The 60,948-nt window shown below is 42.7% G+C and overlaps 2 long non-coding RNA genes across 2 annotated transcripts; both read left to right on the forward strand.

Moving 5' to 3' along the window:
* Positions 1-18,942: 18,942 nt before the first annotated feature.
* On the forward strand, positions 18,943-26,559 carry LOC118169427. The gene is made up of 3 exons (XR_004752093.1): positions 18,943-19,372; positions 20,506-21,071; positions 24,606-26,559. It is a non-coding gene; the product is annotated as an uncharacterized LOC118169427 (long non-coding RNA).
* Positions 26,560-31,375: 4,816 nt separating this feature from the next.
* On the forward strand, positions 31,376-42,382 carry LOC118169428. Its single transcript, XR_004752094.1, has 2 exons — positions 31,376-31,436; positions 41,642-42,382. It is a non-coding gene; the product is annotated as an uncharacterized LOC118169428 (long non-coding RNA).
* Positions 42,383-60,948: the final 18,566 nt, after the last annotated feature.

The raw sequence follows: 60,948 nt of genomic DNA on the forward strand, positions 1-60,948 counted from the left end.
AGCACGTAGGGTATGCAGATCTGGATGGAAGGCTCTTGCTGCTTGTGTTGGGCTGAACTCACTGGTGGGAAGATGCTCTGCACCCAAGGGAGCCCTCCAACCTGTTCAGGGTGCCAAAGCCTCCTGGAGGTGAGGACAGCCACTGTGGCACTTGGCCGGCCTCTCTGGATTTTGCCCAGAGGCGATGTGCAAGGACTTGGACGGCGACTTGTATGCCCTCCCACTCCTCCTGGTGCGCCCAAGCAGGCATCCTCGCTGTTGGCTATCACCAGGCAACGAAATGTGCACTCCGTGCCACCTGCTTTGCACGTGACGAGCGCCTTACACGCTGGTGGAGACGGCTGCCTTTCAGCGTCAGAGCCTCCTAATTGAGCAACAAATGCTTGTTGCACAAACTATGCCGACAATTTTTGATGGGTAGAAAATACAATATTTAGTCAGGCTGCTGTAAGTTAAAACACAGCAGACAGTAAAAGGATGAAATTATACCCCAACAGACTTTTAAATGAGAAAATAGTCTGTGTTAGGGAACATTATTCATTTAAATAGCAGAAAGCTTATAATTTCAACGAGGCCACAATTTCCATAAAAAGCCTGCATTTGGGATTTTTTTTCCCCTTTTCCCTCTTGCAGATTGCAGTTAAAATGAATGAACCTTTCTGCTTACAGGGAAATTCATTTTTATTTTACTTTGCCTTTTTCATGTCAATTACAGAACACTTTGTTAAAATGATTACATAATTTTCACAGAAGCTTGGTATTGCAGGCTGGAGGAGATAAACCCACTTAAATGTGACTAATGTACTCTCAAATTCCTGCCCAGAGCAGTTTCTCATCTAGACATCACTCACACCATCTTCCAAAACCCCTGCACAGAATCAGCGCAAATGTCAGAGACAAAAAAGCAGCTTTTCTGCTGAGGGAGGTACCACGTGAACTCTGTTTTTAGGCAGCGAGTCAGAGGTCGCTTGCTGCTAAAAACTCTGTATCCTCAGTCCTCATCTCGTCGCTCGGTCCCTGTCTCGTGATAAGGTTACACTGAATGGTGCTGGCATCCTTCAAGGTTACTGTTCCAGAAAATATTTGCAAATAATTTGACGTGCTGTCAGCTAGCAGGCAGCAGTGAACTCATATAATTCAACATACTAATGTGGGTTTTCACGCCTAAAGCTATAAATAAGCTTGATATTCGAAAGTTTCTGTAATGTTTATTTAATAGCAATATTTTATAAATAAATCTTGATTATTCCATTGCACTCCAGTGAAGATCTTCTCCCAATATAACAGTTGTTTCTAACCCCAGGCCTCTTTTTCTGACCCCTCCTTGCCACCCACATCTGCGTTAAAGAAATAAAACACTTCCCTCACAAAACCTTTTTCAGGCACAAGGGAATTGTGGCCACGGCAGCTCTCGCCTACCTCCTCCCCTGCAACCTCCTTCTGCCTTCCCCTTCACTCCCTGGATTGCTTTTCCCTCTGCTGGAGACTTTACCTGACTGATGGTTGCACAAGGATACCTTCACGAACTCTCGGAAGCCCACCTAGAGGAAGCTCCGTTAGGCTGTGCAGATCCCAAAAAGTGTTGCATCAGCTCCAGCTGGATCCTGCTGGCCAGGTCTCAGGTGTGCCCCTCACTCCCCAGCTGCTTCTTAGGATGCCCTCCTTCTTCCTTTGCCATAGGAGCAACGCAAAGCAGATGATGCGAGAGCTCAGCTGTTCCTCACAGGCTCCAGTCCTGTGTGGTTTTGCTCATTGCTTCACTGTCTTCCACCCTTGTGGCTACAGAAGCAAGGCAAAACCCCATGAAGCCCAACTGAGGGGCATTCAAGGTACGGCACTAGGCATCAGTTAAGCCCTTCAGGAACTTGGAAAAGCCGACCCTTTTCTGTAAAACAGCTGCTGGCAATTTTTTCCTCTTTCCATCAGAAAACATAATCAGAAGCTTTCCAATTCAAATGAAGCCTTTAATTGAAGAAGTGCTCACATGGAGCTGCATATGGGTTAGATCACTGCACTACTGTGACATTTTGTGTGCTTTTTTTTTTAAGAAAAAATGACTGACTTTCAGCATACTGCCCACAACTCAGTAAAATAATCCTCTACTTGGGAAAAATAGCAATGCTTGGTAACAAATCATTGTAATGTAGCAGGAGCCAATACATACATGTATTATATGTGCTCCACATATGTAAGTACAATTGGAAGGTTTGTAAGTAAGTTCTTGAACATCTGGTTCCCTACACAAATGGTACATTGCCACGGTGAGTGATGCAGGAAGAATTTCTCTGCTCCATGTTGCTAAATGGAAACTCAAGGCCAAGAATGCAGTGTCTAATACACAAGGATCTACGCACATCTTCACATCTGGGCTTGGATTTTGGAACGGAAGCAGAAGTGTCTGTAGCTAATGGCTGTTCTATGGCTCTGCACCGGATCACGGACCTACCCACAAGATTCTGCTTGCCAGACGAGCTTAGAGAGAAGTTCACTGTAATTCAAGTGCCAAGGAAATCAATAGCAAAAGAAAAAAAAAATAATAAATCTGCATGACATCAATATTTAATAGCAGCACTACCACTGGTATTCAGAGCCTTCTGTAACATGAAGAACTGGACCCAAAATGAGCAAACCCCATTTGTTTCCAACAGGGAAAAGGGAAGTGAGGAGTCTCATCAATGAAACAACTTCTTTGTGCTGCATTCTGTGCAAATATTTGGATTACTAAAACGAATTTATGAAGCAATTACTTTTAATGCTATATGAGGAAATTAAGTACTCATTGATTCGTGATTTATAATCTAAAGCTAAAAGATCATGAAAAAGCAAATATAACTTAATTAAATGTCCTTTGGCTTTGCTACTATTGCAGACCTAACTCATAAAGTAAGTAAAACAAACCATTTTTAGAACATAAATGACTATTGGTTCTTCTAGTTCAGAAGACAAATAATTTACTGGCTAAATATATTCAGCAAAGTGTAGCCATGTGAAAGATTTTTCCAGTGGCCTCTGGGTCTTGAAGGAAGGATAAAAACTGACTGGTGCAGATTCAAGGAATTCATTGTGCTGGGAATGACAGGAGCATTTGCTGTGAAAAGGGGAAAACAAAAGGCTATTTCCGTTCTTTTTATACAGGGAAAATATTTTAATATATTCATGGAGTAGAATATATTGTGAAAAGAACGTGCCTTTATGGTCTCTCCATTGGCAACACACTTGTGATTATTCATTCCTGACACTGAGCCCATTAACCTGGGGAAATTTAATCTAATGCTATAGTAATGTTGCTATTTTTCCAGTCTGAAGTGTAAATAATTTGAAAAAAATCTCACCCAGGTTTTTAGAATGAAACATCCCAAGTGATGTATTCAATCTGTTAAGTAGTCAGTTTGACTCCTCCTTTATACTGCGGAAGCGAGAAGGTTGAATTTTAAAGAACAGTGAAGAACAAAGCACTACTAGATAAATCATGGGAGACCATTCATTGTAACTACACATATCCGTATTGGAAACTCTTCCTAGATATACTAGGTTGGCCATCTTGTCCTTTCGATCCATGAACGGGTGTTACATGTGCATACCGAAGGAGTGAGTACACTTCTGACAACTTTGGTGCCCCTCAATCTTCATGTGGTTTGAGCTGAGGATGAGGTCTTTGGATGTCTCTGTCTTCCTTGAAGAGTCCTCTGGCCCCAGGTACAGCACAACAGATTTTGGGGATGTGATTGCTCCCACAAAGTGGTACACCCAATCACTGCAGAGTAGCAGAATTGAGCTAACGGCAAATTGTCCTGGATAACAATGTCTCATGTATCTCCATGTGGAATTACACTGGCTCTTTTGTGGAGAAAAGCAGCTGAGGTAGCTTCCACCTGGGACGCCCCAAACCTGAAGGACGTGCCTCTTCCAGACCCCGGGGTAGGGAAGCTGCCAAATATTGTGATGTATGTAAAATACGCGGACGCAAGGCTGATGGGTAACATCACAAATGTCCAAAGGATAAACCATACATGACAAAGTGATAGGTGTTCAGGCCTGTCACACTGTGAGGACAGCCAACAACTATCTGCCTGTTGATATCTGCCTGTTGCCTGTATCAAATAAACATTCAAAGCCTGGCATATATAAAAGCATTATAATGCTCAGATTCCTAAGATTTGGGTTTCTCCTCCAAATCCCATCAAATAAGTTCATTCATGAATAAAAAGGTGACTGCTGTACATGGGCCAAATGCAGCCAAGTGTATCAGAGACCTAGAGAGCAGTGATGATGACTTTTTGGAAAACATAGCCTCTGCTATGAAAAGAGACATCAGAAATAAATACACAACATTTCCAAGAGACCTTGGAGCTGAGGAAGCATCCATCTTTTTAAAACCTCATTACTGTAGACTACAAGGGCTCGGGCATACAAACAACAAATTACATCAGGTGAGTAAGTTACCATACATCAGCTGGTCTGTGTGCGCATTCTGAGTGTACAGAAAATACACCATAATTTGAGTTAACTTAGCCCTCGTTGCTTTTACTCTAACCTACAGCAACATGCTGCCTTGCAAAGGACATAGATCAAGAGTGCCTGCACAGACAGTTACCCCAGGCTAGCTGATGTGCAGTAATGTGCTAGGGAAAAGTCACTTTCCTGTTATTCTGAGCCGTCCTCAGGCTGGGAACTACAGTCTTGTTCTACTCAAGTGCAGATACTTTATTGAGGTTTCTTAGCTAAGGAGACTACATCATCTCAGGTTCTCTTTGTCGTTGAGGGAGAAGGATTAGGGCCTCCAGAGAATTCACAATTTAGGCATTTCCAGAGGGAATATAAAGGGTATTACATTACGTTTTAGAAAATATTGCAAATAGTCTCTTCTCCTAATTTTTAGGGAACTTGAAAAGCTAAATTTTTGGAACAATGCCATAGTTAAACATCTATGGTTTTAAACGAGTAGATTGATTTACCACTTAAAAAGCAAAATTACAATATACCCTGGAAAGCATTTTGCATTTTAGCTTAATATACCAAACACATAAGATAGGAAAATTGACTATCTGCAATGGTAACTGTAAAGCCAATGTGAAACGGCTCCAGTAGCAGTGCCTGCATTGACGTGACATGTAACACAGGTCTGAAGAGCTTTTTTTCTCCTCTTCAATGTCTTTAGCAGCAAATGAACTCACACCTCATCTGAAGGGCACAGACCTCGGAAGTACATGAATACTGTTACAAGAGCTTCAGAAAGACAAAGGATGCCGGTGCTTAATTTTAGGAAAATGTTTATGGTTTCTTACAAACTGTATGCACAAAAGCATAAAATTTTGCTTGCAGGTCTTGCAGGCTTGCAGGCCAGACACCATCTGTCTCCATGGGCCAACTTTCCTGCCCCAGCCCTCTTTTACCATAGATCCTTTACATGTAAGTTTAACTATGGGGTGTGTGATGTGGTTTGCATTAGGGCTCGTAGCTCATATGCTTCCTCTGTGAGAATTCTTACTGCAGGTATTAGTGTTTTGTGGCAATTATTCAACAATTAGATCAAAAGGAAGTGGAAGGTAATAAGAGAGTCTTCTCATGGACTTTAGTGTCTATAAGTGCTCCCGGGAGCGATCTTAAAAAGGAGTCTTTTTCTTCTCCTGCCTGGAAGGAAGTATTGGTTGCCTCGTAAGTCTACACAGTATATTCAGTACCTTGACCTACCTTCCTTGACCTCAGTGAGTTTGTATTTTCTTTAAAATTCTCCTTCCAAGAGATTGGCACCCTGTCTAGCACAGTGGGAAGGGATTCAAAACTGCATTTGTGTTAAATTTGGAAAATATATAACTTCCCCATAACTTGAACAAAACTTTAGGTTGATCTGAACAATATCTTACTGTTTGTTCCCACTTTGACAAAAATCTAATATTGAATTGTTCTGTAATGACTTAAAGCAATAAATTGTTTCCTGTATCTTGGTCACCAAACCTGGAAAAGCCAATATTCAAAGTCTCTATTCACTGCTTGTTTTCGACATGACAGCCATCCTACATCAGTCATTCTTCTACCTTGGTGTACAATACCTCTCACCTATCAAACCCTGGCACCCTCTCCTTTCCTATTGTCTCTACCTCACACTTTCTTATTGCAACATTTCCATTACAGCAACTACTTAACTTTGTGCGAGTGGTATGGGGACGATGCAGTACAAAATTCATTTGCATTATGTTGTATGAAAAGTGGTTGCCATGAAAATTATCATGTCATAAATGGGAAGAGCATGACTCAAGGTGAACAATATGCAGCAGAAGTGGATGTGTTCTTGAAATCTCTCTCTTTATTACAGTGGAAAGGTCACACACAACAGCCTGTAATGTGCAGAACATGAAGGTGAAGTGCACTGTATCTTAAAATGACCCTAAACAACAAGAAGATAATGCTATATGTATAATAAAACAATAAGGGTATCTTAAAGGACTCCAGAGATAAATGTTACCTATTTTCCTTTATCTGACAGTTACACACACAAAAAGTAATAACAAAGATGTATGATAAAACAGATGGACAACCTATTGTTATGTGTATTGAAAGATAACCACAAGTGGGCTTGAGCAAAGGCATTTATGAAGAAGAGAAACAAATCACAGCAAATTAGCAGAGGGGTGGGAAGAGAAGTCACAACAGAGGGATACCCCAGTTTGCTACCAATTTCCTTGGATATGAAAGCAGCTGTCCAGACCTCACTTGCTCTATGCATGAGGTCTGCTTGAGGTAAGGGCTTGCTAGCTATGTCACTACTGGATACTGTAAAGGAACAAAAATTCCAGGGATTTACTTCATCTGTATGAAGTTCACTGGCAAATCTGCACCAGGCCTTGAACTTTTAACTCATTCCAGGACCTGTTAGATGTCTAAATACTTCCTATTTTTAAAACTCTAGTAGTTTCTCCATAGAAACTTTCCATAGAAAGTTTCTCCATTCTGTTCTCCAGAAATGAATTGATCCAAAGATATTCAAATGCCATGAAGCATTTCAGCATTAACTGACAATCATATAATGCCTGCCTTATAGGAGAAAGATGTGTGTGGAGCCACACGTGCCTGCAGTCCAGGGCCTGCGGCCCCACAGCTCTCTCTGCAGAGTCAGAATCATAGAATCATTATGGTTGTAAAAGCCCTCCAAGATCATTTGGTCCAACCACCCACCTACCACCAATGTCACCACTGAACCATGTCTCCAAGCACCACATCCAACCTCTCCTTGAACACCCCCAGGGACGGTGATGCTCCAAAGGTTACATTCACATTGGCAGCTTATGTGGACAGATGTGCTGACTCCTAGAGATAGAGATGCCATTCTGATATCTCAGACAGCACAGTTTTGGAAAGAAGTCACACTTTATGCCTTTTGTTGCAAAGGCTGCAGTTTGGCCAGAGTTGCTGCGAGTCCCTCTGGAACCCAATGGGGACATTTTACTCCACACCCCCCGCTCACTCTCTGCACACAAGCTGCTGCCTTGTGCAGGGTGGACATCTCACCAGCACTGATGGCACAGGAGCAACAGCCTGTGTGTTTTTCCTAAATGAGGCCCACAAAGCTTGGTGCAATCAATTAGCAACCATGATTACCTATTTGTAGTTGAACCGAAACCACCCATAGTTAGGCAGAAATGTGAAATGCAGAGGATTCATCACTGCCTGCAGCAGTGAGAGGGATCAGACAGACAGCTCAGTAGAAGAAATGCTTACTTCTATGCTGAATTGATAAAAACAACGTATTTTTTTTTTTTTTATTTTATTTTTTTAAGATTGAGATAGGTGCCTGACTTCAGAAGTTTCCCTGATGCCAGGACTCCAGGACTTACCCCCTGCAGGGAAGCAACCGAGCTCCAGGGAAATCAGCAGACAAATCTTTTACAAGCTACTGCCTGTTTTGCTACAAAATCTTTTGCTGAAGGACTGGTGCTAAAACTGAGTGAGCTTTAATTCCACAGCAAGATCCGTTTGAAAGTAAATTTGTGAGAGAGCGTGCAGCCATCCCAAGGAAACTATTAGGACCTGCGACCTTGAGATCAATCTAGAGGGTTCTTTGTGGGACCGCTTTGCCTGCGGGCAGTACAATAAAAGTGTTCAGCAGCACTACTGCAGAGGGGAATCTGACATACCAATCTGTGCTGGGGAGATTGATTTCAAGGGAGATAGCAGCGAAGGACAGTCGTGCTAATAAAGCATGGCTGGAAGGGTAGGAAGACGTCATGTGCAGCAAAGGACCGTCCGATTCCCTCTGAAACTTGCAGGCAGTCTTTCATCTATGCCCAAACCACAAAACTGGGCAAAGTTGTGCATAGAGCTATATGTAAACCCAGCGTCATGACTAGGAGTGAGGGAGGGAAGCCAGCAGAAGCGGTGCTGCTGGAATATCTGGGAGCTGCACTCCACCGTCAGTGGGTTTTCTGGGAGCAGAAGTGAGAGCATCATCTGAACCAGGCTACGTGAGAATGGTTCCTCCATGGATAGCTTGTCTGTGGCCCTCCCACCTCTTTTCCCTGTGATATAACAGGTTTCAGGTGAGGCTGGGGTTCTGCTTAGCACCCCCAGCCTGCTCAGCCGGCTTTCCCAGCACACACACCTGGGCTGCAACAGGAGTGAGCACATGGGCACGTTTCTGCTGAAGGAGCCAAAGTAGGTGCTATGAAGTTCACGCTGCTTTTATGCGTTTTATGCCCACTTTATTGCAGCAGTGGAAGTACAGATAACACCTGACTCAGCAAAAAAGCCCTTATGCTGTAATCTATCAAAAAATTTCAGATAAATTTGAACGATAAGAGTCAGTTTGTATTGAATCAGCACTTTGCATCATTTGCCTGTGGCATTTTGGATCCAATATCAAGAGTTTCCATGCCAGATTTATGGTACCGATGAACCACAACCTCAGCTTCTGTCAAACAGGACAAAAGCAGGAGGGGAAGCCTTTATTTCAAGCATTTATGGAATATTTAGAGATGAGAAAAGAACATTTGGATGAGAGGGAAGAAAAAAAAAAAAGCAAAGAATCTGAATATTACCAAAGATGTAATTTCTGAATAATTCAGTGCTCTAGTGATCAGCAGCAGTTCTCTGAAGCCAAAAAAAAACCAACAAGATTTCATTACACCCCAATAAAATATAGTCTTTAGTCTTTAGGCTGCAATGTGCATCAGATCAATACTTTTATTTCTATCAGGACATTGTACATTTATTTTGTTACCCCTCTAGTATCTCCAGAGAGTCTCTTGTTTTACACAGATAGAGCCAGCCCAGTTACTCTGTTATTATAATGAATTTTTCTGAAAGAGACATAAAGCACTCAGAAGATTGCAAACTCCACTTTTAGCCAGCACGGCTTCTTGCAGTTTTAATAAATGTTTAAAAAAAGCAAACCATCCTGGCAGCAAAGAATTGTGTTTATCCCCTGACTGTAAGGATCTGCCTGCTCTTCAGATAATCAATTTCTTTGAATTACTAATAACACTTTAAAGAGCAAGCAAGGCTCCCAGTCCCTGCAATTCAACAGTTGGAAATAGGCTATAATTTGCATTAAAAATAAAGCCAGTCAATCCCTACACCTTGGACACTGCAAGCTGCAAAATAAGATACACTAACTACCTAGGCTTATGCCACGCTGCTCCTGTGGCATCCAACACTCCAATTAAAAGTGTGTCAGTACTTTTACAAAACTCGATTTCTGAGGGCTTTCTAACAGCTGCTTAACTGTATGGAGCATAAATGTTCGCAGTCTAGCAGCAAAGATATTATGTGGAAATTGCCCTTGCTGTGTAGAAAATAAGCCCAGAGAACCCAAACTACAAAATACAGTAAAATGTGGAAGACCTCTGTTATTTATATATCCCCACTCACATCTGTATGCCCCACAGTAAGTTTTTGGTGATGAGGACCTTTCTAGGGAGGGTTACCAAAAGCCCCATTCATCAATTTTAGGGAGGGAGTGCAGGGAAATTCCTGCTTGTTCTTTTCCTGCAGTAGCACACAGAGGAAAACTCCATGCCAGGAGCCAGGTAACCACTCTGGGACATGACACAGCTCCTGAGGCTTTGATTTATGGCACATTGGTCCACTCAGGAGGTGGCTGAAGAATGTTTTTGTCTTTGTGCTTCTCTATGTAATCAGAAATATTTGATCTGGTGTATTCAATCAGTAAAAATAGATTACAATACTTGAAAAGAAAAAATAAATTGCATTTTAAAACAAAACAAGACTTGAACAACCAATTTATGTTTAAACCATAGCCTACTGTACAAGTCTTTATATTTAATATGATGGGCAGTTCGCTCATTATTCAAATATCTTCCCTTTTTCATCTTACTGTTCTCTTTGTGTCTGATGAAATTTTATCAAAAGAACACTGCCTGCTGGTTCCAACAGAAGATATATGATTTAAACACTTTTTCTTTGCTCTGTCACAGCAGTGATTCAACCACCAAAACAGTGGCGGGATCACATATGGTACAGATGCTCTGCAAAGTAAAAATGCTATCAGGATCATTAATCTGAGCAGCTCCAACACTGAGTTATGTTTCGTCGGTAATCAACAGCTAGATGTGAAAACCCCTCTGCCAGTCGTGCCACGTGCTGTTGGCTGCACATCAGCTGGTGCAGAGCTTGGCCAAGCCAAGCTGAAGGCAAAGCACAGCCCCAAAATCCAGCTGAGACGTGCAAGAGAGGCACGGTGTGCCCCACGACCACGGTGTGGACAGCAGTATCCCTTCCAGTAGTTAGTGGTGGAAGGCAATTCTTACCAGGAGCAGGAGAGAATCACACTATTTTAACCAGCTTTTCCCACTCAGGAGAATGAAATGTAATCTCCAAGCAAACTGGAGAACGTGTGGCAGTACCATCCAGGCCCTACAACACCAAAACCTCTCCTCTGAAAGCAGTTTCAGACACTTTGAGGAACCATACCCTAGTCCTTTTCCAAAAAATTGTTATTCATACTACACATTAACTGTGGTCTGTGGCTGTCCCTCAGAATACTGGAAGCAACAAATTATTCATAACAACGGGTTTAATATGGTTATCATTGCACTATGGCAGGCAAGCTCATGGGAGGCACTACGAGCTGTTATTTGCATCTAGGTGACCCGTCTGATGCTCTTTACAGTCTTACTGTTTTAAGCGATTATGTCTGACAGCTGCCATTTCTATTTTTTCCCTGAACTTACCAAATTCTACTAAAATAATAGCCAGTGTGAGCTGTCCAAGCTGGGTAGGGAATGGGAGGACCCATTTTTTGCCTGCACCCATCGGTGTCCTGCCCTTCCCTCCACCCATCACCTTCCTGCACCGGGTTTCGGAGGATGAGCACACAGGCAGCTTTGGGCATGTCATTAATGTTATTCTGCCAATCAACTGCAATTAGGAGTGATTAGTGCTGCCTAGCACAAATGACTCTGGAACAGGAGAGTGCTGATGTAAATCAAACACCCCGGTTCAGGGCCTTGATTATCAACAGAGATCTTTTCACTGACATTAAGGGACCTAGGACATGCCCAGTAATGTTTCCATCTTTGTGCATACGAGAATATATATATATATATATATATTATTATTTAGAACAAGGAACACTTAAATGTTTATTTAAGGCACAAAGGAGATGTCATTGCCACTCGATTTTATAACGCAGTATCTATTACTCTTCCCTTCATGGCCCACTCCCTGGTATGAACTGGTTTTCCAGTGAGAAACAAGAATTCAGGGTTGTGTGGCACAAATGGTGATCCTGACTCATTTATTCTCATCGGGGCACAAGACTATTCTGTGTGTTTTTGGACAGATGTGCAGGACTGGATTAAAACCTTTCTGGTAGAAAAAGTGATTTTTACCATCACTTTGACTTAAGCTGTGGCATTTTTTTATTTAAAAATATTCCTAGTCCCATTACATATAAAACCAGATCCTTTTTGTAGGTACAGCAGAGAAGTGCAGTCCTTGTTATACTGGTGGAGGACACTGCTCCAGATTTTCATTATTTCATTTTAAATTGCAAGACCTGATGCAAAAAAAAAAAAAAAAAAAAAAAAAAAAAAAGACTTTTAGCACCTTTACCTTTTTGCAAGCTGTTGACACTGTTATTTAATAAATCTGACACTTTTGTGCTACTGAAACCTATTGTTTTCAGTTTAAGTGTAAAATCTCCTAAATTTTATGTATGCTAATTTATTTATACGGGATGTGTATGCATTAGATTTGCAATGAGACTATTAGTAACACACGAACTAGGCTATCTCTATTTTGAATGCTTAAATATTCAACTCTAAATGACGCTCAAAGATTTAAAGCTCAAAACATATTCAGTCCTTTTCATCATAAAACTCTTTTGCACTGATGATTTTACAGAGCTTTGCTTGTGTGCAGGCACTTAGTGGAAGACCAATTGCATAACCTTTTTCCCCTTACAAGCATTCCTGAGGCTAAATAAGACTTTACCAGCAACAACAACACCCATCAGTTATCTATGCTGTAGTGTAAACAATGAAATTCTTATTATGTACTCAGAATTCACAGAGCCATTTCCATGGTAACTCTGTTTTCATGTCATATCTTTAATGAATAGGTAATGAAAGAAATGCTGCATTTACAACTTCATTACTAGTAAAAAAAATACAGCAGTAAATTTGAATTATAGTAGCTGTCATTTTTAGAACATGCTGAAGATCATGCAGGAATTTCAAGGCTGTCATTCTGAAGTGACAAAGTAAATACAAGCAGAAAAATATACCAGGCACTCTTGTTTTTAATTCCACTCTTCAGTTTGTTCTGCTATTCATAATTTTCTGATAAGGAGTAAAAGCTTAAGTAATAAAACAAGGTCATCGTGGGATGATGGGGCAGGCACAGTTTGAGACAAGTTGTGTACTTGTGAACATATGTACCAACACTCGTCAATTCTAATGACTTGATTCATCATATTTTAATTACATAAATCACCAAAGTGCTGACTTCTATAGGTATTACTTTCAAGGGAGATATAAAATGCATCACGGACCGGAGATGATGTTTACCTGCAGTAAAGGACTGGAAAGAGACTTTGAGTGGTACGGTACATGGAGAAGAGATCATCAGAGGCAGCCAGGTGAGGCAGCCGGAAGAAGATTGAGGTGTAAAACCCGCAGATATTGTAAGCACTCCATCGAATTACAGCCCAAAGTAAATCAATGAGCCAGTCCAACAGGAGCTGCCAGCCTGACAGGCTCACGATGGGAATGCAAGGCACGGAGCGAAGTGACTTCCTTATTTAAAATTTCTATGGGTTATAGACTCGATCTCTCCATTACTTCCCCTCGCCAATTGCAGGGCTGCAGCCTGCTGGAGGAAGGTGCCGCACTCTTCCTCCTCATGGACACACGGCTCCCTGGTATATGGCTTACTAAAGATCCCGTTTCTTATCTCGTGTGTGAACACGTGGGAATCTCTTTCCGTTAAAAGAAATGTCTTCTCTCAAACTCAACAGAGCATTTTTGGAGGCTCAGAGCCCCCAGAGCAAAGAGGAACCTCCAGGAAACACCCAATTTTACTCCTTAAATGCCTCTTGGACATGTGTGCTATTCCAGCGGGGCAGGCTCAGGACCAGGTGAGCTTCTGGGACCTGTGGAGGAATCGGTGCCCAGCCACTGCAAATTTTCATTTGTTCTAATTCAGGTAATTTTGAACAAAATCCTTCCAATTGGTATGGAACAACCTAGTGTATTAAATGGGTTTGCTGTCTGGGAGCTGTTGGGAAAGAGGGGTGAGTATTTAGGATGCGTGTTTGCCTGCAGAGGAAGATTTGTTTGTTCCTGAAAGAGTTGATTTGGGAGAAACTAGCAATGGTGCAAAGTCATTATAGATGGAGGCCGGAGATGTTGCAGAGATTGAACTTGTTACAGGAATATTTTATAGCCCACCTGACCAAAACTGAACAACTGGACTGTGAAATGATTGAGCAAATAAAAAAAAGCAGTAAAAATGCTGGAGTGATAGTAATGGAAGATTTTTAACTACCAGAGCATAGGCTGGAGTCCATTAAGTGAGTGAAATAAAGCCTGAGGTATGCGAGAATGTGCGGCTCACAGTGGATTTTTTTTAAGAACTCATTAAATGCCCCAGCAGTAGTTACCTGGGTATTAAATAACACAGAAAATAAATATATCTGCCCCCACCACACTAAACTGGGCATTATTAAAAGCTGCACATAAACTGTACACACAAACTGTGTGGAAACAACCCCCTGTGGTGGTCCCACAGACCCCTGGAGCACTGCAGCATCCTTCTGGGCACCATCTCTCTGTCCTTCCTCTGAGATTCGTGGTGCCCAAGCACCAGCATCTCCCCTGGCAGCATCTCCCCTGGCAGCACCTTACCCTGAGCCTGCACTGAACAAGTGCCTGGGACAGAGAAGGAGGCAAAGGACATCAGCAATAGCTAGAGGGGCACCTAAAATGTGAAGGAAACTTTTAAATTAATTTTTGAATCCTTGTCACTAGCTATGTAAAAATTCCAGACTAGGAAATGAGAGGAAGAAGTACACCAATACACTGACTCCTGTTTTAAGGCAACAGAGCAGTAACCAGGGACTTGGGAAGGACTCGGGGTCTGTCCCAGCAAGACTGGCGCTGGCAAACTGCTTTCAGGTCACAGTCCCTCAGCACCTCTGATGCCCTGGGAAATCTTTCTCAGCTAAACCTTCCGTTCTGCCTAGAGAACAGCTGCTTTCAAACTTTTGATTCCAGGTGACTCACCATTGCAGGTTTGTGAAATTTGGGAAAATCGATGATGCTTCACCTTTAGAGAACTACCCTACCATTTTTTTTTTGGTCTTTTTGTAACTTAAAATTTAATTAATGTAAAATGTCAATCTTATTTCAGCCCCTAATCCCTGCTGAGGTCTAGGGAATAGAGCTATTTTCACCTGGAAGGTAGGGAAACCTTCTGAGTTGTTGGAGGTGGGATTATTTTAAACATCTGTGAGAAATACAAGGCTCTCAGCATGTGTTACTGCCTCCATGCAACGTCTGGCAAATGTCACAGGCACCACTCCTCCAAAAGATATGCTCTCATTAAAAATAAATAAATAAAAAAAAGGATCATGAAGGGAAAGGGAGAGGTTCCGAGGGCAGCTGCGGGATGCGGTACCTGCCCTGCCTCGGGATGCTGCAGGCATGGCTGCAGATCCATCAGCTGAGCCTCAGCAGCAGTCTTGGAGCATTTTTGTGCATTGAGGATGAAGACTGGAAGGTGTTCCCTGTGACATCCTACTGTAGCTACTCTTGTCACCACCCCTGTGTTTTTAGGACAGTCCTGTCACCAGTCGCCCCGTGACAGTCACCTCGGAGCGGTGTCGCGGAGCCCCTGGGAGCACACCCGTTTATTTCCCTGCACTGACAGCAGGACAGGTACTTCCCTAGGGCAGGAAGATTTTGAAAGGGGTCAGAAACCACCAGCAAGGCTTTGAAGGGATGTTGGGGTGAGATGAGACAACTCAGTCTCTTCTCCTTGGATACGACACCAAATAATCTGATAAAGCAACATCTTATAAACAGCTACATCTCTCCTTCTGCTTCTCCTGCCAAAAGGCATGTCACGTCTCTGAAGGCTAGGAATCCAATTTTGATCAGAAAGCTTATTAATGATCACTTTATATCCATTTGTTTTTCTGTCAACATTGTTAGTTCCTTTTCCCTCACTTGTTGTTGTTCCCTTGTCAGTTAGCAGTGAGCAATCATATCCTATCTCAGCATTTATTTTGCTGGCCTAAACAACCCGAGCTCTTTTATTGTCTCCTCATAATTGTGGCTCCCCTGCAGACAGGAATACCTTCCTAGCGCTGCTCCAGCTACCTTCCTGGCATTGTAGGGGGCTCAAAGTTCCCCCCAGGGACTCCCTGCTATGACCAGGTTGTTTTTCCACCCATGTCTCCCTAACCCAGAAAAAATTGTCACTGCTCGTCCCTACGCACACACATTTAACCTCACCCTTTTCTACTATTCCAGCCCCAAATTCCTTGTATACAACCTAGCAAATTCCTGTGCTGCTGCTGATTTTAATACAGTGCTATCTGCAAACTCAGTTAGCCTGGGCCTCTTCCCCAAGGTCATTCATGGAAATATGAAACAAGGTAGTGTCAAGACTGGTCTTGGGGGAATTCTGGGGTTGACCTCCTTCTGACTTGATGCCTTCCCTTTTAGTGCTGTCTGTTTTCATTTTCACCTGTTGCTCCTTCCTTATCAACCTTTCTGTTTTTTTACTAATCTCCACTGCCTCCAGTCCCACTGATAATTTCCATGTGGTGCTATATCAAATGCTTCGCTGAAGTCCATAAAGGTGAGACCTATTGCATTTTCTTTGTCAAGAAAATCAGGCATCCTATCTGAGAAAGATATCAGGTTAGCATGGCATGCGGTGCCAAAGGACAAGAAAATTTATTTTTTTCTATTTTCCATTTATACCCTCTTTTACAAATGATTTAATCCATTTATATAAAGCTTTTAATTATGGCATCCCTACAAATAACATGCAAAGCCTTGCCTACCGTTGAGATCCTACAGCCAAGCTCTGGCTGCCGGGAGCTCTGTTCATCCCCTTGTGCCCCGACCCTGAGTGCAGGCACTCTGTGTGCTGTTCTCCAAACATACAGCATGGTCTGCTCTCCAGTTAGACACGTGTTCATCATCTGATGAACACCTATTTTTCCTTGCAAAGTCTGCTTTGGTTTGGTCAGCTTATTTTATCCTTACATTTCCTGCATCCCTTCAAGCAGTAGACTACGTCTTTAGGGCCTAATAGTTTATAAAAACAAGTTATGCATCCTCTGCCTGTGCATTTGCTCCTGTCTATAAAGCAACTCACTTCCTTCATTTCTAATACCATCCACCCCGTTTGAGAAGCTCCTGTCACAGCCCCGTGCCTGCAGTCCCACAGCTGAGCAGGAGCAAGAGGTGCTCAGGACCTCACCCCAGCACACCAGTAAATGCACACAGGTGCTGCTCCCTACCCAGGTACCTTCCCTGCCATGCTGGGATGGTTTCAGTACTATTTCTGAGGTGGACCCACAAGATGAACCAGCACTCTACTTGGGTTTCATGCCAGTTTCTAATCGTTCCCTCTGAAATCCATCATATCGATGCAACTCACAATTACTGATCAGTAATAAAGCAGTATCCTTGCTCCAAGTTCTCCTAATGGGATGAAGTAACATCAGTAAAAGAAAAGCAGAAAAAAAAAACCAACCAAAAAAACAAAAAAAAAAACAAAAACAAAAAAAAAACCACAGCTCATCCACCCAAACTACTGTAATACTATAACAAACACTGATCCTTAATTGCTGGGAACAGAATAATGAACGGTAGCCAGGACTGCACAAGTACAAAAGATTTCATTCTCTAATTGTCAAAAAGCATTAAACATCAACTATTTATTGTGCAGGAGAGGAAGGGGGAACAGCCCTCAGTGCATCCCTTCACCAGAGGTTGTCCCTAATTGTCATGCATAGATTGCAACCAGAGGTTACTGAGCGAAATTTGTTTGCATTTATTAATCAAAAGGAGTCAAAGGCACACAAAGATATCATCAAGGCTCCCTTGTGCTTGGGGAGGCTGACAACTAAAATTCTTGATGAAGTGTTTGCAGAATGTTTGCAATCTGTTCACAGCCTTTTTACTTTGCAGGTGCAAACCTTTCTATCTGTTACATCAAAAAAACAATTGAAAATTAAACATAGTAAACATCGCTGTACAGGTTTTAATCTCCCATTTCTACAGGACAAAGGGAGTGGTATAATTAATTTCAAAGCAATGTTTGAGTTCTTTCAATATTCATTTGTGCACATTAGCATGTCATTAGCTATGTTTTAAGCACTGATCCTTATTTCCTTCTCCCACACACCTTTATTTTAGCCCTTTTGTTTAAAAGAAATAAATAAATGGGAAAGTTGTACTTCCTGGGAGATGTCTTTCATGCTAAAGCATCCATGCATAGATAATTATCTTGCTCAATGAAATAGATTGGGGGAATAATGTATGGCTTTTGAGGTAAAGCCATGCAGCAGAAAATAGATGAAGAGAGATAATTCTTTTCAGTGATGTTAAGAACTTACAGGGGCAAAGACACTCTCACTGAGTTTTGCTATCATGCCTCCTGAATAATGCATTTTATTATATCCATTGTGGTTATCTTTTAATATGTTAATAACACTTCTAACGCTCTTCCCCCCTTGTTCTTTTATGTAGTTTTAAAACCCTTTCTTTTATTAAGATGTAACAAATGGAGATACAATCAATAGATACTTATTTTGTTGGTGACTAACTAGTAAAAGGATATTCTTGTAAGTTTAATTTTAAACACAGATCTGTTTGAACAATGTCTACAGGGTAATTTCAGCCATCTATCCGCAGCATTTCCTGTAGCATTTCCGAGCTAACTCCTAATAACATCCTCCCCCTTAGGTATATTAATTTTATACATCCTGAACAGGAGATTGAACAGTTCTCCAACAGCCACGCAAGGTCACTGACACTAACAAAAATAGAGCCTTTCATTGTGCTTTTATCAAGTCACGCTGCCATTTATATTAGCCTGTGTGGGCCTGAACAGCATGTATGTTTGCTGGAGTTTAATACACAATTGTTTTCAAGAACCATTCAGCTCAATTTGTATTGAAAATATTACTTGGGAAACAATGAGCCTTTCAGATGTTTTGGCTGTCTTTCAGCTAAAGCATGTAATTTCGGTGTTTGCAGCGAGGTATGAACCGTGCCATAAATGCAGGCGGGCTGTCACTCTGCATGGACGGGTGGCACAACCGAGGCTGCCCAGCCCCGGGGTGCTGCTGCTGCCCCTCAAATCCACAGCAGCTCCCTCCCAAAGGGCCACGGAGCAACCCGTGCACAGCCAGCTCCGCACCCCCTGGCCTCCTGCGAGCTGTGGGCTCCTCTCCAGGCTCCTCCATGGACACCCAGCATGAACTGGGCTCTGCTTCACTCACAGGGCTGTGTGGTGGGAGCCCTCTGCACGGGGACCTCTTACAAAGTCTCCAGAAATGGGACTGATCTGCTGCTGCCCTGCCTGCTGTGGGCACGCGCCTTCCCTCCGCCGTTTCCAGACTTGCCAGGAGATGGGAACCGGGAATGATCTTAATGGAGCAGAAAGGATGATTCATTAGTTCTTGCTTTGCAAATCGCTTCCTCGCATTTACATGAAAATAAGGTGCGTGCACCATCGGGGGGCTTTCAGCGGCACGTCCACGAGGGACAACCACCAGATGAGTGCCACACAGCGCTGGCTCCTCCGCCCGCCCGCGGCAGGTGACGGCGCAGGCGGTGGCAGAACGGTGTCACGCCTTGGCAAATTTCCCCCGGGGCAGCCAGAGAAAGAGGTGGGTACTTCATAATTACTTAATTACCTGAACATCTTCACTCTCATCTCAGGCTTTTCAGTAGAACAACACGAAAATGCTAATTAAGTCTGGATGGAAGAAGAGGAGAGATTCAATTGTTACAGGAACCTGTTCTCAGGGAGGAAGTTGGGGGAATAAGTGTTTAACAAGACAGAAATATCTCACTGAGGATCTCTGAGAGTGGTTAAATACTGAGTTTTGTTAAATAAAGTATCCCCATCCTTACCAGCACACATGTAGGCTAATTAAATGAGTGAGCAGTGCCCTCAGTCATCTTCCTGTGTCACGAACAAGAGCAAGAACCCTACTTCAAAGGTATCTATTCATAAGTTTGATGAATAGCCTCTGGCTGAATAGCAGGGACATACCCATAAGCAGGTTGATCTGAGGTCTCGCTATAGTGAATTCTCCAGTCTTTCTCTCTGCTTCTACCCCTAACCTTGCTGAGTTTGCTCGTCCTCAGGAATGCACTAAATTGAGGACAGCAGACTATGCTGGCAAAGCCTTGAGTTGGTTCTTATTTTTACCTGACTTAGTTCTGCCCACCCCTCGAACCAGGATCACGCCCGCTGCTCAGAGCACCAAGGGGAGCCTGCAGATGTGTTTTCCCTCACAGCAGCCCAATCCAGTAAAGCTGTGTATGAATGAGCACAGAACCTGCCCAGGCTCCCTCTTCCCTCTCCGGCAGCCTCGGCTTCTGCAGGAGACCCTCAGGATGCTGCAGGCTCCAAACACGGGTCCTGGTGGCAACACGGGAACCAAGGGACTTCTTCTCTGTGTGCATGGGGCTGTCCTGCAGTGGGGTGAGGGAAGGTGTGCTTGCAAGGGGCAGTCCTCGCTGGGAAGCATGAGAAGTGTGTGTGATTGCACCTATGTGAAGATGCACAAAGAGCTATACTGGTATTTACACGTTAAATAAAGGAACTGACTGTTTCCACTGAGGGTCAGCACATGTTTCACAGACATATTTGTTTCTCTTGATGTTATAGAACTTAATTACAAAAACTCAATTTTCTTACATTCAATTCATTTTCATACAGAGCGGAAGCAAATGAAATTGCCTTTTTTCCTTTTTTTTCTTTTTTCTTTTTTTTTTTTTTTACACTCAACAGGGTGTTGCTGTGATGAGAAGAAATGAAATATGACATAGTTCTTAGAGAAACAGTGCTTTCAAAACAAAAGGACTGCTTTAGGTCAGAGATTTAACTGTGTGCAAGTATACTCAAAGCCTTTTGAAGACACATTTCACCTGGCCATGCTGTCCTACAGTTCAAGCTGTGAAGTTGTGATAAGAATCTTCCACTTCAATTTACAGCGCGAGAAGGAACAAAAAAGCCCATTCTGTTGCTGTGGACCAAACCACTGAGCACAAGTCACATCTGGATGAAGTGCTGAGCTGACTGATCGTGACTGCCTTCTTGTAATGCCAAAGAAATATGCCGCTCAGGACACCTGTCTGAAGTAATCTACATAACCTTCCTCCCTACATCCCTCCCTTTCTCCCTTGCTTCTCCCTTCCCCGGGTTCCCCACTAAGCACATGGTGGGAAGCCACACAGTGGTTTCCCTCACCACCCTCACCACACACCCACAACACCTCCCACAGCAGCCACAGGATGAATTTGGGTAATGCTGCCAGCTCCCCACGGCTTTGGTCTCTCCAAAAGCTCTCTGGTTCGGTAAGTTATTTCTTTCTGTTTCACCTAGCAGTCTCAGATGACTTTGATTACTCAGCTGGAGAATAATAAAATAATTTCTTATCACGGCTTTAAAAAATAATATACCTTGACACTGTTATTTAAGATTGAAAAATCAAGGGGGAAATAATTATTTGTGAAAGGAATGGAGCGGAGTCTCTTACTACACAGACACAAGAGAAACATGAGCTATTCCAGAAAAAAATATCACTGAGACTGTTTATAGGAGCTGCAGTTTTGTAACTAAAATTAAAATACAGAGAGGAACATTTGATAATAAATAAATTTAGAGACACTGCACAGCAATTAAACCCAATCTACTGAGAGGTGAATCTATGGAAGAGCAATAAGATGCTACAAAAGTTTAGAAGATGGGAAATAAATCCGATTAAGCTAGTTCCTCTGTCCCAGCAATGTTCCCAGAGCACAGGAATGGAGAAGGAACTCCTCAGGTGTTGTGGCACACTACGATGGTAGGAAGGGAAATGCTGGAGAGCTTGAAGCCAATTTGCTTCTCATGTTAGTATAAAGCAGGTGCAACTTCTCTGAAGGCACCAAGTTGTAAAATGATTATCAGTGGGCAGTGAGCTTGGCCACCGGCATTCAAGCTGTGTGCAGACCACAAAGTGCACCTGCAGCTATTTTCAGGATGATTCTGCACCCTCAGGTCACACCAAGAGGACACTGTGCAGCAAAGGATGTGGAACACACTCTCTTTTATGAGGGTGCAAACTTATTATTAAAGGTGATGCTATGCTAGCTTGATACCAGCAAGATCACAGACAAGCTCGTTCCTGAGCTGGGGCTGAACCAAAGCCCACTGAGAAAACAACCCAGGACAGTCTGGGGAATAAGCTGAGACCAGCAAAGATTTGGAAATTATACCTGTCATTCAGATTAATTTTTTAAAAGACACACAGATCCTCTCACCTAATATTTCTAAGCAGAGCAGCCCCTGCTGCTTTGCTGAGTGCTCTGATATCCAGTGTGAGGAAGGACATGAGTAAGTGACAATAGAAGGCATATGGACAGGGAGCACAACAGGAGTTGTTCACAGTTTATTTCTGGAAGTCAATAACTATTCTTTTAACTGTAATTTTTAGCTCTTATTATTACAAGATACTGTAATTTGTAAGTGGGTGAACAAGGAAGGGCTTCACGTACTGGAACGCAGTGATGCTGTCACATCATAACGGTATTAATCAGGGGATTTAATTTTATGTGCAGTCCAAACATCAACAAATCTTTTTTAAAGGTATCGATTTTATTGATTTCAAGACATAGTGCTGCTCTTGGGACAAAGAGAGAGGAAAGTTCTCCACAGCCATTGTGCAGCAAACAAACAGATGTAATTACTACCACCTTGTGTTTATGATGCACTCTGGCTGTGCTTGTGCTCCAAATGAAGGCAGGAGCTTGGCCACTGATTTCCAAAGAAATAGGCTAAAGGTAGTGTTAGAGCTGGTTAAAGCTCTCAGAAAAAAAAAAAAAAAAGGAAAAAAAGAAAAAAGAAAAGAGAGAAAAAAAAAAAAAAAAGATGGTTAAAGGCAGTGTTAGTTAGAAAAATACTCAAAATTGTTTTGTTTTCAGATGTTAGATTTTCCAGACACAGACTTTCTCTTACTACTTGATGGTGGGATGTTTCACATTGAGACTTCAACCTCATTTGGTGTGTCTAGGGATTACGGCTAACAACAGCTAAAAAATAAGGAATTGATAGTCCCTTAAGGCTTAATTTTAAAAGCTCTTCTTAGAATCATGCCAAAATCGTCTCTGTCTTAAAATGGATAGGTTAGGATAAAGGGTATCCTCCTATTTTTCTACAGAAGGTGATGTTAAGCTAAAGAAGAGAATTGTTTCATAAAGTTCATATGTGGAAGGACACGGTAACAAACCTGAACGTCTTTCTGTTTTGGCAGATGCTTCTAGCTGAGCTCAAACACCTCACCCAAAGTGCAGTTTTACACAGATATCAGGATTATAATGCACTAACTTCAGAAAAAAAAACAACACTGAGAAAGGTGGTTCTGGTCTTCACTGGGAGGGCTGGTGGTAAAGGGATGGTGGTAGAGAACACCACAGACTTTCTGAGAGTCTACAGACTTCCAGATTTTCTCAGTCTGTTAACATTTAACTGATCTTTATGCACTCGGACAGAGCCAAGCCTTCAGGTTTCCCCTAGGGTAATGCCCTCCCTTCAGGCCACAAAGCCACGCACACTTTCTCCACCTATTTTCTACACTGTGGAACTCCACAGGACAGACTGTCTGCCTAGAAGTGCTCCACAGCTTTCTAGTGAGGACATTTACCTAAGTGTGGGTGGTTCAAAGGACTTCACAAGGCTGATCTGAGCTAGCGACTGATTTCTTAAGAACGTGTCCTAACTGGGAGGCCTTTGGATGATCGAATTCCTGTGCTGTGGGAATTTCCTGTCAAAGACTACTAGGAAAAAGGAAACCACTACCACCATTCCCCAAAATCTCCTCTCTGATTTTGGCAGTTGCCCCACATCAAATTCAGACATTTTATTTAATACTGAAGTGCTTCCAGTTTTGACCTAAATAAGTATTTCATATTTTGCTTGGAGTTCCTTTTCAGTGAGAAAACCATTCCAGGTTGGAAAGGACTGTTAAAAGAAGTTACCTATGGCTTTTTCTTCTCTTGCTGAACAGGAAAACACATTTTTCACTCTCTTCCCCCGCAGCCCTACCAGCAGGACACACCAGTGTTCTGCCATGCCCTGTGACTGTTTCCCCAGAAAAGCTTTATTTCCTCCCTAAATAGTCTCCTATGTATCTGAGGCTAAAGCTCTCTATCCACCCCATAAATATTAGGAAGACATTGTGGAAATACTAGTGAGGACAATAATAGAATGAACTTCAGGAGGAACATGATGAGTATTAAGGAGAGAAATCTCCTTAACTTTGTTAAAGGAAATCACTCGCAATAGATTTTAAGCATAATCCTTCTGGCTGATTTCTAATACTAGTAGGAACCACTGAATACATCTCTCAGGTTTCTGAGGAAACTTTCACGGGTCTCCCTCAGCCTGTAATGTCCTGAAACAGCTCCTGCTGTAGTTCCCCTCAGCAATGTCTCCAAATAGACTGATCTGTTTCTGTGCTGCTTCAAGGTACGAGCTGGTACATCACATTGAAGATTGCTTTATTGCTTACAAGCATCTTTTACTTAAAAATGACATAGTTGTAAATGCAACCACATCTCTGGGAGATACTTTAACAACTGCTCCGAACCACAGTTCCTGCTGACTTAGGGCAAATACCACCTTTTCCATCTTGTACCTTCTCGTAGGCCACCAGGCTTTCAAGACTCATTCCACTTTCATCCCTACCTATGCCAAACTCATTCCCCTAACACACCATGTTCTTCTCCTTGATGTCTCTTTCCCCCTAGTGCTGGGGATAGAATGTGTGAGTGCAGGTGGGTGGCAAAGTTTACCATTCCCTCTCTTCGAAAGCACAGCTTCCACAAAGACTTTCTACATGTTTTATGCAGGTGCCCAGTCTACCTTCTCCACGGAGGGTTTTTCTGAGGTCCATGACGTGTGTGAACACAGTGCCAGGACCATTTTGCGCCTCTTCATGTTGCAGAGGAGCTTCTGGAGCAGCACCTACGGTGTTTCAAAACTCGTGCATGGGGTTGGCGGGGGGCCGTACGCTGAGCAAGACGAGCGGCAGCCACGGGACCACGACGGCAGGCGTTGCGTGCAACCTGGCTGGCAGAAAAGCAGAACAACTGGGGTCTAATGGGATTATTACAGTGCAAAGTTATTCTGTCGAGATAAGGAAGAATTTTAATGACTTTTGTAAAAGGCATCAAGCAATTGTTAGCCAATCGGCCCGACTTTCCGAGAGGGCTGGTTTTATATACGTGGGATTGCCTTGCTTAGAGGCTCCCAGACAGCTCCATGATACCAAATGACTGAAAGGGGAGATAAATCTCTCAATCTCTATTTTAATTTCAATACAATTGCCTTATTACAGCGTCATGTTAGGAATATGCATGGTACTTCCCAAGGGTTTTGCTTTTCCCAATAGCAAATGTCTCACTCACAGTTTGGGCAGAACGGTTCTCTTGCTAAATTGCTCACAATGCAAGCTATTATAGAACAGAGGTACCCTGTGGGTATGATTGAAATTTATATTCAAGGAACAATCAAGAATGCCAAGTGCACTGGATAAACTGTAGGTAGGTGGCAGAAGGCAGATAAGCAGCCTAGGAGGTTTAAGTTACAGGATCTTAAGCCGCAGAAAGATTCATTCTATAATTTACATTACAACCAGTTTCATTTGTAGAATGAATAATGGAAAGCTCACACAGATAAGTATTTGAGGTCCAATCCTGGGAAGTGTTGAGCACTCAGCTCCCACAGAAGTCAGTGTTCAAGCCAGGCTTTTTAAAATGTATGTCTCTGCAGCACAGGGGAGCTAACTTGTTGGTTAGCAGCCCCTGCAGATAATCAAGCAAGAGGAGCGGCGCTTTCACCGTGCTGCTCCTGCGCTCCCACTCTAACACATTTGCTTGCTTTGAATAACGCTGCACTGTAAAGATATAAATCATCGCACTAAAAAGTATAGAGTGAATGATTTATTTATTTTAAAAACACCGATAAAAACATGTAAGTGTTGCTCTGGGAAACTCTATCCATTTTCCTTTTGCTGAGTAGAGGCAGGCAAAGATTTATGCATATTCTTATTCATACACACGTCTCTGTTCAAGTCTGACTGAAAACTAGTAAATCTCTAGCCTTCCCTTCCCTCATCTCAGGCCGTCACAGGTAGAGGGACGACAGCACTGAAAAAGCGATGCACCACAGGCAACATCAGAGTGGTTTCTGCCTGTCAGCCTCTGCTGGTACCTCTCTGCCTCCTTGGGCTCATGGGCAGCTCTAGGCCAGGAGTCCGTGGGCTAGGAACGTGGTGTCAGGTCCTGTCTGCATCAAAAAGTTATTTGCGTTTGGTTTTTGGCAGTTAAACTGACAAACCCCTATCCTGATATAGCTTAAATATTTTTCCAGTGACTGGATTTAACTGTCCCCAAAGTATCTCCAACTAAAAGAAAGTAGCCAAAATGGTGTAAGCTGCTAAAGGAGGAGGGAGGGGAGCACAGAGCTGTAAGAATCTCCCCAGGGTCACAGCAATATTACTTGGAGTTGAGTCCTGCATTACCTGAGCCACGAAAGCTTTGAGAACATGCAGGCAAAGGTTTGGCTCTGGCCCATGCCCTTGTGTTATTAGATAAAAGTGAGAAATGCTCCTAAGCTGGCTATGAGAAATTGAACGTGTTCTTACTAAATAATTATTAATTTAACTGTCATTTGCATGAAACCCTGCAGTTTCCTCCTACTTTCCATTAGCACAAGACAAAGCACCTGACAACTCTCAGAACTCCCAGAGCCCAGTGCAGTTTCTCCTGGAAAACCATCTCCCCCGTGAAGCAGCCAGCGATATTTGGGAAGAGCTCGTAGCCCGGAGACGTCCAGGCACGGGCTGGCTGCTGGAGTTCCAGCTCCCACCCTTGGTGCTCTGGCAGCAGCTCCCAGGGCAGGGGGCAGTGGGTGCAGCGGGGGCAGTGGGGGCAGCCGGGTGTGGGTTCTGCCATGAAATCTCCGCGGGCAGCACGGCCCCGGCGCGGCGGGGAGGGAGCCGGCGGCGGCGGGAGGGAGCGCGCGAGCAGCGAGCACAGTCCATAAAACCACAATGAATGGTAATGACAGGCAATAAAATACCCTGTTAAAAATCCAGTAAAGGATAAAGGCTGCAGACTGCAGCACCGACTGGCAATGCTGTAGCTGCAAAACATCAGCAGATTAGCATAAAGCATGGCACGAAAGTACAACTAAAAATTATTCAGTCGTACCAAATGCTTGTGGAGAATCTAGGCCAAGCAAGCAATCAAAATCAAACAGAAACAAGGTATATATAATCCCACAGTAAAAAGATTGAGAAACAGTACATTGCCAAGACATTTTAATACTCTTTTAGCCCACAGTTTCTGAAAAATCATTAATAGAGCTATAAAAAGTGAGGAAAGCTGCACAGTGCAGTTTAGACCAACACGGGGGTGTAATCCTACACCAACTTAGCACTGGTGTTAATAATATTTCTCTCAAGTTACACAAGAAGCCCAGCAAGAGCATCATAAAATGCAGTATGTGTTTCCTCTACTGGCTCAAGTGTCTTTTAGCGTAATTATTCCTGATGCTTCAGCCATGGGAAGGAACGCTACCAATCTAAGCAGCAAGAAGGCATTTATTTGCCCTTAAGGTGCAATTACATCCCAGGAACTGGCTCTTTTTTAATTCAATGATCTGCTTCTTTTGCATGTTCGGGGCCATACATTGCTAAGATCAGAGGAGTGTGTGCACTCCTTTAAAAGCTCGAGTTCTGCACACCTACGTGCCGGTTGGTTGTTCCAGCCTCCTGTTTTTGTTCTGTTTCGTGTTGCTCGTGCAGCTCTAGGGGAGTGGGCAATCTCTGCTGCGGCACGTGGAAAATCACCTAATCATAATTTACAGTTCCAAACGCAAAAATCTTTGTGCTGAGAATGCTCAAGGCAGAAAGGCCAAAGAGTGGCTTCCTTTGTCGAATACACCAAGCTATCAGTTACAGAAAAAAAAACAAACAAACAAAAAAAAAACACCCCAACATATTATTTAATTTTAGGTTTCATCAGGTTTGAAGCTCAGCCACTGATCATGTTTCACCATGGGAAATGTCTCAGAGGAGAGCCAAAGCTCACCATGAGGGCTCCATGGCGAGGCTGGCTCACACGACTTTGATGAAAATCAGAGCTGGAAGCTGAAATCTATGTGCTCGTGTGTCTGTGGATGCAGATATGAAACAGAAGCAATGGTGCTCAGTAGCAGATGCAAATATAAAGTTATTGAATGAAGAAGGATACCCTGAGAAGAAGAAGAAAAAAAAAAAAAAAGACAATTTGTGGTCATTATTTAATATTTCTGACTCAGATGTGTATCCGTAAATCACATCTTCCAGTCAAGCAAGTTTTCTATCAAAGCACCATGGTCAGGGGAGAATTCGTCCTCTGGGGAGCCCCGAGACCTGTGGATGAAGAAGAGCCCCAAGGAGTGAAGGTGTTTTAGTGTAGCTGGAAAGAGGGAGCATTTTTCCTTCTGGATCATATTTTCTGTGTACCACAAAGATCCCTTGGTGTGAAAAATCCATGGAGATAACAAATCCATGGCAAGAGATGCTTTTACAGAATGATTAAATGTTTCAGCTCCCCTCTGCAACTGCATGCTTCAGCAAGAGGATTTTGGAGGAACACATGCAAATGAAAACAATATTCAAATAGTTCCGTAGTCTCCTGCAACCATATGTACTCACTACTAAATAACTAAAATTTTTAAATTTCAATATTTATCTTCTGTTTTCCTCAATTAAAAAAAATAAAAAATAAAAAAGTGCTGATTGCATTTGATGCTTTGATTTTATACAACGGGGTAAAAATCAGAGTGCACTAAGCAAAGAAACGTGTATTGTTTACCTTGGGCAAAAAACTCTGTGGAAGAGATGGAGAAGTGGGCAAAGAAGATGAAGGCAAGGTAATCTGGGTGAACCTCCACCTGCACCATGGCTTGGTCCTGGGGAAGAGGCACGGGGGACGCCGTGAGCTGGGGGGCACTCAGGTGCTCCCGCTGCCCTGTTGCCCAGTGATGATGACCTGCAGAGGAGAGCAGGGCAAAGCTGGCCACAAAGAGGGAGAGGAGCAAGGGGTGAGCCCAGCACCCGAGGCAGTGCTGCAGATCCTTCCAGCCAGGCAGCTCCAGGAGGCCTCTGCAGGGGCACACAAACACAAGTGGGCAGAGCAGAAAGCCCCCGCACTCCTTAACCCAGTTTCGCGGAGCAATTCAGCACCGCTTCAAAGGCACTGCCTTGGCAGCCGCATCTGTTCCCAAACTCCGGGTAATGGGCAGGGGCTTGGCCCTCGTTTGAAAGGCTTTTTCACAGCAAACCAAGGGACAGCAGCGCTCAAAGGAAGGAGCCCAGGCTGCCGGCTATGAATGGCGTGGGGATAATGGCAGGAGCGTGAGCAGGGAGCGCAGCTCCTCCCCGGACACTGCTCGCACTCGTGCAGCACTTGAGCGAAGCACTTCGTTCCTGCTTTACCCTAAAGTGCTGTATTTTAACCACACAGAGGAAATGTGCAGCGGCTTTCATGCTCCTGCTGTGTAACTGTGGGCAAGTGCAGTCTTTTAAATGGCAGTCAGTGCTAGCGAGAAATGTTATTTTTGTATGGAAAGGCTTTCTGGCACGGTACCGAGCACTAGTGGGGAATAACAGAGAATTAAAGCAGAGAACTAAGCCTCTCATGTCAGGCATCTTCCTACTCTTACGTCTCGCAATCTGGACACATAGCTGTGTCTAGAAATGAAATCTGGGATGGGGACTGGTAGCAAAATGAAGTTTTAAGTGATATGAAGCCTGGACAGGAATTAAAAACTTGTAACTTGGATGGTTTTTGCATGCACGCGGAGTTGCAGCCATGGTTATGAACACATTTACACAATTTCCAAGAAAACAAAGCAGTTGGGAACTGAAAAAAAAAAAGCCCACTCCTTTTTACCATTCAAGGTCTATGAATGAAGTTGGGAATTTGCACTCTACCTTATTCATTAAAATAGAAACTGCCATCACTTTAATGAGCAGCCTGAGGGTGGACAAAGTGCCTTGAATAGCTACGTACCAGAGAGAACTTGGCATCCTCACTGAAACATAATGTGGGATTGCAATTGTGGGATTTTTCCAGTGAATGTGAAGTGATCAAAGATAACACTGCCCCGAAAAGAATTAAAACAGTGCAACATTGCATCAAGTTACAGCCAATGTCAATCATTACATGCCTGAGTGCACAGGATCTTTTAAATAATGTTATAGACATGCTGTGGCATTCAAAATATTCACTGAATTTCAAATTAAAATGCAAAAGCATGTTCCCCACTCATCCGACCAGAATAGTGAACTCCAGGCACATCTTTCCAAATATTGCTCTAATGTCACATCATTTAATGGCAGCTGCAGGACAGGCTAATTTTATGCAGAGCTGGACGATGGGAGGACAGTCATATTAAATGGGTCCCAAAAAGTTACCTTTGGGTTTGGTCCTGAGAGATGAGAAACCGGCAAAGACAGAGTTACAAAGGGTCGGGGAAGGAGGGAAGGAGAGGGCTAATTGCAGACTGATCACCTTTCCTACTGCGAAAGAAAAAACCCTTCACACAATGCAGAACTTGAACTCATCATTGTGTAGATGAGAGTTTCTGGCACATAATGCCAGCCCGAGCTGCTTACTGGAAGAAGTGTTGCTTTATTTACATGCTAAAGGGAACCACCTCCTCGCTTCGGTCTGCTGATAAGCAGCCGTGGGGTGGAAGAAAAAGAAAGGGAACAGTTCTGGAAAAGGAAAAGCTGGGGGGGTGGGAATGGAGTAAAGACACACACCAAAGGAAATACGTGCAATGTGCCACCAAAGTGTGGCAAAACGCACAAGTCTCTTGCAAACATAACAGGGAGCCCCAAGTCATTTCTATTTTTGAAAAGATCGATTAGGAAATAGCAGAGGAAAACTTTACTACAAGGCCAGAAATAGCAATAGGAATACCGAAGCATTTAACCTTAAAACCTTTATGAAAACAGCATGCAATTCAATCTTAATGTGGAAGGAAAAAATACCTTCAGCAAAGTCTATAGAAACCAACCAGGAGCAAGATGATATACATAGTGTACAACTGTAATCAAGTGAAGGGTGCAGAAAGCAAATCTGGGTCCAATGAAAACATGATCAATAGGACTGAAGGGAAAAATGTGCATCACTCACCACCATGTTAAATTCTGCAAAACCGATCCAATTTTGCCCTAATTTCCAGTGCCGCAAGCTCATGGATTTGCAAAAAAAGAACAGATTAGCCCAGGATCTGGCTCAGAAGATGGCACATATTATTGAAATCTCAGTGCAGTTCAATGCAGGTTCTCATGTCGGAGCCCCCTGCCAACCCCGAGGGCCGGCAGCCATGCCCAGGATGCCCCGGCCAGACCCTGAGAGCCTTCCACCATCTACTGAGAGTGGGGATCATTGCCTGCGCTCTTCAAACGCCCATACCGCTTTTAAATCCATGAGTAATATGCAGCCTAATTTTCCTAAATGAATTGTAATTACAGTAATTCATGCCTATAGCTCGAGCCCCGTTGTGGGAGGTTTTCGCTGTGAGAGGCATTGTATCATCCGCTCAGTAGGCCTGCGGTTTGAGAACTGATCTCATGGATTTCTTGCGTATCAGCTCTTATGTGGAGGCTCTGTGCTGGGGTAAGGTTTTTTAATTACCTAATTTCATCATTTTTTTCACTAGGCATACGATTGCATTTGGTTGCATATGTTGAGCACTCAACGTCTAGAATACTCCTGAATTTTCTTTTTAATTGTTTACATGACAGGGTTTATTTAATAATATTTGCTGTCGTGAAAAGTATACCACAGAGTTGCATGATTTAATTTAAGGCAAATGCTTAATTTAATGTTCTTATAAATAAGAAATAGAAGAAGAAGAACAAAAGGGTTTTAAATGAGCAAGCTGTAGAACTGCTTATTTGAAGTGGCGAGGAAGCATGGTCTAATGAGCTGAGCACAGGATGGGGAACCAGAAACCTTCAAGATCTATTCCAGATTAACATTGCTCAAGCAAGCCACCAAGCTCATCCAACGTTGTCCAGCCTTCTGCCTGACAATACTTAAAAGACTCAAATTCACTGTGTGTTTTGATCATTTCAGTGTATGCCACATTTCACATCAATGTTATTTTCAGCCTCAGGAGAACAAAAAGTAGAATAGGTTGGATCTTCAGCTGCAACATCCAGGCAGGAACAGCCTTTGTGTTAGGCAGGCCTCCTGCTCTGAAGGCTGGGGCCATCCTTTTTGTACAGTCACCAAGGAAAACCAAGCCAGTGCAGGGCAATGGCACGCTGGCTTTAGAGCCAAGTTGTGCCAGGACTAGGTTTTACACTAAGGCTTGCTACTCAAAGACACAGTAATTCAGAGGCAGGACTCCTGAGCAGACCGACTCATTCCTTTGAATGAGTGCACGTAGCTGTCTTCCCAGTCACCACTGGAAAACTCAGCTTGACAGTGACTGATGTATACTAAGGACCATGGAGAAAAAACAAAATACAGAGAGGAGGAACATGGAGAGCAGAGCTGAAAATAAAGGCAGCATGAGAAGGAACAAAATAAAACCAAAGATTAGGTCACCGACACAAAGATCAGCAGGCTTTTAAGAGTAGTGTGCCAGACTGCATCTCTCTCCTTTCAATAAGACATTGCATGTGCTGGCAGGGATTTGGTGAGACTCGGGAGATGGGAACTCTCAAAGAAACGAGGTGATACCAATTAGCCGCCTGGCAGTCCTGCTGCTATGGGAGATGAGGTCTCCCCAACCAACTTCAGCCTCAAATAGAGTGGGTCATGGGTCTGGGGTCCACAGCCTGCCCTGAATGCTGTGGCTCCCACCCTGCAGCCTACCCAGACCTGCTGCCCACCTTTCCATCCCTCCTGCCCCTACAGCCCCGCTCTACAGGCTGCCAACCCTCCTGCCGAGGGGCCAGAAAGCACACTTGATGGTCAAGTCATCAAAGCAACGATAAAAGAAAAAAAAAAAAAACGAAAAAAAAAAAACTTCAAACCAAAGAAAACTAATATTCCCCTATACATACAGACAGAACAAGTCAAATTTAGCTTCTAGGATCCACAAAACTGAGGATAGCCAGCTGTGCACAGGGGTGTTTCTGATGAACTTCCCTGATCACTACCTGGGGACAGAGGAGAGTGTTGCAGAAGCAGATGAAGGGTCATGGGAAAGCCTTCTGAACCCCAAAGCTCTTCCATTTACCGTACCCTTGAGAAAGTAAACACAGACCATACACATTCATAAGTTATTTTTAAATTTTCTTAATCTGTCTTTAGAAGAATAAATTGAATTCTACAAACAAAGCAACACGAATTCTTATTTTTATTCCCCATAAACAACGGGTTATATATTTAAGTGCTTAGTATGACTTTACTACACCTCAGGTCACAATTTAATTTCTCTTGAACCTTAATTTAATGCCCAATTTAGTCTCAATATGACAGCTAAGAATTAAGAGAATGCATGTGGAGCCACTTACTGCTTGATTGTGTTGGTCGCATACAGGCATCAGCTACAGTACTGCTTTCCTGTAGATCATAAAACTTCAGAGCAAAAGATTGCTCCACTCCCAGAAATGTCTACTGTTCTCAGCAGCTTCCAGGAGCAGTACTTTAATGAGCCATAACTGGTGGTACATGCCTGCATGTGCTGCAAAACCCCTACGGTTTTAATTACTTAGCAAAGTGCTCTGTAGCGGACATTTGCAAAGTGTGCGCTGCTTCACGTGTGATGTGCTCCTTTCTGCATCCGAATCTCTGCCCAAAAAGCCAAGTCTGTAAGACTACCTGTACACACACCCTTCCAAGGCAGTGTCTTTCACCCTCCAGCACGGACGTGCATGGACAGATTCCACACGCCCTCCTGCAGGGCTCAGACCTCGGCCCCAGCATTTCTGTGGTCTCCTTCTCCCAGCTGGGGCAAAGCATCATTTCCTACAGCATAAAAGGGCAGAAGCATCTCACACACGTTACAGATTGTAAAGGTGGGAAAGACACGTGTTTTATGGAAGCAAGCGTGGGCTCTGCTCTGTGTTAGCCACATCTGCAAACTTCCATCAGTTTACGTGCTTCATGGATTTAAACTTGCACTTGTGCCTCACACAACCCAACTGCAGCAGGATTATTTCTAACGTGCGAGTCTGCCTAGGCCTTATGTGTGATGTGCCAGCATTTCTCGGTACAAACCTTAAGACGAAAATAAAATTACACTGTGCTTTAAAAATCACACCCTGAGTGATTTTATATAGTAAACTATTTATTTTAAAACAAGATTAAATATTGCACCTCGCTGAAATATTTTCTCTTAGCAGAGAGCACTGGGATGGAAAATTTCATACATTTCAACTGATTTTTTGCCTGAATGGTTTTCACATATTTTTCTAAAACCTAGTTGTGTCAAATGATTTATTCTCCTCTAACAATACGGTACAAGTAGCTAGGAAGATGCAAGTGCTGAAATGGTTGACGGCAGTTGGCCAATTAAGTGCTCTACAGTATTCTGATTTTTTTTGTGCCTGCACATACTAATCCTTTTTTTAATGTATTGAGGTTCCATCCAGCAGAAAGAATGAGCTAACTGCAAGGCATGCCACATGAGGAGTTTGAAAACGTACAGCTACGTGCTCGTATCCAGGGGAGGGGTAGCCAAGTGTGAAGTATAAAACATACCTAGGACAGAGCAAATGCCGAGGGCAAGGAAGGAAGTCTTGCTGGAGCAGCAGGGCATCATGTGGCCTCGCAGGAGGGCAGCGGGCAGGGCAGGGGATGCACAGCAGATGTGCACGGCCCGGCCACCAGCTCGTGCTGATGATGCTGGCATCAGCTAATGAGGGGTGAGCTGTGGAAGCCTCCCTGCTCACCCTCAGCAGGTTGGTGGAGAAGGTGGGTAGTATTCCTGCCACGTCTCCATGCTCTGGCCTGAGCACAATTTCTTGTCTGCAAGAAAAAAACAGACAATATAAAAAGAGGTGAAATATTTGTATGTGCCAAGGAGGGGTCTCTTTTATTAAAAAGAAGTGGTAAGAAATGTGATGCTTGGTTTCAGTATAGAAGCAGCAAAGTAACACATGTATTATACGAGAGCAGTGCTAAAAGCAAAAAAAAAAAAAAAAAAAAGAAACTAGTTTCATGTCTGTTTTTTTCAAAACTGTAAACTTCTTTTTCTTTTTCTTTTTAAATAAAATAGCATTCATTTTTTTCAGAAAGCTTTTTATTGAATCATACTGGGCTTCATCTGCAACCATTCCTTCAGCCTTAGTTACTGCTTAGCAAGTAACCCAAAACATTTGGTAGGCTTCTGGGAAACAAAATAAAAACTAAAATTTCAAATATAAAATCCCAAACTCGAGTTTCAGAACCTTCCTGCCTGCCCTCCTACTTCAGCCGATGATGAGGGAAGAGGCACAACTGTGTGTCAAGCACAGTAAAGACAGCTGAACCTCTGAAGGCCAGCGAGGAAGACAAAATGCTGCAAAGAATGCTTCAGTGATTTACAACCCCAAGCAAATTTATTTATTGCAGATTACTTTATCTAATTCCTCTCCTGGTGAAGTTATCACTGCCTTCACCACTGGATGCCAATGACAGAAGTATTACCACTCGTGCTACATATCAAAACATTGCTATAATTTCTCTCACAAATCCATACAAGTCACAACAGGTTGCTGTGATTTTTCCAGATAAAAACCTGCAAGTAAACTGCTTTTTTCTTGTTAGCCAGCTGGAGTAAAAACAAGTGACAGCCAGAATGAGCAGACACTCCTGCCAATTTCAATGAGAGGCTCTTAATTACAAGTCACAAGAGTCGGGGTCACCTCCTCTGAGGCCAGTACATTTACATGCCTCCCTCTGGGTCACACCATCTCAAGAAAATGTATTTGCTTCTTTAGGACATTAAAAAAGATAGAATCAGCAAACAGCATCCCCAGATTTTTGAAGGTATACATTTTTGCAAGTTATAACTGTAGCTTTGACTCACTATAGCTGTTTATATATAGATATAGTCTGAATTCTAGCTAGTATGTGTAAAAAAGAAGCGATATTGGTTAGCGGTTAAGGACTCAGTCTTGAAGAGCTATGCAGAAAATAATGCCATTTCATCGCTCTGTTGCTGAGATGAGTGCTGATGCTCCAAAAGGCAAATGGTTTTCTGGCGTTGGCACACGCTCCCTAGCTGAGGCCCAGCAGACTCCCGTCTCCTCCACCAGGAACCAGAGGCTGGGCCCAGTCTTTGTCAGGGGAGGGAGCTTCATGACAGTGATCTCCCACTCCCACCCAACTCCCACCATAAGCCAAGAGGCAAAAGAAGGTGCACCGAAAGAGATTTATGATGTGATGCTTCCTTCAGGCTGACCAAGCTGGAGAAAAGCTCATCATGCTTTCCGTCCCCGCCCAAGCCGCAGACATATTCATTAGTTGAACGATAACAGGCTTGCTAGATCAAGATGTGATTCTCTTCTTCCCGGTACAGATTTATTGGGATTACAACCTTGCCAGAGTGGCATGATATATGCCACTAAATAAAGGAGAGATTAGAAATAAAGGCTTTGTATATCAAGCATACTAAAAATATATTCAGTTAGTACAATAGCAGTACCTCCCTTTTTTGAACATCATTCAGCCAAAATTACATATGTGGGAAAAATGGAGTTGCTGAAGGTGATTTATTAATTGTGTGCAACGTGCCTGAAGGCAGAGAGGGAATGGAATTCAGATGGATGGACACCGAGGAGGATTAAACTGATAATGGCAAAGTGCGGTGTAATGCCATCTTAGCCACAGACACTCTCATCACGTGAAGCTATTTTCACAGCTGATATTGATATAATAGTAGGAACTGTCCTGCAGTTTCTCTCTTTAGCATTACAGAATTGAAACGCTGGTGTGATTAAATTTTTATGCTTAACAGAGGCTTCCAGCAAAAATTCTTTCATATCAAAGTTTGACAACTAAATGTCCTATTCCTGAATCTTGTACGCTCAAGCAATTTCATTGGGAAACTTGCTCTTTGTGCAAGTTATGGAACATCAGGGCTAGATCAGCCTCTTTCCATATATATAAACAAAACAAAAGAAAACAACAACAAAAAAACTAAGCAGGTAGATTTGAGGTACGAGGAATACCGTAACTTTGGATGTACACATGCATCCTGCCCTGGCTGGTGTGTTGTGCAGCTGTGTGGAGCCACCTGGAACATCCCATGAGTGACCAATGCGATGGATCTACTGGCGCTGCAGTGCATGAAGGTCCTCAGCCAGGGCTTATGCAGGCATCTCTGCCATCACTTCCGAAGAGAAGCAAGGACTGATACGAAAGCTACAAATGGCTTGCAATACATTTTTAATTCATACATAGCCAGAAATCCCAGTTTCATCACCAAATGCACAAGGAACCCTGGCAGTGCTGCATTAAAGCACCTCCCATCTCCCAGGTGGGGCACACAAGAACCTGAGTGGCTCGGCAGTGGTCTGTCCCACTGTCCCCCACCCCAAGCTCAGTTGCTAAACATTTTTTCTTCCAGCAGGCACAAGGAAAGACCAAATAGGAGTTTCATATTCATAATTAAACCTGAAAGGAAATTCACACTCCTTGATCCTTCCAGGTCTACGAGCCGGACTGCTTCCCCAGAATTATATTTTGGTGAGACGGAGGTGGACCAAAGGCTACAGATGCTATTGCACAAAGAGCTGGTCCCAGTTACTGTTGCAGATGGTTGAAGCAGAATCCTCTTTCTTTCTACACTATCAATTAAGCAATGTTGCCAAACCCACATCAGCTTCTCAGTCAAACATTTCATTTCTCAGCAGTCTGTGCAAAGTTTGAAAGCTACAGTATGTTCTGCCAGCGTCCTCCAGCAAGCTGCTTTGCATTGTTTTGCTTAAATGGCTACAAAAGTGCTGTCAGAGACACTGTCAACTGCAGCTTTTGTGTTTATTTTTTTTTTTACTTTTTTTTTTTAATATTTTTTTAAAGAGGAACAAAACCTCTTGGAGTTGAAAGAACTTTACTTGTTTTATCAGCCCTTTTTACATTCTTTTGGCAGACATTGGGTTTTCCTCTCTGCTATTGAATGTGCAAGCATATTCAATATTGAATAGACCTTTTTGACAGTTTTGAACTTGTTCCATAAGATTCCAAATACACTGATTCATGGGGACTCACAAAGTTCCTACAACATAAAAAACTCCATCTTGCCTTGAGAATTGTTTTGCATCAGGATAATTTAAAACTTCTGCTCCTTCACCTACATATAACTCATGTGAATGGTTTCTCAGAGCCAGAAAAAAGCACTTCCATAAATGATTTTCTAGGTTACTCACAGAGATGGATACAATAATGAACAGTCACTGTCTAAAAGTCAAAATAAAACTAATTATGTGCAATATTATACAGGTTCTTCTGCTGTTCAACACCAAAATGGGGGCAAAATGTTGGTCTCTGAAAAAAAAATCAAGTCCTACCGATTCTGATGTTTTAATGGATATCAGTAAAAATCTGACTGAGCACACAGCCAAAGATACAAACTGCATTTTAGTACAACAGATGCAGATTTTTTTATTAGTTAGACACTCTGTCATATTTTGAGTTTCCCAGCAGCCTGGGGATATTTTGTTTCTGGAGTATCCCCTCCACTCCCCTAATGCTCTTTCTCTGAAAACTAACACCATGGCAGTAAGATTACTTATGGTTAACGCTGCTCCCGTTTTCATGCTTCAGGGGATAATTCCAGCCTGATCTTCACTTTGGAAAAGCAGATGTGAAACTGTGTAAATTAATAAATGACAGTGGTGCTGATTACGGTAATGTGTTAGAAGTCTAAACGTGGAGGCAACTATGCTCAGTCACTTACAAGCGCAGTGAGTGGTGGTTACATTTTCTATTCCCCAGGCAATGTAAAGGAAAGAAATAAAGCAGTGCTTCTCAATGTGTTGTCCAGAGATCCATTGGAGTTTGCTGACTCCCAGTTCCTGTATAAAGCAGCCAAGTCCATGGTCACCGAGCTTATAATTATAATACCCAAGGGCCCACACGTTCTAGTGGAAAATTTTTAGGTAGCCCACAAACAAACAAACAAAAAAGATGAAAACTGCTGGAAACTAAAGCACATACAAACAGAACATTAGATCTCTCACACATGTCCTCCCAGATGAAAAATCCCATAGAAACCCCTAGGAATTAAATCTATAGAAATGCAATACAGCTCTGTGGAATTTCCTCTAAAGGCCTATAGAATTTAGTACAGCAGGGAGCCCTTTTCATTGCACTTTTTTTCAATTTCTTTTTTTTTTTTTTTTTTTTTAACCAGGCTTCAAAAAGGAATAAATTTAATGAATGGCTTTTTTAAAAAAAAAAAACTCATAGAATGACAATAATCTTCTATTAAATTATTTTCCATAGGAGTATTGATGGCAATAGCTATTAACATTATTTCACAAAACTAGAGAGATATATTGATCAGTGGATCTATTCTGCCCTTCCGACACAGAGAACTCAGACAATTAATGTTGCTATTCATTGTCAGGCAGAGGGTTTTTTTTTCTTTCTTTCTTTTTTAAAAACATCTGGAGTCCCATGAATAATTGCTCTAATTAAAATAAGAGACCCATTTTATATGGCTTTTTTGGCAAGAACTTTGCCTTCATGCTATCTGGCAAGTTCGCCGTTGCTGCTGCATAAACACAGCAACACTTACTGGTCATTTGATATTTTCCATTGATGTGTTGTGAATTAAGATGCCATCTCCCCGGGGATTCCCAGCTCCTGGAACTTGTCCGAGCCTCCCCAGGCCTCCCCAGGCCGTACCAAAAGACACAGGGCGCGTAGCAGGGCTGGGCTGGCTCAGTGATGGCTCCAACCACGAGCACAGCTCCTTGACTGTTAAGGGAGGTAGAGGCACGCAGAGAAAAAAAAGCTAACTCAGAGAGGGAACATCCACTTTGTTTGGAAATGGCAGAGAGAAATGGCATGGCTGAGGAAAACCCTGTGCCTCCAAGCGAGGGTTTGTATTACTGTAAGACTTGGTCTGCAGAGGAATTGCCCTAATGATGAGTATTCATGGACAATGAGATCAATCCATTCCCCCAGCACCAAAAGGGAGGAGATGGAGGGATTTCAAACCAAGAACAACATGGGGAAGGTGAAGCTGTGGGAAGGCTACATAGGAGTGAAGAAAATTAAAGCCAAGCGCTCTGCTCTGGAAGCTGGCCGCTCCCCAGCAGCACAGTGCCAGAAAACATGCACCCTGAGGCAGACCCTCTGCTTTGGTTAATTAAGTAACCCTTAAGCTTTCTTCAAAGAATTTTTTTTTTTTCTTTCTTTCTTTTTTAATAAATTCCACCTCCATCTGCTTGTCTGCCCTTTGCAATGATGTGATTTAAATAATTTGTTCTACCTTTTCCTTTACTTTCAGGGATAAGATGCTACCCGTAATTTTCCAAAGGACCATGTGCTTGTGTGGGGGACAAGAAGATCTTTGCCCTGAGGGGTGGGTGGCGAGGAAAAGGGGGTGGGAGAAGAGGAGAGAACACAGGCTCCAAACTGCCTCAAGGCAAACACAGGCACCCAAGGTGGGATGAGAAGGAAGAGCCTTAAGCCAAACCTTGTTGGGAAAGGTTACACATACTTAAGAATAATATGTATGCCACTGTTGCAGCCAGGGATACTTGATGTATTTGTTTCTCTTTTCTATCTACCAGAAACAAAAACATTTTAAAGAGTCCCTGCTTAAATTCAAGGAACAACAAGCCAATAGTTCACTTATTCCGGCCTCAGTTAAGATAACCGAGGGACATGACAAACTGAAAAATTGGAACTTCATTTCGTAAGAGCATGCTTTTGTTTCTGAGGACTTATTGCTGCAGGGTTAGATCAAAAGGGATTGATGACGACTGCAGCAGGAAAGGTAAGAGTGGTCTGCAGGAGCATCCTCTGAAAGAGGCATGCCACATAATAGAGGCACAAGGATCAGCTCCAAAGCACCAGGCACTGATGACAAGGTTATTTGCCAAAATGGATAGCCCTGAGATCAAAAGACACTGATTTGTTAAAAAATTGCTTTGACAGAGGGGGAAGGAGGAACACGCACAGCTGGTGCAGGCTTACCCAGGGCTTTACTAATGGAGTAGTCTGGCATAGCTGTTGAGGAATAGCTGCTGTGCCCTCACTCCCCTTGTGGACTTGCTTATTCTGCTCTCAAGGCACCTGCGCATGGTTGAGCGTAAGGGTTTCCAGGTGCAGGTTCAGCAGGCAATAAGAATACCCACGAAGGGAGTCAGCAAAAAGAGTTTTTTCTGCTGGAAAGCCAGGTTCGTCATGATTTTCTCAGGTAGATGAGTTCAAAGTGACTGAAAATGAGAAGCAGGCTGTCACTTGGTTCCCAAGGGAGAAGAGTGTAAGGCTGAGCCTACCTAAATGCCAAGCCCAAGAAAGGCAACCTCCGGTGGACTGAAGATGAAAGAGAGAAACGTGTGGGGAGAGGATTCCAGTCCAGGAACTCCCCCTGCCCAGCCTGTCCCCCTTCCAGCTGAGAAGTGCTGTGGAAAAATTGTGATTAAAAAAAGAAAAAAAAAAAAAAAAGCTGCCTAGCCTAGCATGGATGTGTTTTGAACTGGTTAAATAAAGTACAAAAAAATCATGAGTCAGTTTGGTTTAGAATATTTTCTATAGGTCCTCGTTAGTTTTATCCCTGCCATCATCTCTAAGGCTGTGCCGTAAAGAGGTGGCAGAGTAAGGATCTATGAGACAAAAGCAAAGGGGGAAGGAAAAGGTGTCTCTGATTATGTAAATATGTCAGGGAATAATTATTTCTCTTTTATTTCTTATTGTCTCCTCAGGTATCCTTCATTTTGTCTTCTCTTCCCTCACTTACCTCAATGTTGTCTTAGTGCAGGGAAGAAAAATTGTAAATTCCACAAAATTTGTGGAGTCAACAACTTTGAGCACATGGGAGCCTGACTTTTTATTTCTTTCCTTTTTTTTTTTTTTTTTTTTTTTTTATTTAATTAAAAATGTCTGTGCTACATGCTAAATCCCAGCCCCACTGAAGCCAGTGGCCAAGTTCCCAATGCCTTACATCCCTGGGAGCAGGATTTGGCCCGGCAGGAATGGACAGTAGCTAAGCCTGCCACCTCCCATCCCTGGAGATCTTCTCAGGGCAGCAGTAATCAAAATAATTCATTTGCAGTTCTAAGCCTTTGATGCATGACTGCTGAGAAAGAAGATTTGTGAAAGCTGTGACAAACTTACACCTCAGCTTTCAGAAAAGAAGAAAAAAAATCTGTTACTGGAAAATTTGCCAATTTTTTTCCCTCCAGTCCTTAATGCACAGCAATCCATTTGACCATAAAATTATTACTTAAAGAAAGAGTTGGTAAAAGAACTGTAATTTATGGGGATGAACAAGGAGAGAGATGAGAAACCCAGCAGAAATATTAGAAGGAAAATACAAAAACAACATAGCTATATGCTGCTGTCAAACCTAAATCAAAGTCATAAAGGAAAAATGAGATGTCCGTGTGCACAGATTATGCCACCATCGGTTTTAGTTGGAGCAGGAAGAATCTTGGCAATCAAGATTATCTGATAATTACCTTTCTTAATGCATTAAATTCACTCAGCTTCACCTTCAGGCATTTAGCTGAAGAAAATAATGACATACATCCTCATGTTTAATGGTTAAACTCTATTTCCAAGAAATCTATTACATGTGGTGTCAACTAGAAACCCACACAATAAAGCATCTTTAAAAGATATACTGATAGAAAAGAATGGTGTTTTGGAGCATAAATAGCAGTTGTTTGCATCAAAACATTTTAACTTGCAGGCTTTATTAATACTAATGAAAGTTTGATTGTCTTTGTTAATTACCTCCCCGCCCTCCTTTGTCAGGATCAGCTGCAGAACAAACCTTCTCCTGCCAGCAACTCAGGATGCATTAGACCTCATTAAACATCATTTTTAAATGAACATTTCATTTAAAAGAGATTAATTTTTAAAGTATGTTACTGCTTGAAAATGAATCTGTAAAATTATGCAGTTGCTGAGGAATACATTTACCTCCTAATTCACTAGTATTTATATACAGATAACTCCAAGTGATGCTGCTAACGAGGTTTTGATAGTCATTGTCTATTTGATAGTCTACTGGCTCACCAAGGGACTTGGCCAAGATGCTGACACCTTTCCCATGGGATGTGCAAGCGGATCAAGGCTAGCCTTGGGCCAATAGACAAACAAACAGTCACACAAGTTCTGCAAAGAGTACATTCAACCTGAATCTGATTTTAACCCCTTTCTACACAAGGGGATGAACTCTTGTATGCAGTATCTCCAAGACAAAGTCAATGCAGCACAATGATGAGCGCAGGGGGCAGATGCTCAAACCAGCATGTTAGCTGCTGGAGACCAACTCCACAACACAGTCCTTCCCCAGCCCCTAGCCGCTGCTGTTCCCCAAAGAAGTGTCACCTTAAAATACTCCCCAGGTATCTGCTGGGGTATTCTGAGTGTCTGAATTAGTCACAACGGGCGTGAGCCTGGTTTCTCCTATGGCTGATTACCATCATTATTGAGTTAGTGTGAGAGGAGAAAAATGGACCACTATTACTATGTAAACACAGAAAGAATAGCAATTTTTACATAAAGCCTGGGTTGGCTTTGTAGAAAATTTTGAAGTGACATTTTTTAGTGAATAAATAATTTGTTCTCAGAAAAACTGCTGTTCCTACTTGAGAGCAAGGGAGATTTTTGTTTTTAGCATGCACAAATTCATGTGCTTCAAGAAGGACTTGAGAAGATGCTTTTGTCCCACCTGTATGCCTGTTATCTGATGTAGGGTGTCCTCCACAATGTAAACTGGACACCTCTGAGAACACAAGGACCAAGAAATTCCAGGCCATTCTTGAATGAATGGGCCATGGAGTCTGCCGAGTCCCCAGCTGACCCCAGTGAAACACGGAGACTGAAGACTGGCAATCACATCCATCCGAATAACTGTTTTAACAACACATCATGAAATGGAATTTCTTTCTGGATTTGAGAAAAGAAATTACAGATTTAGAGTGTTCTTATTTATTTGCTCTTTTCAGTGTGGATTGCTTAATTAGAAACACAGGTGCGTTCGCTGTGCTATATTTTGCTTCTCAATTTAAAAAGCCAATTTAAAATTACTGATACAAAGTAAAACAATTACTTGTTGTTTAATTGGTTTTACTAAGAGTCATTTTAAATTAATACATGTTTTTTGGGAATCCATTAATTTATTTTAATTACACAAGACAAATATTTATATATTAAGCAAGCATCCATAAAATGAATATAGGAAATGAATGATGGTATTATCAGCTATTAAATATCACTACAAGTTACCTGAGGAATGGACAGCCTCTGTCACTATTCTAATTGTGTCAATGACTAAAAACTGGTGATTATAAATAAGATTTCTCCTTTTGTTTTAAGATATTATCTCGGATATTTGTTGTACAGATTAACAATTAAAATACTTTATCTGTGATTCAGAGGATAATTCTGCCAGACACAGAAGTCTGTCAAGACTCCTATGCATTTTTTGTGGCCACCACCTACACAGTTACAAATTACCGTGCAGCAGAGGTGAGCAGTCCTGACAGGCATGTGTCAGAAACATTTTGTGCTCTGCTTGGAAAAAAACAAAACTTGGCCCAAGAGAGACAGTTTATCGGTGATGCTATGCAGCACTTTGGCTACAGAAATGCCCCAGTAGCTTTCCTGGAGCTCTTACGGGTTGTGCTGGCAACCAAAAGTCATTTTTATCACATAGTTACTTGCAGTTTATGATCACATATTATCTGCATATGTAGCGGCATTATCTCTCTCTTGTGCAGGATTCATGGCGAGTGCCATTAAGTAAGTCCTTTGGCTCTCTCAGGTAAAACAGCCACATTTAAAGCCTGATTCTGTGCACACTAGTTACTTAAGCAGATTCCCTTGAGTTTACTACAGCAGAAAAGCAACCCAGATTTGGCCATTAAATTTAGATTCTTTTCGCTCATCTTATTCACACAGTCAAAAAAAGGTATTTATTTCACTTTACTTTTCAGTGGATGAAATAAAATTAGCTGCATATCAAGTGCCCTCAATCATGAACTATATAAAGCAATACATTTATTTTGAATACTAAATACACAAAAGAAATAAGATGGTGAATGAGAAAATAAACCTGCCATAAAAAAAAACAAAGGTCTAATTTGCCATGCATAGCACAGATCACATTCCTAAAATGGCTGGAGTGCTCTGAAATTATTATTCTAAAGGGGATATCCTGGCAGTCTCTCTGACGTACCCATCTTAATCACTGTCTGACAGAGATTTTAGATCCCTGCACCGAGGGGCAGTGAGCAGGGCAGAGAGGTTCATCTCATGTAACTGCTTAATCTTTAACGCAGTTAATGGAAAACCTGAAGAATCACAGAGAGCAATCCAATCCATTTAATGCTTCCATTTCCTTCTTCCCAATGGCTATATACAAAATTTAAGTGCCTCTAGACAGCAATCCAATCTGCTGAAGTTTAACATTGGAACGGCCATGCCTGAGACAAGACCACAGGTCCATCTTGGGCAGTGTCCTCTCTTCTAGAGTAGCCAAACCAGTACTCCTATTCCCTAACTATATGCAAATGAAGGATTTATTTGAGGAAGAGGTGTTTTTTAGATTTACTAACTCCTCAGTGGGTTTTATTTCCATGCAAAGATGCATGTTTACCTATTTGGCCGAGGCTGTAAGGAAGCAATAGGAAAAATCAGGTGCCATTCCCCACCATGGATCTGGGTCTTCAAGGTCTTCTCACCTCTGTGTGTACTCATCAAACAGACCAGCAGCAGTGGGGCTCTGCTTTTGCGTGCTGGTCTCAGAACAAAAGGGCACAAAAAAAAGTGGGTGACCCTATCTTCTAGGCATTGAGTGCAATTGAATTGACCTCTTCAGGAAATACTCCCTCCAGGAGATAATCAGATTGAGAGCGCTCTGTCTTTCTTCTAACACTGCAGGTGGGCATGCATGGCTCACGAGGCAGCCAGAGGAGCTCAGACAAAATCTCACTCCTACCCAATGCCCTGTGCCAGCTGGGCAGGCAAAAACCCTTGAATTTTGGTCTATATGTCCTATGATACATACTCATTGCATATGAGACCATCACTGGCTACAGAAATGTCCAAATACAAAACAAAGAATCTGGTCCTGGCTATCAGGTTAAGGGCCCAGAGCAATTTCAAATGATGTAGGAAATTATCAAATGAATTTAGGTGCCTACCAGGTCAGACAGTTCTGGGAAGCTGACTGGACTGGATTGCTGTCTGAGACCCTGGGCAGAATGGATTCTAGCCAATACTAATAATTGCTTTACTAGTGGTTAATTGAGGTTCTTTGTTTAGTATCTACAAATTATAATTTAGGGTCTGAGGCATCTGTCATTTCCTTTCACAGTGAAATTAAAGCACCTGGATGACAGCATTGCTATTTTTCAGCTCTTGTTGAAACACACCAGTTTTGAGCTCTCAGGGTTTGTAACATGCTTATTCTATATAGTTCAGAGTTTTCCTTCTCTTTGTCCTTTTGAAATTATCAGAACCATGAATATTCTCTAGGCCATCACCTGTCACCAGGGGGAATTTTTTGTCAGGGATGCAACTAATTTTGTATACCTCAAGAAGGAGACTGAGAACTACACACCACCATTTTTCTACTTTACTTGTGCAATAATGAAAATGACAAAACCAACTTGAACTTACTCAAAATGCTAGCACAAAAAGCATCTAATTACATTCTGACTTTACTACATTCCAACAGCCTAAGTCAAAACAGGTGAACTATGAAGAACATGAAATAATTGCAATCATTATCACATAAAATGCACTGTATATTATTTTAGAGAGTTTGGGGGTTGAGTTTGTCTTTAGCTTAGACCCATGGTATGAAGTCCCATTTACACTAATAAAACAAAACCCCACTTCAGACAAGAGCACTAGAGAGTGAGGTGAAAGCCCCAAATGGGGGGTGGCTGCAGTACTTCATGCCTCTGGTGCTTGGGAAACTCCTCTGCCCAAGCAGTAATGGGTCTTACTCCATCGCTCTTACCTTCATCAGAGCCTGGGAAGTGGTGTAAAAGTCACCCACCTGGGCCCTGCTTTGCTGAATGTTAATGTCTATCCAGATAAGGGAACTTTAATTACTTATACCTGTGCAACTTTTTACGAGATCCACTATAAGCCTGAAGTTCAATCTATTTGCTCTTAAAATCAGCCACTTAAATAAATTTTTAAAAACACCCTCATCTTCTCAGCTGTACTCTTTTATCCTTTATTTATGCTTTGTTTAAATTACCAGAGTTGATAAAACTGAGCGCGGTTGGCTTGCACTTTTCAGAAGATGTGTGCGTATTAAACACATCGGCAATATTTATTTATGCTGCCATCTGTCCCGCTGTCCCCGCAGTTTCAACAGTTCGGCCTAGAGAGGGCCAAAAATCACCTGAGCGCCATAAAAACGCGTTCGCGGCTGTCAGCCTAACACATTGAGCCCGCAGCTGCCGTCCTGCCGCCTGACTTAATGAGGTTCCCAAAGTGTGGGGACGGGGTCTGGGGGCTCTGGGTTGCCATGGCGATGTGAGCGGGCAATGTGGATCGGCTCGCAGGCCACGGCCTGGCCGGACAGTCGTAGGCGCACACCAGGCCCTGCCCCATGGCTCCGCATGTGTGTGCGTGTGTCCCGTTGGGTTGTGGCTCCACGTGTGTGTGACCCACTTTGTTGATGTTCCACGTTTGTGTAACCCACTGGGTTGCAGCTCCACGTGTCTGTCACCCATTGGGCTGAACCTCCACGTGCGTCACCCACTGGGCTGCACCTCCATGTGTGACCGACTCAAGCAGCAGAACTCTGCACCGAGACACAGGCCCTGGTTTTTGTTCCGTCTGGTCTGCTCTTTTGCAAACCTAGTATTTCATATTCCCTCTCTGAACTCGATTGCTTCCCTCGGGTACCAGGAGAAACTTACTCAAAATCACATTCCCTAAAGAAAAAGGGTTGACTCAACCATCTCCAAATTTCCCACCACTTTTCACAGTCCATTATTATAATAGAGCAGTAAGATTTAGCATCTACATTTCTGAGGCCAAACACTTTTTTACTGAGTCAATGCACTTGCTTCCCCGTGGCAAACACTTGAAATCTGCCTTCCATGCACATATTTTCCTGCCCAAAGAACTGAAAACCAGACTGGCAATCTGGTGACAGAGAAAACACGTCATTCCACATAACTCAGGTAGGATTCCCTCACAGTTATACTAGAGCAGACAGCGATGGATTTTTATTTTATTTTATTTTATTTTATTTTATTTTATTTTATTTTATTTTATTTTATTTTTCTGTATTTTGAAAGCTAAAATGTTTAAGTGCAGTTTTTCTCCTGTGTAGAATCACAAAATGAGCCTTTTGGCTGCTTACGTATATCAGAGCACTCAAACCTGAACGCAAGGTTGACTGAGACAGTCGCTCCCCCAAAACCAAAGTTAAACATATTTTAATGTGTGGCTCACATTAAAGCTTATCACCTGATAGCCTTTCAGCATCAGTCTTCATGCCCAAAGGAAACTGCTTCCTGCCCGCTTCCCCACCCCTTTTTCTGCCAGGCACACTCAGACGTTATCTTACAGCCCAGAATATTAAAGACAAGCCAGTACCATATCAGATGGATTAGTCACACGTGTTTACACTGCATCAGCTATTCACCCCAGCTTGTCCTCAGATGGGTCTTAACAATAAAGCAAACAGTTACGCTGTGTAATGACCAAAGTGCGTAATCAGGACCCCTGAACAAAGACAGAGAGGAAATTAAAGTGTTCAGACTGTAAGCAGCACAGAAAGCAGCAGAAGATGTCATCCAAGTTGGTACCACCTGACTGTTAAGAATCTGTCACATTAGATCTCAAAAAACAGTCTAAATATTTTGTAAGGATAAGTGGAAAAGCACAACACTATAATGACAAATCCACGAATCATCTTTGAATATAGAATCCATATTTCAAGCAAGAAAAAAATCCTCAAATGGCCCACTCTTTTTCTTATGAAAAAGCATCAATAGTTGGACCTGTTCTTGATGTAGTATTTTATCACTCATTCAATCCTCTGCATCCAGAGAGGGAAAACAAATTCCAAAGAAATTCATATGGGTGGTAGGAATTTCTTTCTGTACAAATTAATAACATCACTTTTTGCTACAGTTCTCGGCAGATGTTACAGCTTGCTCACCAAAATGAAGCTTTCAGTGCTAAGCCCTTAGGAAAATGTTGCACAAGTGATGCACTGCAGACAGCATGGCGCATGTCACTTTGTGATATGTCACTCATTTAAGTTGGGTAATAGTGCAAACATGGCAAACAAAGCCTATGCACTTCTATTTATGGCTAGTGATTTATTTTATGCAATTTGCCACAGCAATAGGTATCATTAGGGGACTCTTACAAAGTGGATTTTCAAAATGTTAATGTCTTCAGTGACAGACCATTGTTTTGTCAACTATCACGTCAAATTTTCCTGTGTCAGCTAGGACAGCCAGCAGATGTCTAAAACTTGTCATATTGCTTCAGTTAAAGGCATTTGTGACTTGATGCCAATCCAAAACCTACTGGCCTACAGAACAAAACCCACTGCCTGGCTGGTACAAACTGCCAGTCCTGGTTATCGCTATCAGCTATAGCAAGAGGTGACAAAAGGCAAAGGCACACCAAAAGACCCTCCCATGAGGAGTGAAGCATCCAAGCAGCGTACCACACGATGCATCTCTAATTGGCAAACCTGTTCTTTGGCAAGGAGTTGTTTCAGGCAAGGCATTTCAACTAGTACTTTTCAGTCAAATTGGGCTTCTTTATGGCATCTTTGTGACATCCTTGGATTCCTTTGAGTCTTTCACATGGATTAAGCTAGAGAAAAGAACTCGCAACTCAATTGGAAACAGGGCTGGTGACACCTTATGCTGCATACCAACGGGCTTCAGCAGGCGGGCATGAAATGCTGCCTGGTAGAAAACGTCATCCCACTGTGCCCACTCCTACCTACAAGCCATGCAGAGGGCTGGGCCCCACCAGGAACAGCCAGGACGAGAAGATCCCATAACATAAGCTGCACACTCAACAGGCTGCTTGTTCTTTTTGGATTGCCCATTTTACCAAAATCGGGTTAGCTCTACCTGACAGCCTGTGGAGTTGTCTCATGATGGTAGTTCTCTAAAGTGGAATGGTTCCAAACATTGTTTTTTGTTTTTGTTTGTTTGTTTGCTTGTTTGTTTCCTATTTCATGCAATATACAGAAACTTTTTAAATAGTTGTAAAATCTTTCAGATTGAGGTTATTCTTACAATATACAGTCTAGATTTGTTACAGTAAATGAGAGCTCTGTTTCATCTGCTGCACAAAGACACAATTCTGACTTATCTCCCAGCTTGGATATTAAAAGTTAACTTCAAATCCCTTCATGAAATGGATGCTTATTCCTGTTTTCTTTATTTGCAATTTTTGGCATAGTGTGATTTGTTTTATATTTACTTTTCCCCACCATAGCTATAATCTCCTTTTTCAGGATAGTAAAGCGCTCTCTAATTTGCTTTTATTCTGCTTCATACACTCATTGCACCTCATAACAGAGCTTCAAAGAGCTCCCATTCTTCTGAGAAAGTTCCTACGGAGGCTGTACTTGCTATAAAATATGATGAAATTAGTTAAGCGATACGATTCCCCAAGCACACATCACTGACATCAGTCTCCATGACTCTGTATTAAAGGGAAGCATCAGTCCATAATAAGACCATATACAACAGGGAGTGATGTGATCAGAGCATGTCCTACTGAAATACTTGTTCTTATGAAGTCCATGAATATTGCTTTTAAGTGTAAAAAAAGTAATCTATTCTGGAAAGAGACTTATGAACAGAAAGGGGGAAAGAATGCTCTCTGATCTCTTGAGCCGAGCTCTCAAGACATCAATGACTATGCACTCATTTATAATCTCCACTAATTTACTGGCTGCCCTAGAGACACACTTTGATCTCTGGGAAGATCTACTGAATCTAGCTGCTTTGCAACAGGCAATAAAAATTGTAACCCCTTATAATAAAGTGGTCCAAATAATACAGGCATAGCATCTAGCCCCCAGTCCATCCAGGAAGATGCCACCATCTAGTCTACAGTCAGGGCGTGAATATTCATCATTGGCATGGGAAGGCTTGGCTATGTACAACGGGTTCTGCAGCAGAGGTTCTTTATCTACAAGTGTGAGTGATAGCTGATTGTGCATTTATCATCTGGGATGCCTGAGCTTCTGGTGGGAAGAAAATGTATCTCGCTGCCCGCAGCCAGCCGTTTGGTTGGCCAAGTTGCCATCGTTATCAGAGACGAGCGCTGTTTGGGCTCATTGGCCCATGGTGCTGGGTGTGGATGGAAACCCTGATGGCTGTGCAGGGAGGCAAGGGACACGGGTACCCCACGGAGCCGGCCTGCCCCCCGCTGGTGCCCTAATCCCAGTCTCTCCCTTCCCTTCGCCCTCCACTCATGGCACAAGCTCTGTCGTGGGAGCTGGCTGCCTCTAGGTGTTTGTGCAAGGGCCAGCCCGCAGGCATCGTCAGGAAACACTTGAATAAAATAAACACTGTGAAAAAATAGGGCTTCAACAGCTTTACTCAATGCTGAAAAGTGGCTGTTGAGGGATGAAGGAGAGTAGTTTTTTCAAGAGCTGACAGCAAGAACGCAACAGTCTTGGAAGGAGGTTTTGCTGAATGCTGTGCCCAGTGAATGTGCTGAGTTGAGCAGATGCAAACAGCATTTCTTAGGGCAGAGTTTGGCCAGGCCAATGTAACTACCTTTTGATTAAAATTATTTTCTCATTGCAGTGCAATCCTAAGAGGTCACTTTGTGTCTCCTGCAGAAGAGACCCACTACGCAGCCCAGTACACTCTCTGCTTTACAAGACAGGAACATTTCTCCAAAGCTTCTGCTGGCTGCTGTGGAAGTAAGGTGCTCTGCACTGCTGCAGAGAACAAGTCCAGAAACCCTGAGTGAAACTCACAAAAAAGCAAAGTCCTATAATTGACAGACATCTTTTTTAATATTTTGGCCTAAATAATGAATAAGACTCCCAAACAAACACTCTTTGGATTAGCCAAGATTATGAATGTTACAAGACTGTAAAACAATGAAAATCAAAGCCAAATTTAACAGCATTATTTAGCATATGGCACAGATAGAGGAAGGATGATAAAGTAATTCAAAGAGCTAGAAGTCCCTCCTTATACCTTCTGAATCTGTAGATCCTTCCGAGAATTTCAGCATCCCACCGGTAGAGAATAGCGAGAAAGAAATCCATCTATAAGGGCTGCAGGAAATCCCATGGGAGGCATTTTTATTAATGGTGTATCTAAATTTTATTTCACTGGAATAAGATAGATTAAATGTTTTTGCAGTTTTAGGAATGTGGCATAAAGCACAGCCGAGAATCGCAGACCAAGAATCGCAGTAACCCCAGGCCACTTGGGAAGAGCATTACACCACGGAGCAGGAGGACTGACAGCACACTGATGTAAGCTTGGGTTTGCCACGTTGAGGTTGGCTTCCTATCCCAGCATACCTGTCTGGTATCTTAGCAGGATGCTTTCAGCCATACCTGTGGCTGAAATGGATAGCAAATTGCCCATCTGCAAGCCCGGCGATGCTGAAGCAAAGAACAGCATTGCTGCTGACCTTACAGAGGTCTCCTCTGTAACGCTGCAGGAGGAGCTGAGCTGGGTTCCCTCCCCCTGGAAAGCCCCTGTTCAATGCCAGCACCCAGCCAGCATCACCATCTGCCTCCCTGTCTGTCCGCACGCCTTGATGCATGGCTGTGAGACGGTGCATGAACAGCAAGGAAAAGGAACGGGCTCACATCTGGATGCCAAAAAGCATTTATTGCAGCAGTTGCTCTGGGAACTGTCTTTCCCACTGCGTAGCCAGATACACAAAGCTGGAAATATGACCATTGTGTCAGCAGCTCCAATAGCAGATTACACTCTAAGGGAAAGAATACAAAGCTGGTGGGGTTTGGGTAAGGAGAACTGGAAGCACGAAGGCACCAGCTGTCCTGGAAGAAGCACATGCTATTGAAGGGGAGAAATAGGAAAAGCTGAGAACTCACTCACTGTTTGTAAATATACAAATAGCAGGCACAAAAGGTCATTTAACTAGAACCTATCCACAAGGAAGCTTGCTGCAAGTATGGGGAATGAGGAAAACCAGAGCTGTCACAGCCCCAGGGCAGAGGAAGCAGGAATGTCTTTCCTAGTGGAAAGGGGAGATGCAAAGGCCTGGCATGATTTTCCTGCAGGCTTTCTGCTTCCTTGTAAGTGTCTGTGACCAAAATTAATGACCAGAGCGCCAAAGCTAATCACTCACACCATTTCCAATAAGTGAGCCATTCATACCCATTACAGATGATGCCTCGCATTTATTCTGAACATTTCAGGCTAATATAAGTGTTTGCAAACCTGCAACTCAGAAATGGGACCCAAACCACTAACATCATTAGAATTAATGATTAACATTACCCAGAAGTCATCCCTAGACCAAACTGCAATGCATACAGTCCTTTTCTCATACAGAAATACCCGCCCAGAGCAGCAAACAAGAGGGAAGGAGACCTGTGAGACGAACCAACAAGCAGGGAACATAAAGGCAGGCAACACTCTGTTTTAGCCACAAGAAGTACAAGCATATGCTTCAGGAGAGACGCTGGAGATATTCGTTTTGGCGGGTGAGTTTATTGGGATATTACTGCCACAAAATGTCACCCATGGCCATTGTGTAGGCAGCCCAGCCAGCCCAGGTGCCTGGTGGCCTGAGCCGAGCGGGAAGCCTGGCTCGGGCGTACTTTTGAGACATCATAAAAATAATTTATTCAACACCAAAATACTACTCAGTCTGATCAGTCTGACAGGCATTAGAGCATGGTATACTCCACTGCTTAAGCTGCCCTGGTAGAAAGCCAGAGAAATGATGCTCAAATAACTGAAGCACTCTGGATTGCACTAATGAAATATAGTAGAACTTGATCCTGTAATTTGTCATGGATAAGTTAACTATTTTTTCCATTCGTACTTCATCTTCGTCAACTGCCCATTTTGGGAGGGCTGAATTTCCATGGCTGAGGGTGAAAGAGCTGAGTTTAACTCGCAGTATATAACATTTGCAATAATGTATACAGCAGTGTGCTTATTCTGTAAGATGCTCAGACTCAAACGTGTTGATATTTTGATCCTTCTAATTGTCATTGTTTTAGGGAGGAAAACAGAAAAATAGAGCAAAGGCCAGCTTGTTTGTGCCCTAGAGTGAGCACACATCTGGGGGCACACAGCTCCTCCATCCTGTGGCTCCAAGACCACCCTGCTCTCATTTTTTTTGCCCCAGGACTTCTTCCCCCAGATTAAGCATTTTAATGCTGTCACAATTTCTTCCTCAACATTGCAACATGGATTTTCTGCAATACAAAACTAGAACTACGACTCCTTCCACCCCTAAGAAATCTTCCTTTTTGTTCCTCGCCCCTTCCAGGTCCCAGGATATCTGCAGTTAGTAGGATGCAGAGAAAACTCTGCCATGGCCTCTGCATCAGCCGTTGAGACAAGGAGGCTCTCCCTGAAGTCTTTGCACAGCCTCAGATCTCACTGAAGCCATGTTCAGTGGGGAAACCAGATGCTCTTTGGAGTGATTTCTAGAGTTTCAGATTTGTTTTTCATTGTATTAAATATTCATATTTTCTATGTTAAAAGTTTTCTATTTCTGCCTTGCTGCACTACACCCCTATTTTGGATTTTCAAACACCTCCGGTGTGAAAATTAAATCTCCACTTTAAAGTTAGGAGAGAGGAATTACATGCCATTTGCTGAAACAGGTTTCACACCAAAATGGGAGCGTGGAACATGCTTCTTCCTCATAATTACCATGGAATTTGTACAGAAGGAATCTGACACAATCAACAAAAATACGAACGAGAAGAAATGTGTGTTAATGAAATATCACGTACTTGGAAATGATACAAATTTCAAGGCAACTCAAAGGAAGCACAAACATTACTGGGAGTAAGAAATTCCAGCTGCAATCATGCTGTAAGTTTAGCAGAAATGGCACTACCACTGAGCAAAATGTCATCGCATAAAGTGATAATATATTGAATTAAGTAAACTTTTGGAAAATGATACTAAGGGTTCTTTTCCTAAATGGATAGTCATGTTTAATTAGGTTTAAGAGAAAATATGGCAAGGGATCCTCACACAACAGAGCAGAGTGCTGTTAACTTCGGCTGCTTCCTGAATTTTCAATGAGATATCTACAATAAAAACCATTTTGATATTGAAAATGTTAAGGAAAAATTGCCTTACTGATCAAAGAATGACCCCTTTTGGAACCTCCCACCCACACAGACCATGGGCACCTCATCGAGGCAGTTCTGGACACCGCTTTCATGGATCATGCATTTTTTTACCTGCTTGGAAGACGATTCTGTGTGCATTAAAATTGGAATTCACTTTATGCCCCTAACTCATGAACATATTATACACACAGACTAATGTTAACTAGTATTATTTAGCATCTGCCACCCTAAAATCAGTGCACGAAGCCACTTGCTTGGGTCATTTGCTTTTCCCAACCAATTTCATAATTCATTTCTAACTATACTGACTTTCAGCATGGCATTGAGCTTCATTTCAAAAGCTGAAGCTAGTAAAAGTTAATGATCCAGGCACATTACTATTTTAAGTTTGCGTTGGACCAACCAATCATTTCTAACCACGGAGTCAAGGGTTTTGCTTTACAGTCCAGCAAGAAACTACTGCAGCAGCACGTCCCAAATTCTCCATCCCTGTCACCGCCAGCACTTGGGCAGCAGAAGCTGGAAGATCTCAGTTCTTGACAAGTTACCCCTCACATGTGAAATGCAAGCCCCTTGAACTCCCTGCTAACTCCTGCCCTTCTTCAAGGGCTATTCCAAGAAACTTACCCAGAATCGGTATGCAAAATCCAACAGATTTTTGCAGCCTGACACTTGAAGGCAAATGCACACATGTTTTTCGTAACTGGGTGAAAGCCCATGAAAGACCCTTCAACCTCCCGTCCCCTCCTAGAATCCCTGCAGCCAGCCTGCTGTCCTGGAAGCGCTGGACTCAGGAGGAATGGGGAGAGCAGGAAAAGCCCCATTTGGGGGCAGGTAAGTGGTATTCCCACCATGCCCTCCCTGTCCCCTGCTCCCCTTCCAGAAAAGATGGGGGCCACTCTTGCAGGCTGTACGTCTCAGTGGAGCAACTGCTCACTAAAAAACAAGCACAACAAGGAGGAGGCTCTGGCAATTGCCTCTGGCCTTTAAGAGACTGAGAATGACTGACAGACAAGCCAGGACTAAGCCTCCGAAGACAAATCTTGGTGCTTTGACCTTTAAACAATATAAAAACCCTCTGAAAAACTGTAATTCAGGTCTTTAAGTTCTAAGGAGCTCCTTAGACCATTTCTGGTCTTGGGGTACAATTTTACATCATTTTTTGTCAGCATTATTTTTCTTCTGCTGGGAAAAAAAAAAAATCAAGGTATTTCTTTTAGACAGAGAGTTAAGAATAGGCAGCAATATGGGCACATTTTAGCAGCTGGAAAAATTATACCTAAAATTAAATAATATAAGCAGACAACTTAAAGCATGGGCTGTTCTTTCTCATTGGCTTTTTACTCTTTTTTTTTTTTTTCTTTTTTTTTTCTTTTTTTTCTGAAACACCATAGACAGAGCCTTTATTCCAACACCACACTCCCCCTCACGCAAGGGATGTCTTTTTGCATCTTTGAAGAAATATTGCAGAAACACATTAGTGCTGGAATTAAGTAACTGGCACTATTTGCTGCCCTTGATCGTTGAATGCTCATTGGCTTTTATTATTTTCTTTCCCTCCCCTCAACAGAACAAGATAATTAGACAGAAGCAAATAAGATGTACAGAGCTAGAAAACAGAAGAAGCTGACATGTGTAGTACATGCTGTCAGCCATATGGCATTCTATATATATTGTTACAGATGAAAATTGTACCACACACTGCGCTGTACATTAACACTGGAATAGTATACAGTAATTCATGGGCATAAACTGGTACTATCTGCTGTGTTGGCTAATAGATTTTTGAAGTTTTCTCCACGGCGTTTTATTTTAAATGACAGTGTTTTCTATTAATGGGTGGGCACTGTCAGTTTGTTGACCCCGGTCGGGAAGGATGTCTTTTTGTTCAAATGGCAGCCATCATTTCTGTGAAGTGATGCATGTAAAAAAGCCAGTAAATGCAATTCACCTCACACGCGGCTGTCAGTCAATTTGACATCTACATGTTGGAGTATTTTCTCAAAGTTTTCTCCATGTGACCTGCAAGTTAAAGATCAGGGAGGTTACCTTCATCCAGCCCATCCATGTGTCAATCATCCCCACCTAAAAATGAAAGTTACAAATAAACTGCAGCTACTGTTTATACTCTGCTGCCTGTCCCATCTTTTACATGTCAATCTTGCCGTTTCTCATTACAGCTACATCATGCCTCCCCCCAGCACTTCTTCTTTGTGTATCCCAGATTAAGTTTCTTTGTTTTTCTGCTGCTGTACTTTTGAGCGTGTAAAGCCCTTAATGCCTTAGCTCTCTATTTTTTTTTTCCCCCATGATAACTTTGAAAGGAAACTTAGGAAGATATTAGCAGCGGACTTTTAAAGAAATGCACAGCAACAAATCAGATGCAAACTCCTTCCTTCGCAAGGACCCATGGTGTGCTGGGGAAGGAAATAGGGAACCCTCTGCTGCCACCTGAACCGTCCTTTCTGTGAAAAAGGATGCAAAGCCTGTTGACAGAGCAAGCTGAGAGCCCTGCTGAAATGAGGAGCCAGGTCCTGTCCATTGTCACCACCCGGGACACACATGAGTGACATGATGAATTGTGGGGATGAGATGGCCAACTGCATGTCACAAGTTGCTTCTCCCACTGCCCTGTGGGTCCTCAAGGTAAAATCCACTCATGAAGACTTCGTCTGCAAGCAACTGGAGAAGGAAAGGACTTACTGCTGTATTTGGGGGGATGAGATTGAACTTGACCCTACGTGGGGAAATAGATGGCTCAATACTTTGAAATCCCTGAGGCTTAAACTTCCTGCCTTTTGAGGTGCTAAGGCAAAAAAGGTGTTTCTCTACACCATTGGTGCATTGTTGTCACTGCCCATTAGAAACAAGGCCTTTCATGTATGCAGAAAGTTACAACTGGAATAGGATTACACCAAGGAAAAGAAAATATTACTAGAAATCTGCTCCCTGAGGGATATTTTATACAGCTTTGTCCAGTCTGATGTTAAGAGGCTTGCTGTCAGTGAAGCTTCCTTCTCTTCCCTTAAGAGGCTGCTCCAGTTTAGTGCTCATCACTGCTAGAAAACCTTGCCCAACATTCAAATCGCTCCTCATACTTAAAATAAATAAATAAATAATAAAAACATGACCTCTTCTTAATCGACATAGTCAGCTCTGTCCCCGACCTCTGATTACTGAACTCAAGGATACCCTAGGACCTCCACAAGGATTCCTCAAAACCTTCAGCTAGACTATAACCTGATGGGAACATAAGGGGTCACTCCTTTACTCCCAATGACTAGGGATCAAATTCCTTGTACTACCTAAGATCTACTCATCTGAAATGCCCCCTAAACTACAATCTAGATGAGAAAGACTTTAGAGCTAGGAAACAGCTCCCTCTTGATTACAGAGTGGGACTGTGTTATTATTTTACTTAGTGTTACCAAACATCTCACTTAAGTGGGGTCCCCATCCCTGAAGGTGTCTAAGAGATGAGTGGACGTGGTGCTTAGGTACCTGGCTTAGCGGTGGACTCAGTAGGTCAGGCTGAGTATTGAGTATTGAGTATGGAGTATTGTGTCCAGTTCTGGGCTCCCCAGTACAAGAGGGACATAGAACTACTATTACAGTAGTTGGGGTAGTTTCTTTAATGGTGGGAATTGCAAATTCCTTCTTCTCAGGCAGAGAAGGGTGTTGAAACTGGGTCTGCCTCTTTCTTTACAAGCACTTCATGAGAAACTTCAGTAAGCAGGCTGGAACCGTCACTTCTCAAGTTTCTTCTTTGCTTTCGAAGATTTCATTTGAAAAGGGGGAAAAAGACCCCCACCAAAGAAAAAAGGGGAAGAAGGGGGTTGATCAAACCTTTTATTCCCCTCCACTGTTTTAGTCTGGCTGCCAAACTGGGGGCGGGGAGGAGGTCACCCAGGCAGAAGCACAATATGTTCACTCTGCAGAGCTGCGCTGCGGCTCCCAGGGGATAAGCGTCTTTGGGCCTGCCAGATGGAGCTCCACACCCTGTGCCGAAGACCCTCAGGCCATATGCCAGGGCTAACCCCGTAGCTGTGCACAGCCCCAGTTCTGCTCTTCATCATAATCAATGGAAACATTTTTGTCTTTTATTCTGGGGCACCCATAGAGAGGTTCTTCTGACTTGCCCCTTACCCCAGAGCACGAAACAGTTGCAGACATCCTCTGTCCTCTCACAAGCCATGCTCAGCATAAAGCTGAATTGTGTCTATTCCACTCTTGCTGACCCCACAAGGACAGGTTGCAAGGAGCACAGCCTGGTTAATCCTTAAATTTCATGTTCTCATACCCCCACCATGTAGTAATAAACTGCACAGATCAAGTTGTCATTCTTTCTTTGGTCATTCACACCTAGGTCAATGGCCTATGGCTTGCAAGCCATCCCAAGAGCCAGGTATCCTGAGCCTGCTCCCAGTCCTTTGGAAACATCTTTCTGGAATACATGCACACAGCATGCACCTAGTGCCTGCTGAGCTGCTGCTCATGTGGTAGCCCCTCACCGCTTCAATCTGCTCCCCAAAAAGCGGAGGGAGGTGAAATGCCCTCCCTGCTTCAGCTTGCCTTTGTTGAGGGTAAATTCTTTGGGATCAAATTCCTTGTACTACCCAAGTTCTACTCCTCTGAAATGCCCTCTAAACTGCAATCTAGATGAGAAAGACTTTAGAGCAAGGCTTTAGAGCTACAGAACCTGAGGAATTCCTTCTGTTTTCTGATACAGTCATCCACCGAGGATGGTGTTTTTTGTAAGGTGGTTTGTAGAAACTGTGGCTCTATGAAATGACATATTCTACAGATATTTAATTGCATGTTTACACTTCAGACTTTCAAACCTACATGAAATGGACTAACTTTTTCATTCAGATAAAGAATGGCTCCTGAAAATCTTGATTTTGGAGACCCAGGATCAGTGCTTACCTTTGCAGCCCAGGCTCACTGAGCGGGACCGGCTGGCTGCCCTACGTTCCCAGGAGGGTTCAGGCCCAGTGCTCCCTGACATGCCGACTGCCCTCCTCGTTTGCTTGTGCCTCAGATGGAGCACAGAGGAATGCACTGAGAAACAGGAGGAGTAAAATATTGCAGTGAACTTTTAAACAAAAATAGCAATGGCGAGTTAGATAATTAAATGGGAAACCAGACCCAAATGTCAAATAAGGAGGGAGACATCAAAGAGAAACAGCAATCTCTGATAAAGATCAAGAGAGAAAACTAAAATTTTTATGGCATATGCTGACAAATGGCTGAAATAAAATATAACAAAGTAACTTGGTTTAGCAATATTCCTACAGATTGTCTGAACTACACTGCTGCAGAGATCAAAGGATAGAGCTGGAAACAAAATACCAAAAGAAATGACACACTCCCATTCTACCTTCCCCCCCTTTTTAAATTCATATTTCAAACCTAAGACTCAGAGGTTGGAAATTTGTTAAAGTTTCTGTAAAGGTCACTCCATCAGCTGAACAAGTAGGAACATTTTATTTGAATTTTTTTTTTAAGTATCTTTATTTTATTATTTTTTTTTTTCCATTAGAAAGGTGTTCAGAAAGCAGGTCCAGCCTGTCGCTAGCTCAGATCTTCTCTCAGCTGAATACCAGATTGCTCTACAGGATGCACAGTTCTCTTTTGGATTTTTGTGTATGACTCAGCCACACGTCCTCAGCAGATGGGTTTTCTGCATTTTTCCCAACAATACTGCCATTGTTGTTACTT

The sequence above is a fragment of the Oxyura jamaicensis genome, chromosome 6 (genome assembly GCF_011077185.1).
Source record: "Oxyura jamaicensis isolate SHBP4307 breed ruddy duck chromosome 6, BPBGC_Ojam_1.0, whole genome shotgun sequence".
NCBI lineage: Eukaryota > Metazoa > Chordata > Aves > Anseriformes > Anatidae > Oxyura > Oxyura jamaicensis.